We start from the raw sequence: 72,089 nt of genomic DNA, 5'->3' as shown, positions 1-72,089 counted from the left end.
CTCCTTCCAATAAGTAAGCCTCATGAATTTTGCAGTATATCTACGAGGCGTATGCCTACATGGATGATATATAAACAAATAATGTAATACATAAAAGTGATTTAGCAATTTCTTGTTTTGTTGTTCTCTCTCTATCCTATATCTCTGGATTAAATATTACCAATTACAAAATAATAGAAATATAAATTAACCTCCTTAATGTATGGGTGAACCTGCATATGCAATATATTGCAACTTATAGTTTCCATAGAGAGAAGGTCATCACAAGAGTAGGAGTCAGATATACACTGGGTTTGTATATTCAACAAATAGAAATTAATGTTCTGAAAAATAGAGTTAAACTTTGTTCACATCCAATTTGAAGTAGATTGCCTGATGTCTTTTCTACGGAGGATGCACATACACATGTGTTGATGTCCATCCAATGGAGTTCAAATCAGCAATTTCTTCATAACGTTTATCTAGGGAAGGAACAAATATGCAAGAAATGTACTGCAGTACGAATTACTCCCTCCGTTCCTTTCTATAGTGCATATAGTTTTTTAGCACGGAAATTAGCGCAATAGTATTTTTTACACAAGACCCCCTAGCTGAACGATTTGAGATCAACGTAAAATTTGGGAAATCCATATCTTCCTAATTTACCATAAAAAATCCCACAAATCTCTCTTATTGATTCTCCATATATGTGCAACCAAGTTCAATTAAGGAAAGTAAAACATTGCTGCCTAATTTTAAGAAATCGTTGGGCCATGCATTCGGAATCTCAATTAATTATTTCCAATTTTATATGGATTTTTTTACGCATATTGTGTAGGTGCTGAACGGGGGAGGGGGTAATTGAAAAAAAGCCAAGCTACAACCTTATATTCTGAAACAAATGCTAAAAATCTATAGGCACTATAGAAAAGAACGGAGGGAGTATGATTTAATAAAAAAAAAGTTATTTACAAAGTCCCTACAAGTTATTCTATCCCAAGATAATCATTTAACAAGTAGAAAACTGGGCATACATAAAAACAAAATTAAGACTTTGAGGTGACGCTAACAAATCCAGAATTAGAGCTTGTATACACAAAAAAGATGAAATGCATGCGAGACATTATATCTTTATTTGATGGTTGTTCTTCTAGGGACGGTGCGTGGTTTGGAAGTCCATGCAATAGAGTTAAAATAAGAAATTCAATTCACAATTACCATATTTTTGATAATTAAAATTGTGTTTATTTTATAAATTAAAATTATTTTCTATTCCAGAATGGTCTAACATCATACTTTCATTGCTCAAGTAGTATAAACATCATTTGATCATTGCTCAAGTAACCCCTGATATTTACAATCGATTGTTAACCTTGCTCACAGATCTAACGTCGTATAAAAATTGCCAAGCAACTCACAATCTGAATACTTAATTTATATAAAAAATAAATATAGTGTAAAAATGGCACATTTGGTCAATCTACTTATTTGGAGATGTCCTGACAATTTCTCACCAAATAAAGGCAACAAAACATATTATTTACATACGTGGTATTTATTTAGAAAACTTGTGCCTATAAAATGTATTATTCGCCGCAAAATATTGTGAATATCTCAAAAGAAAGTATTTCCATCATAATTCAACATAGCAGAGAATATTCTTATCCCTCTTAAAACATAAAGATGATGCGCTTGAGTTTGGGAGGGCCACCTTACTAGTTGGTGAAACAGTAGTACATCTTATTCCAATGGCTTGATCTGCTGGCTTCTTTTGGGAAAAGCTGAAAAAAGCACAAACAAACACCCTCTTGACAATGAATCTGCTGTTGTACTATCTGCTATGCTTGTCACTTAATTTTCTTTTCTCAATTCAACAACAACAACAAAATTAAAACCGTGGAGCACCAGGTGAAATCACAATGAAACTCTGGTAAGGCATGATGCACAAATTTTGGACTACTGGCACACAACCAGCATTAAAATGGGGCTGAATTTGTACTATGTTCTAATTAAACTGTTCTACTTAATAATATGAACGGCATGACCAATAAAATTTACACAACATAATCAAAGCAGATTCATATATATACGTCCAGTATCAGACTCTGGCCACAGGTAAGACCGAAAAGCAAACATCGCTGTCTGAATTTTCGTTGCATATATATATGGATGTGTGCTACAGAAATATAAGACCCCAAAGAACCAACATTACAGCTTGATTTCTACTAGTAAACATAATTAAGAGATCTTGATAAGCCTTGCAACAAACGCAAGGAAAACAGAGTTTATCCCCAGCAAAATTGGCCATATTTCGTGTCTTTCTTCCTCAGTTTATACGCTGGACAAACAAACACAACGAAATCAGTTTTTCCAGGACCTGTCAAGCCACCACACCAGTGAAGCCCTTGAGGAATTCCTCCACTTCTGCCTTTACAGAAATGGTCGAGCGGCGCACAGGCAGCTTCGGTAAGACGAACCTGTTGCCCGCTACGTTGTGCGGCCGCGGCGAGGGTCGTGGCGAGGGTCGTGGCTGCGTACTTGTTGCGGGTGGTTGCGGCGGCTCAGGCGACTTCTGCGGCTGCGGCGCCGCGGGCGGCCTTGTCGGCGGGTTCTGCGGCTGCGTGCCCACGGGTGGTTGCGACGACGACGGCGGTGGTGCGGCGGCGGCGTAGAACATGGGCGCAGCGTGAGTCCACGATGACGGCGGCGGCATGAACCTGACGGGCACCGCGGCGATGGACGGCACGGGGACGTACTGCCCGGCGAACTGCTGTACGTAGGAGAGCACGGCGGCGTTGTGGGTGGCGGCCATGGCGCGCTCCTGCGCGAGTATCTCCTGCTCGCGCGCGAGGCGAGCCATCTCCTGCCGCCGCCAGGCCTCCTCGCGGATCACGCGGTCCTGCTCCCGCTTCTCGATGACCTCCAGGAACCGGTGCTGCATCGCCTCCTGCCGCTCCATCAGCCCCTCGAAGAACCTCGGCATCTTCGCGCCCGCGGCAGCATCGCCCTCCGACGTCCTCTTCCTCTTCGCTCGCTCGGCCATGTCGTCGGTGCCCGCGTTGCGCACGTTGGCGAACTTGGTTTGTGCGTCCGGCAACGCCTTCTCCCCCCTCCTCTCCACGGCGTCCTCGCCGTCCCCGTGCTCCTCCGCGATCTCGCAACCGCCAGCGCGCAGGCCTCGCTCTTGGGCGCTCTCCGCCTTCACCACCGTCACGCTCGCGCTGGGATGGACGGCCAAACCGCGCAGCTTGTCGACGGCGGCATCGAACGCTCCGGCGGCCTCCTCGGCGGTGCCGAGCCAGACATGGGCTCGCCGCAAACCATCCCAGATCTGCGCCGCGTACTCGCCGCCTTGTGTCCGATGCACGCCGCAGAACTCGGTACCGCCGCCCAGCCTACACCTCGTCGCAGATTCTACCGCCTCCACATGCGCCGCCGCGGTCTCACTCATGGTGGCGCTCATGCCTCGCTCTGGGGCGCTCTCCGGCTTCACCATCGTCATGCTCGCGCTGAACGGGATTCGACCGACCCGGCGGCCACCACAGGACAAAATGAAGCGGAAGGGTGGGGAGACGCCGGAGACTGGACTGGACGGACCTGTATACCCGTCACGTTCGCTTTTGACCTGTGGACCGATCGTTCACCCTGGCTGATAGTCATACAGACACAACAAATCAGCATGTACAAAGTTTTGTTCCAGAAAAGGAGCAAAAAATATACACGATTGCAGTGTACAATGTATATGATATACAGTTTACATCCCAGAAAATAAAACGTTGGTCTACACAAGCAGAAATTTACAAAATCTAATGCTGTGTTTGGATGCATAGAATTGGCCTTAGAATCATAGAATCTGGAATTTGGAGTCCATTTCCACCGTTTGGATTGGCCTAAGAATTAGAGCCTAGAAACTTGGCCCAATTCTAAGGCCCCCTCCCGCGCGTGTAAGTTCCGCCCGCAAGTTTCCGAGGTCGCTGGCTCGGAAACGCGTGGAAACGCTTCCGCGTACCGCTTCGTCGAGAGAGAGAGAGCCCTGTCTTCCTCCCCAACCCACGAGTCGTCCCCAACCCTCCCGGTGGTGGTACCCGACGGCGGCGGCTCCGGTAAGCACCTCCCGTCCCCTGTCTTCCTCACCCGGCCCCCATCCCCCGCCTCCTATCCCATCTCCGCCCTCCTCCCACGCTCACAGTCCGATGGTCGCTGTCCCCTCTGTTAGCCTACCTCTAACCCTAGATGTGACCGGGCTAGAGGGGTCACGACGGCGGTAGGGGTCACTGCGGCGGGAGGTAGCCTTCTCCCTGGCCCTCCCCTTCTCCCTGGCCGTCGTGCTCTCCTGCCTCGAGGAAACCGGTTGATCCCGACCACCGCCAGACTACTCCGGCCACCGCTAGACTACTCCGGCCACCGTCAGACAATTCCGACCACCGCCGTCCCTTCCCGCACTCCACCGGCGGAAACGAGCTCCCTCACGAGCTAGTCTGTGACCCCTTAGGTTGACTGGGTTGACCAAAAAAACACAGCTAATTCCTTTCCATAGTTCTTACCATCCAAACATGAATTGGAATTGGTACCACCATTTGATTCCAACATGAAATTCCAAGCACATCCAAACAACTGACTTTGAATTAGAAGCCAATTCATTTCCATCTTGGATTTAGAATTTCTAGTCCAATTCAATTCCATTCTCAATTCTATGCATTCAAACATAGCATAAAAGAAAATATGGTTTCATAAAATGCAACAAAAAGGAATTAAACTGCACCTACAACTAACTTTTATTTTTTTTATCGAAGTAGTGAAATGCAAAACCACACTATTAATTTAAAGATATTTCAGATTTAAGGTATTCTGAAATATAATTAATACCCATTGAGCAATTCAAATTTGAAAGTCCAAACAAATATATAACTATCATGCTATTCAAATTTAAATTAATACTTGATACACCCAAAAAAACAAATTACACCCTTTTGATGTACTAATATAATTTAAACTACCAGTTCATGTTCAAAGTATTACGCCACTAACAAAATTCAATAGGTTCAAATGTTATACGGGTGATTTAGTACCATATTGCTCAAATGTATTCACCATAATGTTCTTTATCAAGGTTGTCACGGCTTCAAGGTGAGGTCCCAGCTAGAGCGATGACAGCTATAACAGGTTGACCAATGGGGAATGATCCCTCCCTCGGCTAGACGTTGTTAGATAGTTCAGACCTCTCCGGCGTGCGATTTTTCAGCACGGGGTAGCACACCATAACACACCTACACGATATGCGCTATCGATATAAGCTAAAAGATAAACAAGGGAAATCCAAATCGGCTCATGGTGGGTTGAACCCATTGCCTGAAAACAATATTTAAAATGTCAAAAAAATTTGAAATAAAATTTCACATGTATATCTACACATTCTATGTTCGCACACAAATTTTCAGGAGAAAATAATATTTTTTGTGTTCCCTGTAAAAAGACAATTTTGATGCTCTAACATGAATACTTAGGGGCATTTTGTCCTTTTTATACATGGCACATAAGATTTTATTTTCCCACGAAATCTTGTGTACAAACATAGAATGTGGAGGTGTACATGCAAAATTTTATTTCATATTTTATTACATTTTTTAGTTTTTAATTACTTTTAATAGTTGATCCATGTGCACACCTGTGAATCTGTGATCATAGGCGGACCTAGCCATCCCTAAGCCCGGGCGACCGCCCAGGCTTGCCAAACGATACGAAGCTCGTGATTTATACTTTTCTATAGCAATTCATTTAAAATTATGCAGCTTAACCTTGTTTGCCTAGACTTCCAGAAGTTTCTAGGTCCGCCATTCCCTCTAACCCAAAACACCACCTCCAACAAACAACATACTCCGTAACTATTTTCCTTGCTATTTGTAGCTATAATGCCGGATTACCGGTCACTTGTATAGTAGTACCGCAGCATAGCGTTTGGGGGTCCAAAAGTTTTAGGTAGCTGCTATTTAGAGCCGTGCTTTGACTCGAAAGTGTTTATCTCTCATTATGAAATCTTGTGAGAGAGCAAGAGTAACTAGTTCTTTTTCCTAGATAAATCTTGTAAACTCGTGGTAGAAAACACTTGCTCTGTATGTTAGAATATTGCTATCGGGTTAGAGAACATGACATCAAATATTATTTTCACGGAATAGGCGCGTATTAATTACTGTGTTGTTTGCAACAAAAATACCTTTTGAGAGACTATTTACTTAAAATTTCAAAACTACTCCCTCCATTTAATATTATCATGATTTTATTTAAATTTTAAAATAAATTCATGGCAAGAATTTTGGAACCTAGGGGGTACTTAGCGTTTGCCTCTGGTACGAGTAGTTTGTATTTGCACTTCTTTCTATCGACCTTATAATTTACAATGAATTGCTCCCCTCGTTTCCATGTAGTCGTCTCCGTCGGGGTGTCCTTATAGCCCACTGTTGAACTTTAAACCAACAATATATAAATGGTACACACTTCTAATATTTTTTCAAATACAAATTAAACAGGACTACGTTTTGTTAGTGAAATAATTTTCATGGCAAATCAGCTACTTCCTCCTATCCACATTATCACGGTGGTAGTGAAATAAGAATCTTGAAGTATAGTGGACGCCATCTTAAAATGAGATGGGGGAGCATATTTTGCAAAGAAAAAAGTGTAAGGGAGCTTCATTCATAGTGGTGGGATAAATTTACATAAAGAGTCCAAGATAAAAAAAAGGAAATTACAACATTGTCCTTGTGTTTTGCAAAAAGGACCTCGCATGAAAATCTAAAACGTGATCTGACCCTTCTCCACCAACGGCATTGCCGGCCTCTAGGTTGTAGCCGCCAAGTCCATCTCTGGGATGAAACCACTTGAGATGGAGAAAACATTGAAACGTTGTGGCGAAGCCAAGGATCCTCTTGTCTTGGAGGAAGAAGAACCCTCAAAGAAAAAGCTCAGCAGGTGCAGAGCGGCCCTCTTGGCCAAGAGTAGCAGCGGCTCAGATCGCCGCCGCTTGGAAGCTCCTGCCGCCAAAGATTCACCACATCCCGCTAAAACCAAGCATCGACAGCTAGCTCTTCAGAATCTCGACCTCTCCCCTCGCCACCACGGTCGGCCAGAGAAAGAGGAAGAACAAAGAGCATGAACTAATGCTTGGCAAGTGGGCTAAATATAAGCTATTTTTAGCCCAAAAACAGTCAAATATGAAGGGATATTAGGCAAAAATTTCTTTGACTGGGGAGCGGTGACCCCCCCCCCCGAACTCTACATAGCTCCCCCAGTGACTATATACAACCCTAACTGTAGCGCCTCTCCTAGTCCAGCTCTGGCCGGCTATTCCATCGGAGAGGCCATGTGAGCGGCCTGGTTTTCTCCGAAAGGCTCTCAAAGCACTTTAGCAAGTCGAGAGGGGAGAAGGGAAGGAAGTCATGTTTTGCAACTTATAATGCTCGACAGGGTGTTTGTGAAACCGGGTGCATATGCACCCTTTATTTGAAATGCATTATAAACATATTCAAAAATTCAAAAAAAAATACATGTCTCGTGTATATCTTGGCCTGCTAAATGCTCACAAAGTTATTTCAGCAAAAAATCAACATGTTTTGTGGCCTGCGTAAAAAGGATTATTTTTGTGCTAAAAGATTTATTTATCGAGACATTTTTTGTCTTGTTACATGTGACATAAAAAATATCGGTTTTACATGAAATCTTGTGCATGATGCATTGATGCTGGTCTGCTAATCTGGTGCAAACAATGGCACGGTTGCGCTCATGTGTACCGCCCCGCGTGACTACGAACCGTTTTTCCCTCGTCCGCTCCTGCGAGGCGGCGGCGCGATCCAATCTCCCAATCTCCGGCCAGGGCGCTGGGCCTGGTTCCCTCTCCCTCCGCTTGCCGCTCCGGCGGCAACATGAGGGAGGGGGAACCTCGTTCCTCCGTTCTGGCCTAGTAGTTAGGGTTAGTTTTTGTCTCCTATGGTGCGTCGTTGGGGTGGTGGGAGCGGCGTCCGGGGAAATAAATCTGCCACAACTCTACTCCCACACCGGCGGCGACCTTCACGGCAGACGTCTCGGAGTTGTTGGCAACGTGTGCTTGTCGATCTTTCAGGTCGACAGCTTGGTCTTCTCGCCGTTCTTCAGATCTGGCGAGATCTGTTTCTCGACGTGTCACTGGCGTTTGTTGTTGTCCACGACGGCGCTGGGGACCGGGACGAGGTGGTTCTTCTGGAGCGAAGATGTTGGTCCGGAGGTGGTGGTTATGCCGTTCTTCTCCGACTTCGTCGATGGGAGGCGGCGTATCTTGGTCCAATACAGACACGGGACGTCCCCCGGCCGACGTGCCACGCCGACATGTGCCTCGCCGCTACAGCGAGTCCGTTCATCGACTCACAAAGCCTCGTTGGCGATGGTGTTTTTTTGGATCTTGCAACGATGGAGGCTCGGCGTCTCTTCTTGCGTTCGTCTCGACGGCGTTGGAATTGGACGGCGGCCGCTGGCTACGGTGGTTGCAGGAAATCCTAGAGATCGTTTTGTATTTCTCGATCTTTTCGGATTTTATCTGCAAATTCAGGATAATCATTTTATCCCGGTTTGTCTTTTAGTTTCCACGTGTATTACTTCATATAACTTGATGTTCGATTAATGAAATATATGGTTGCTCAAAAAAAAAACATAGGCAGATACTCTACTACGGATGGCACAGTTGCGCGCATGGGGATGGAGCCAAAGGACAGACAGAAGAAGCAGGTCCCTGCCATTTCAGTTTACACCAATCCGGCAAATGTACTGGACCACCAGCAGCCTGCTCCTCCGACCCACCAAATCACCGAATCAGCAAACTCTGCACCCTCAAAAGGCTGCTGCGGCCTGCTGTACATGCATCTGTCTCTTCTCCAAAGAGATCATCTTTTCTTTTCTTCTATCAAAGGGGTCCATGAACAAGAGTTCTCCTCTTTCCACCGCTAAGTCTCCAGTAAATCCCTGTGCATCTCTCTGCCCAAATGTTCCAAGCTAGATTTGTTGACACGTAGCGTCCCCGTATAGCCATCGAGGGAAATGGCTTGAGATCGCGCGGAAAACAGTGAAAAAGCGGCTGGACAAATTCGATCACCACTCGCAAAATTTTGCCACCGTATTTAGGGACGACACTCTCGCCGCCATATCTAAATCCCCCAGTTTCCCCTCTTACATTTCCTCCACACTTGAAATCTATCGACATGGCGGGAGCTTTGTCAACGGCTAGGTCCGCGAAGGTTGGCGGCAGCGACCGACCACGACGTGTCGGCCTCTTCCTTTGCCCCGATTCCTCCTGTGACAAGCAGTATGTCGGAACTGAACCTTCCAAGTCAAATATGGTAATCAACATCTGAATGAACTGTCTACGGGAACCTTGTCATGAACTCATTCAACATGGATATGGGTACTATACCAGATGTCAGGGTTATGAACCAAGGGTAACCAACAAGGTAGAAATTGCCAACTTTTGCCTAATGTTTTTCCAAACAGTTAAAAGACAAATAAGAGCATGTACCTAGAAACTAGTACAGACTGGAGATTAAGGAGTTCTTCCATAATATAAAGAGACCTAGAAATCAGCACTCTGAACTAATTAAGATCTGAATGTTTTGTCTAACACCCGGCCTTTCTGTTCCGTCGGAGATAGGCTGGATGTTAGATAAACATTCAGATTTTTCGTTCACCTAGACCATCTCAGTAGTATTTTAAACAGCACAGAAATTTGGGTTTTATATGAATCATGCACTTACCCATGATTCTATCCTTGCTTATCCATCAATTTTCTTGCTCAATTCAGCAGTTAAAACAGGAGCTTGCGCCGCCGAGTGAAATCACAAACCAACTCTAGTAAGGCATAATCTAACAAGTTGGAACTTTTGGCACCCAAACAGCATTAACAGGGATCCCAATTTGTTACTATGTTCTAATTAAACTGTTCAATGATAAAAAAAAGGCATGGCCAACTCTACTAACAAAGCACAATCAACTGAATCAAGTCAGATTCATATATCAAACTCTGACCACTGGTGAAACTGTAAGAACAAGCATAGCTTTGTCTGAACTTTTCGTTGCATATATGGACGTGTGCTACAGAAACGTAGCAGAAACACATGTGGATTTTCATAACCTGTGCAACGATCATCACGAACAAAATTGACCATTACACGTGTCTTTTCTTCTACACTTTACACGAGAGACAAACAAACACAGGAAGAACAGAGTTTTTCCAGAACCTGTTAACCAGCAGTGAAGTCCTTGAGGAACTCCTCCACTTCTGCCCCTACAGAGAAGGTTGGGCAGCGCACCGGAAGCTCCGGTAAGTCGTTGAGGAGGTCCATGGACGAGTCCTCGCCGTCCTCAGAGGTGGCAGCCGTGGGTGTTTGCTCGAAGTTAGTTTTGGCCGTGGCGCCATACAGCCTCAGTGCCGCGGCATCGTACACTCTGGCGGCCTCCTCCACGTTGTCGAAGATGCCAAGCTGTAGCCGAGTTGTTGGCCGCCCCGGCTCCCTGATCTGCACCAAGTACCTCCCACGATACAAATGCACTCCACGGAACCCCGACCGACAGTCCGACCTCGCTACCGCCTTTCTCCGGACATCAATGTTCAAGTTCACCTTTGCCACCACTGGTGCCTGCGTCAGGCCGATCGTTTGCACTAGCCCGGGGTTGATGTCATCAGCAACAGGAGCCACCGGACTCTTGAAATTAGTTTTGGCAGCAGCGCCGTGCAGCTTGATGGCCGCCGCGTCGTATGCTCTGGCAGCCTCCTCGGCGGTATCAAAGGTGCCGAGCCATCTGCAAACTTTCTGTTTGATGATTTCCGCCACGTATTTGCCGCTTGGTCGCCGACGCACACCACGGAACCCTGTCCGACTGTCATGCCTACATGTCGCCTTCTTTAAGCAGAGCAGCTTGACGGCCGCGGCATCCTCGGCAGTGCCGCTGGATCTCTGTCGCACGCAACGAAACTCAGTTTCTGCGTCTGACAAATCCTTCTTCTTCCTCCTTTCCACAGATTCGACGTCGTCCCCGAGCTCCTCCACGCTCTCACAGTTGCCGGTGCTCAGGCCTTGCCCTTGGATGCTCTCTGCCGGCACCATCGTCACACTCACACTGGCGCTGGAACTGACAGCCACGGGAGTCTTGAAGTTGGTTATGGCAGCCGCGGCGTGCAGCTTCTTCTTCCTCCATTCTGCATCTTCGAAACCATCCATGAACTCCTCTGTGATCTCACAATTGCCGATGCTCAGGCCTTGCCCTTGGGCGCTCTCCGCTGGCACCATCGTCACACTTGCGCTGGACTGAACAGCCTTGAAGTTGGTTTTGGCAGCCAGGCCATGCAGCTTGTTCATCCTTTCCGCAGCTTCAACGTCGTCCACGAGCTCCTCCGCGATCTCACAATTGCTGGCGCTCAGGCCTTGCCCTTGGGCGCTCTCCGCCGGCATCATCGTTACACTGTCGCTGGACTGGACAGCCACGGGAATCATGAAGTTGGTTATGGCAGCCGCGCCGTGCAGCTTCTTCTTCCTCATTTCCACATCTTCAAAACCATCCATGAACTCCTCTGTGATCTCACAATTGCCGGTGCTCAGGCCTTGCCCTTGGGCGCTCTCCGCTGGCACCATCATCACAGTCGCACTGGACTGGACAGCTAAGGGAATCTTAAAGTTGATTTTGGCAGACGCGCCGTGCAGTTTGACAGCTGCTGCGTCATATGCTCTGGCAGCCTCCTCTGCGGTGTCGAAGGTGCCAAGCCATGTGCAACTTTTCCCCTTGGATTCTCTGATCTCCGCCCCGTACTTGCCGCTTGATTGCGTGCGCACGCCCCAGAACCCTGTCCGACTGTACAGCCCTGTCCGACTGCATGGCCTACCCGCCGCGTCCTTCTTTCCCACCTTCTTCTTCTTCCTTTCCACAGTTCCGACCCCATCCCCGAGCTCGTCCATGATCTTACAATTGACAGCGCTCAGGCCTTGCACTTGGGCGTTGTCCGCCATCACCACTGTCACACTCTCGCTGGACTGGACAGCCAAGGGATTCTTGAAGTTGGTTTTGGCAGACGCGCCGCGCAGCTTGACAACGGCTGCATCATATGCTGTGGCGGCCTCCTCGGGGGTGTCAAAAGTGCCGAGCCATTTGTAAGTCTTCCCCTTGTTATTTCTGATCTCTGCCCCATACCTGCCGTTGAGTGTCCGGCGGACACCCCAGAACCCTGTCCCGTTGCACGGCCTACCATCGACCTCCTTCTTTACCACCTTCTTCTGCTTCTTCCTCCTTTCCACAACCCCAACCCCGTCCCCGAGCACGTCCACGCTCTCACAATTGCCAGCACTCATGCCTTGGCCCTGGGCGCCCTCCGTCATTGCACTTTCGCCGGACTGGAGAGCTGCAAGAATCTTGAAGTTGGTTTTGGCAGACGGGCCGTGCAGCTTGACGGCCGCTGCATCATATGCTCTGGCAGCATCCTCTGCGGTGTCGAAGGTGCCGAGCCATCTGAAACCTTGCCCCTTGGAACTGATCTCGGCTCCGTACTTGCCGGTGGACTGCGTGCGCACGCCCCAGAACCCTGTCCGATTTGTCCGATTGTACAACCTGCCCGCTGCCTCCTTTGCCGCCTTCTTCTTCCTCCTCCTTTCCACAGCTCCAAGCTCGTCGATGATCTCACAATTGCCGGTGCTCAGGCCTTGCCCTTTGGCGCTGTCCGCCGTCAAACTCTCACTGGACTGGACATCCGGTGGACTCTTGAAGTTGGTTTTGGCAGACTCGTCGTGGAGCTTGACGGCCGCCGCGTCATACGCTCTGGCCGCATCCTCGGTGCTGTCGAAGGTGCCAAGCCATCTGTAAGCCTTCCCCTTGTCAAGCCTGATCTCCGCCCCGTACTTGCCGGTGGACTGCGTGCGCACGCCCCAGAACCCCGTCCGGCTGGACGGCCCTGTCCGGCAGTACGGCCCCGCCGCGTCCTTCTTCAGCAAGCAGCGCTTGGATTCCCTGGGGCGCCGCAACCCGGTCGCACTCTCGACACCCGCGGGGACCTCGAAGTTGGTCTGCGCCGCCGCGCCGTGCAGCTGGGCGGCGGCCGCGTCGTAGGCCTTGGCGGCGTCCTCGGCGGAGGCGAAGGTGCCGAGCCAGAGGTTGTTCTTCCGCAAGGGGTCCCAGATCTGCGCCCCGAACTTGCCGCTGCGTGGCCGTCGTCGCCGCCGACGCACGCCGCGGAACTTGGGTCCGGCGTCCGTCCCGGCGGACTTCTTCCGCCTGACGGCTTCCACTGCGTCCGCGATCAAGTTAATGCCGTACCTCAAGCCTCGCTCTGTGGCGCTCCCCGCCGTCGCCACCATCTCGCTCGCGCGGTCGTGTAAATGGGGCAGCTGCCGCCGCCGCCGGCCGTAGCGTCGTGGTCGGGGGAGAGGCGCGACGGGCCGACGGCGGGGAGCGAGCGCCGGCGCGAATCAGGGAGCTTGGCGGCGCGAGCTGCTCGCCTGAGGTGGGCTGCGGGGATTTTTTTCTCGATCGGGTGGGGAAGGGAATGGAAGAGAGAGGACGAGTCTATCCAGGAAATAGGTTTCTGGGTCATATTGACGAGTTTACTTTTGACCTGGGTGGGCCGAGCCTTTGTGAATTGTGTGGACCGAGCCTCATTCACTGTTGATTCTTCGCTGTCTACATTTTCTGCGCATGAGTCGTAGGAAACTGACTCTGAGTCTGAGTTTCTCCGTGATGGAATGATATATAGCATGGATAAGAGAAGGTTGTCATTGTGTATCTTTTATTGTATAATTATTGTGTTAAAAATTCTTTTCTGCGTGAACACTAATTTGCTTAGTTTTCACAAAAGTGCAAAGTTCTGCACAAATGCTGGTGCAAAATATATCCTAGGAACATTTACATGTATGATTTTTCAAAAAATGATTAGCCATATGGAAAAATGTCTATTTTCCACATCGGTGCTACAAAGGTTATGGCGCAGGACCCTGGTCATTCCCGGACACTAGGAGGCAGCGCTGGCTAAATTCGATTTGCGGCGGCACAGTGCTGCAAAGGCTGGTCCATCCTGCTGCGTGTGGTCGGTGGTGGAGCTGCACAAAGGGACTGCTACGCTGCAAGCGGTGCGCGGTAGCAGAGCTGCAAAGAAAGAGTGGCGATGCTGCGAATGGTGGCCGGCTGAGCTGCAAAAGAAGAGCTATCTTGCTGCAAATAGTTAGCGGTGATGACAATAGTTGGTGGTGATGCTGCAAAAGGTCAGCGACGGTGCTGGAAATGGTCACTGATGGTGATGTCAGCCGTAGTTGAAATGCTGCCACCAGTGCGCCGGCGAGGTGTAGTTCTCGATGCTACAATAGTATAAATATATTGCTACAAATGTAATGCGGTTGTGCTACTTCAATATAATTCTTGTGCTACAGTGTCTCCGGCAGTGTCTCTAGCGAGTAGTGGACGATGCTACTGTAGTATAACTTTGTTGCTACAAATGTTCTGTTGTTTTGTTACTTTAGTATAAAATTGTTGCTTCAATGTCTCCAACGAAGTCTATAGCGAGATCGGTTTAGCATCAATAGCACAATTTTTTTGCTACAAAGTCTCCGGCGAGGTTTTCGGTGAAGTATGGTTCTCCGACGAGTCTCCAGGGAGTCTTTTTTTTATTTTCAGCCGAACTGTTTTTTGCTTCAATGAAGCAAAAGCGGAAGGTTTTTTCTGCTGCGACGAAGCAAAATCTAAGCAAGTCACAACTTTCCTTCTATTTTAGTCGAACCATTTTTTTGCTTCAATGAAACAAACGCGGGAGTTTTTTTGCTGCGACAAAGCAAAATCATGCAAGCAGGAGGCTGGAAAGTTTGGAGCCTCCGGAGGATTTCTAGCACTGTCCTTTCACAAAAGTGCGAAGTTCTGCACAAATGCTGGTGCAAAATATATCCTAGGAACATTTACATGTGTGATTTAAAAAAAAAATGATTAGCCATATGGAAAAATGTCTATTTTCCGCAGTATACACAACAAAGAGCACTCAAGGATGTACTCTTATAATTTTGCATGTTCCAACACAGCCACACAACCTTGATAACCGTAGATTTTGGGTATGGCACATGGTCAAATGATACTAATAGGCAAATCATCCTCTCGTATTATCCAGAAGGTGACAAGAGCCGAGTGTGTTTATGATTAAGGGCATATATGTGATGATTCACATAATACTACTACCATTTATCGATCTATTCTATTACTTTGACTAACCAACACCTCCGGAAATATTTGGATTATGGAAAACACATGCATTGATTAGTTTTGGAAATAATTTTCGACTTATGTGGTTTTCATATGTTTGTATTTGGGTTGAGGAACCATGCATGTCAAGCACAAACAAAACAGTTCTCTCACGCAAGTAGAGGGAGCCTCCAGGCCAAACAAGCTGGTCACATGCCTGACTCTCCCCACAGGATCATGCTACCAAACCTGAAAACTGCACAAAGACAGAGCGGAAGTCGAACAAACAAGGAGATATGGTTCTGCAGCCGTGCAGAAGATCGGCGACCGTGTTGCTGGCAGCCTTTTCAGAAGTTTGTGCTTTCGAGACACGGCTTTTTTTATGATCCTCCGCAGCACGCCTTTTGCTTGCCTCCCGATCCGCAGAGATGCTACTGCTAGCAGACAGAACTGATCTGCTTCCATGCTGTGTTCCGTGGCAAACCCTCTGGTGCTAGATTGCTCAGAATAGAGCAAAACGACCTGTTGCATGACCCTGTGTAAGAAGGATAGAATTCGGTGCTAACATAAGTCTTTTCACACAATATTTTCTTGTCCTTTTTACACATATTTCAAAAGAATCGTTTTCCCATAAAACTTTTCGTGTGCACATAGAATATCATGTATGTGTGAATTTTTTAACATAATGTTTTGACAGTTTGAAAAGAAAATTGTGAACGAGGATTTTTTTTAAATAAAGGACTCCTTATTACTTAAGAAACTTAAGCATTACACCATGTCTCAGCATGACTAAGGTGCACACGACCCGTGAAATCCAAAAACACCAAAGGTTAAATAAAAATGTGCAATAGAAGTTCATCTTGAAAAGTTCATAGGAGACTATATGATGACCGAGGACCAATATGTAAATTACGTTGTCATCCATGTTAGATAAAAATGTTCCTTGTTGTTCCTTCCACCGTGTAGACACCTCCATAAACATGTCGTGGTTCTCGACACGTTGTAGAGATGACCATAAATGAGCATAGTTGTGAACCGGTAGATGACCTTCATGAGAGAAGAATTTTTATCGTTGAAAACCTTGTCATTTCTACATAGTCATAGCGACCAAATAACATCAATCACTCCCCCTAACATGCAACTTAAATCTTTGATCCACATCGTTTACCAATTGCCAAATATATTAGCAACGTTGCGAGACGGGTACAAGGTAGAACCTATTTGGATGGTTAACCATATAGATCTTGCAAACTTGCACTAGAAAGAGTAAGTGTTTGATAGTCCTATCTTGTTAACAAAAGACACACTTTGTACTTCTATGCCAGTTGCCTTTCACAAGATTGTTTTTAGTGAGGACTACACCTCTGCGAAGATACCACACAAAAACCTTTGTCTTTAGAGGAATCTACGGAGAATTTACCACTCTCATGTAGATTCCATCGAAACTCATGAGTCCCTTGCGACAATTGGACCAAACCTAGCCGTTGTAGCAAAGCATTCCATGATGTTAGCCTCAGACCAACAAGATTTCTTCTGAACATCACATTTGGTGGTGAAGTTTCTAACACCTTAGCGAATGTATTGTTTTTGTGACGCATAATATTATACAAAGCTAGATATTGTTCTCGCTGTGTAGCATTTCCTAGCTATTTATCCTCCTAAAACCTTATTTCGAGGCATCCTAAATTGTGAACAAAACATATGGAAAGAAGTATTTCTTCGTCGCCATTAGGCAAACCTAGAAGTATGAGTCCCTGGGTTTCCAATAAACCAGGAAAAAATGCTGGCAAGCCAATGTATTTCCACTTTAGAGGAGTTTGACAAACCCCCATCTTCGGTAAGAAGTTTGAAGAGTCATTTACCTAGGAGAGCGTTGTTATTGATCTCAAAGGTCATGAACCCCAAACCCTCCTTAATCTTTAAGGCGACAAACTATATTTTATTTAGCTAGTCGATATTTTATTTTCTCACTATCTCCTTGCCAAAAGAATCTTGACCAGAAATAATCAATCGTTAGAAAACTCCTTTGGTTAACTGGAAGAAGAAAATCATATATATTATCATATTAGTTAATACTGAATTAATGAGAACAAATCTTCCATCTAGAGATAGTAATTTTCCTTTCTAGCCACTCAATCGCTTTTATTGTTTTTCCTCAATGTGTTTCCTTTCAACATTTGTAAGCCTCCGATAATGTATCGGATACCTAAATAACCAATAGGGAACTGGCATTGCCCGTAGCCAACTAATTCATCATATAGGGCAGCCTCATCTTGGGCTTCCGAAGCAAAACAATGCGCTATTGTTATTTAAGACTCGATAGTTTTTCGAAAGCTAATAATATTAGTTTCAGTTTTCAAGATTATGTTCCATAAATAGAATTGTAGCATCGGCATATTGAAAATGGATAGTCCACCATCCACCAGGTGTGGAACTACACTTTCAATTTGGCCATCATTTCTTTGCGTGCTCTATGATTATGGCTAACATATCAGCTACTATATTAAATAGCATGAGTGATAATGGATCGCCTTGTCCTAATCATCTTTCGGTTGGAAGTATCTGCAATGACATCATTGACTTTGATGGGCACATTTTCTCTGAAAACAAAATTATGGGTTAGAGCACGCCACTTATCGGAAAATCTTTCATTTTAGGTGTCAGAAAAGACCACTTGAATTTATCGTAAGTTTTTTCGAAGTCTATCTTTAAAAAAATTACTCCATTCATTTTTTCCGGCGTAACTCACGTATTGTTTCATGCAGGGTTGCAACCTCATCTAGGATATTTTTCCTTGCATAAAAGCAGTGCAAGTGAGGCATACAACATGATCAACCACCAAATTTAACATAATAGTTACAGTTTTCGTGAATATCTAACATTGAAGTTTCACTCAGTTTTTTTGAAGGAGGAATATGCACAAAGTATCCAAACTGAATTTGGGGGGAAATCACGCTTGCCGAAGAAAATGGTTATGAAAATCTAGAGAAATGAGCAACATTGATGGATGATGTATATATTTATCATACCATGAAATTATAAAAGCACATTCCATTTACACAGGAGATACAGAAAAGACAAAATTCGTTGAAGCGACAACGCTAGAAGGTCTCGCCTGGCCACAGTGAAGACATTTTTCAGAACACAAAGGCTAAAGCTACGGAAGCCCTGCCTCGCCAAAACCCCAAGAAGATCACGTGCTCTGCCAGGGTTCTGCCATGGCGGCGGAGCACGACGACGCCGTGGCTTCGGTCTGCGGGAAGAAGACAACGGGCGGGACGGGGTTCCGCGGCGTCGGCCGGACAGAGCACGGCACGTACTGTGCGCGGATCTGGGACCCATGGCGGCGAGCCATGGCGTACCTCGGCTCCTTCCGCACCGCCGAGGAGGCCGCCCGAGCGTACGGTGCGGCGGCGGCCGCCAGGCGGCACCTGAAGCTGCAAGGCGCGGCGGGTGGCATCACCGACTTCCGGCAGCGCACGGCTGCCACCTCCGACGACGGCGACGCGCCGCTCCCGCGCGTCTCCTGCGTGGACAAGGGCGCCACGGCCAGCTCGTCTTCCGGCCAGGACGCGGGGAGCGCCAAGAAGAACAAGAAGAAAAGGGCGGCGCCAAGGCCGGAAGCTTGGACCGAGTTCCGCGGCGTGCAACGGAGACTCGGCGGCAAGTACTGTGCGCGGATCTGGGACCCATGGCGGCGAGCGATGGCGTACCTCGGCTCCTTCCGCACCGCCGAGGAGGCCGCCCGAGCGTACGGTGCGGCGGCGGCCGCCAGGCGGCACCTGCAGCTGCAAGGCGCGGCGGGTGGCATCACCGACTTCCGGCACCGCCCGGCTGCCACCTCCGACGACGGCGACGCGCCGCTCCCGCGCGTCTCCTGCGTGGACAAGGGCGCCACGGCCGGCTCGTTCTCCGGCCAGGACGCGGGGAGCGCCAAGAAGAACAAGAAGAAAAGGGCGACGCCAAGGCCGGAAGCCTGGACCGAATTCCGCGGCGTGCAGCGGAGACTCGGCGGCAAGTACGGCTCGCAGATCGGGCACTCGAAAGCTCAGGCGTGGCTCGGCTCCTTCGACACCGCGGAGGACGCGGCCAGAGCATACGACGTGCAGGCCGTCGGACTGGAGAAGGCTGCTCCGTCAGGGTTCCGCGGCGTGCGCCAGCACCGGAGCGGCAGGTACAGTGCGCGGATCTGGGACTCGGTGAAGCAAGCAAGGCTGTGGCTCGGCACCTTTGACAAAGCTGAGGACGCCGCCAGAGCGTTCGACGCGGCGGCCGTCAGGCTGCATGGCGAGCGGGCCGTCACCAACTTCAAGCAACCACTCGTGGACCTCAACGACTTCCCGGAGCTGCCGGCGCTCGACTTCTCGGACAGCATCATCCCAGGCGCGCAGCTCCACGATCTCTGGACCGACTTGCCACAGGCGGAGTTGCAGCCGCTGGACGAGCTCCTCCAGGACATGAACTTCACCGATGTGGCGGCCTAACAGGTCTGGCAAAAATACTCTGTTTTTTGTTTCTTTTTCCTGCTGGCATACAAGGGTTAATAGAGAGGGAGACGAACTGCGGCGGATTTTATCTGGGCCGAGAATTGCAGAGGTTATCGAAATCACGTTTTGTTTTCGTGGTTACCAGGAACATGAACACTACATTCATGTTGGTTTTGGTGGATGTTATGTTTCCCCATAATGAGTGACTGAACATCCAATTTTTTTATTCCATGCTAATGCAACTGAATACTACTACTACTAGTATATGTGGCTACGAGGAAAACATGAATATATACTGCTCGTGTTATGTTTCCACATTATGGCTGATTGATTGCACATCCATATGTGCAAGAAAAAGGTTCAGGCTAAGCTATGCTTGCTATTATCAGTGATCATAGTTTGACAGTGCATTCCTCTGTCCATATTGTGCTTTTTCATTAGCAAGTCCAGAAAGGAGAATCACGATGCATTTTCCTTTGATCACTGAGTAGATAACACCATATGGTGGATTATGGCTTATTAGAGTTGCATTGATGTTTAACCTAGCTAGGGCTATTGGATTGAGCATGAAGATTTGCATATCTAACACCATACGTTACTACGAGTACTATTATGCTTTTTCATTGCTGTTTAACCTAACATGGCAGGGACAGAATCATGGCTAAGTGTGTGTTGCTTACATATGCCAATTTTTTGTGCAGTAATAGTATATACATATTGAGATGGAACAATGGCTACACTAAAATACAGAACCATAGAGCTGGGTGATGAAATAGGCATTCTGATTTTAGCTGCTTCAGAATCTTCTCTTGAACTGTTAACAAAACCATTAGACAAGAAGTTTTCAGATATAAACTGCCCTGTTGGTTACACACTGTTGAATCATAACTCTGATATCTGCTAAAGGCACCTCAACTCTCAGTTGCATGACTAGGTTGCCCTTTTATGATTGGTATGGCTTCATTATTATGCACAATTTTTGGCTTCTGCTACCAATTGTTGTGGTATCTAAATCTGACCTCATCAATGTATATGTAAGATTGTAAGTCGCCTTTGATGATATAGGAAAAGAACTGGACAAGGATAAGTCTGATAGTGTGTTCCTTTCAGAGTAATTCATCTTGGCTCCTATGTGAGTCTTGAAACTGAGTGTACTTTGGCAGTACATGTTGCCGCGGATGTTACAATGTAATCCAACCATCATGTTGAGTATTGACTGTCAAAATTTTCATCGTGGGCAGTATTCTAATGAACAAATTAGAGTTTCATATAAGTTCATTCTCAATACTCCATTCGTTTCCTAATATAGAGTGTATTATACATGAGCTTGAAGTTATTTAGGATATTGCGGGACTTAGATGATACTTATTTGCAAGGAAAAATAGTTTAGAATCTTAAGCACGCAAGTTATAAAAAAATCTGGCCAAGTGTGCTATTTATATACTGTAGTACTCCCTCTGTCCCATAAAGGTTGTCATAGATTTGTTAAAATTTGGATGTATCCAGTTTCGTGGAACGGAGGGAGTGGTACTAAAAAAAGCGAAAACATAGTACGCATGGTTAGATAATAGTGAAACCAAAAGGCGAAAACATAGTAGGTATGGTTATATAATAGTGAAACCATGATCATCGAGAGTGAGGACGAAGAATGATGACCATCCATTTGATCACGAGGGACCTCTTGTCCAACTTAATCAGGTACCAGCCTGTTTGTTGCTTTAGAATCTGAGATGCATAGGTTCATGTTCAACTTTAGAATGATCTGGTTGTGCATTTGTGGGAGAGGAGAGGAGACGCCGCATGATTTTTGGACAAGTTGAATTGCAATTTATTAGAATTCATATATGAATTATTTAATTTATATGTTTCGATTATTGTGTGAGACAATTTATGTGTTTAAACAAACAATGTAATATTGTTTAAACTGTTGTCTAAACTCCATAATTTTATAGGGCAAAGATTTTTCTAAATTTTGATAATTGCATTCCAAATGTTTGCCTATAGGGCTGCGAATGAATCATATTATATACGAGTATTTCATACCTTAATAATTTCACCTAAGATAAGTGTGTTTAAGATTTCGGGAAAGTTTAAATGAAAAATAACATATTACCATGAAACCAGTCAATTATATGAGTGGATGAGCAATAATACCAACCAAAATGTATGAACCTATGGTAATATGGCCAGCCTATGGATGGTTGTCCCAAATGCCTGCAATAGTAAGAAAATTTTAATTGAATCATCGTAATATTCGAAATTATCCTCGGATGAATAAATGCTCTTTTCGAGCATGGAAACTTCGAAATTATTCCTTTGATTTGTGGACGTAATTGGGGATCTTGATTATTGGTACAAAATAACATACTTCCAAAATAATATCCTGATTATTGGTACAAAATAATTGACTTTTCTTGATTTCGTTTTTCCTTGATTCTGACGGTGTTGATTCTTCTGATGTTCAGTGGATGTTTGTGAGGGCGATTTAACGGTACTGATTTTTCTGATGTTTGATGTCAAATATTTTTTAACATATGGACCCCATTAAGTAGTAAAGATATGCTATGTTGACATCTTTAGTTAGCAAATAAATGTAATAAATGCGCCAGTTCAATCTTTAGCACAACGGCATGCAAGTGATTCATCTGATTGCTATCGTTGTTGGTTCATTGTACAGTAAAAGGACGGATGTAAAACAACGCTAACTGGCATAACTTAGCTAAAACAATTAGTTTATCTTGTTCATCAATAACGTTAATTAATTGTAGCATGTATTTTCATATAAAGAAGCATAGATAACAATAGTTGTAGAATAATAGGCCATTACATATTTATTATAGCATATTCATTGTTAAGAATAATATTTTTATACAAAAATGGAGAACTTAGCTACGCCATTAATCGATAAGATTGTGCAGAATATAAGTAAGGTCGATAAAAAATATTGAGACCTCACACGGCATGGTAAAACAGGTCGCCTTCAAATAGTAGTCAATGCATAAATCTTTGTGTTCTCTAGCCAAAGCTTCTTTTAAAATGAACTCTCATAGAATAGCCAAAGAAGAGTCTGGTCCAAGCTTATTTTGAAATGTCCTCCCATGAAATGGACAAAGAAGTGATAGTAACATACTTTCACATTTTATCACATAAGCAAAAAACCGTCAACACCCTATGAGCGCCGAAGGGCAAAGTTGTGTGGACATTTGGGAGAGATCGAGTAAATCCCTGTAGGTGTGGGTGTGGAGTTAGGGCTAATCGTCTTCGATTTGGTCCTCAAATCTTGTAAATTTCATTCTCTTTCTATCTTAATATATGGCTTGAAAAATGAGCGCCGAAGAGCACAATCACTTAAAAAAAACATTCAGAACTGGCAATAGGATTAGACATGTTCGTCCTTGAAGCTAGTAAGGTGGTGAAAGGAATACGATTATGGCCTACGAGCAAAATCAATCCAAAAAAGGAATATCATTGTTTGAACAATTATATATCAATTTTTTTTTGGCTGGCCACCACCTGACTACCACGATCTGAAACCGGGGCTACAATTTGGGCTGGTTTGAAGTAGCATGAGAAGAAATAGAGAGCTAGCTGCCCAAAATCATTGATGCCCAAAAATTGGTGCCCTAAAAGTGACAAAACACAAAAGGTGTTGCCCTATAATCCAATTTAGTACGGTAAATTGACATGCTCTTACTCTAAAGGCGCGCTATATCAGACGTTGTATATTTGGGTTTACAATGCGTTGTGCGGATACAGCGCGCGGCGCTAGCGACAGCTTTTGCAGATACACTAAACCGCCGCACCAAAATGCAGCGCCGAATTCGTCCATTTGCAGATGCGCTAAAATGCCGCGCCAAAAACAACATTTTCACACAATTACATATCAAACAAAATGTAAAAATAAACTGGAAATATAATTGTATTGCAAAGTTCAACCAACTTTTGCTACAACCAAAATTATTTTTAAACTAGACTAAATAAACTACTCGGAATCCCAGTCGAAGTCGGAGGAGCCCGGTGTTGTCGACGACACCGGAGTCGACGTCTACTCGAAGGACGAGGAAGAGTCGACGACGATCGTCGACGGGTCGGCGCCATTTTTCTTATCCTCCGCCTTCCTTGCGGCCTTCTCCTCCCTCTCCTTCTTCCTCGCTGAAAGGATCGTATGCCGCACCTAGAGGGGGGGTGAATAGGTGCTAACCAATTTTTAGTTCTTTTTCAATTTAGGTTTGACACAAAGGTAAATTCTCTAGATATGCAACTAAGTGAATTTACCTATATGACAAGGTTACCAACTAAGCAAGATATAGCTACGCAATATATAGGAGATAGAGTGGGATAGAGGTAACCGAGAGTGGATCACACGTTGACACGGAGATAATTCCCGTAGTTCCCTTCCTTTGCAAGAAGGTACGTCTACGTTTGGAGGAGTGTGGTTGCTACGCAAACCAAATCAACAGCCACGAAGGCTTCACTCAGATCTCCTGTGAACAACGCCACGAAGGCCTAGCCCACTTCCACTAAGGGATTTCCTCGAGGTGGAAACCGGGCCTTTACAAGGTTCTTGGGGCACACATCCACAACTGAATTGGAGGCTCCCAAATCTGTAACAATACAACAATCAACAATAACACATCAACACAAATCAACTAGGGAACCAAATAGGAACACTAGCATGAGATCCCTCAAACAAATGAGGGGGAAATGAAAAACGCTTCGGTGAGGATGTAGATTGGTGGTTTCTCCTTCGAATCTCCAAAGATCAAGAGCTTTGGTTGGGGGAGGAAGGAGATCTTGCAAATCTTGTGTTTCTTGAGGTGGCTCTAATGGTGGTGAAGCTTGGCAGATTTCTTGTGCAATGATTGAGCAACTTGTCCCTTTGGAGGAGAGAGCTATTTATATGATTGGAGCTCTCAGATCTGACCGTTTGAACCATTCCTCGTAACACCGGAAGTTCCGGCCAGGAGGGCCGGAAGTTCCGGCTGGCACCGGAAGTACCGGCCGAGAGAGCCGGAACTTCCGCCAGGAAAAATCTTCGTCAGACAACCTGTCAGAAAAGATGGGGGCGGAACTTCCGGTGACCGGAAGTTCCGGCCAAGTTCCGGCTAAGTTCCGAAATAGCGCGAAAACCATACTGGATGTTTCTGAGCCACAATCGCGGACTTTCGGAACTTGTGCGGAAGTTGGGCGGAAGTTCCGCTGACCGGAACTTCCGGCCAGCTTCACCGGAACTTCCGGCCATGGATGAAAAACTGTAATCAGAACAATGCTGAAGGCCTTCTGCAGGAAGCACCAGGGCGGAACTTCCGCCTGCTGGGGCCGGAACTTCCGCCAGAACCAAAAATACCTTCAGAACTGCCATACCATTTTACCGATCAACAATGTTTATCGAAAACTTGTACCTGTCTACATCAACACACATAAATATATACCTAGTGTTGACATCAAACACACAAAACCCAAAAGGGCGGGAAATGTTCTTTCACTCGCCGCCGCCTTCACCCTCCTCTCCTCCCGGTCCGCCTTCTTCGCCGCGTTGGCCTCCTCCTTCTCGACATAGAAGGCTTCCATCGCGACGACGTCCTCCAGGAACTGGCGCGCCCATTCGAGGCGCATGCACTCGTCGCGCTCCGCGATGACGAGGCGCTGCTCGAGTTCGCGCTGGAGCTGCCTCGCCTCACGCGTGACGGCCGGCGGTGGCGGCGTGAGGGCTTCCTCTTGCGCGCGCGTCCAAACATCGTCGAAGTTCATCGAGCGACGAGAGCGGTTGAGGCGCCTAGCGACGGCGTCGTACGCGCGCGCGCCGCCTTGTGCGACGTCTCGAATGTCCCGAGCCCGACGCCGCTCCGAATCTTGACGTAGAAGGTGTTGTTCGACCGCGCGCGGACGCCGCGGTAGCCAGAGCTCGAGCGGCGGCGGGGAGGCAGCGAGAACGATGCAGAGTGAGGTGGAGGGGCGGTAAAGCGACGCGCTGCTGAAACTTCCTGGCGGTTGGGCGAGCGCACAACGTTTTATAGCGCGCTGGAAGCGGCGCGGCATGTTTGACGCGTAGGATGACGCAGAAGCGCGCACGGTTTTTTGGTATGTCCGTTGCGCTGCATTTCGACGGTTAATTTAGGGCGCGTTTTGGCACGACTATTGGAGATGCTCGCAAAAACTCTGTTTTTTCTTCTGTTTACCACAACCGCCCTCCCCTTCTCCTCTCCCCATGTCCTCTTCCGCCTAAAACCCTAGGCCCCCCGACGGTCCTCCTCGCCTGAGCGCCGGCCCGCCCCCTCGCAATGGCGCTCCAGCTCCGCCGCCTCCTCCCGCACGGTTACCTGCACCGCGCTATCACCCTCGCCACCAAGCCACCGCTGCCGCCGGCGACCGCCATGGTAACAATCCCCCTCTCATTCGCCTCCTCATCGATTGTCAGTAGGTCTAATTGCCGTAACAACTTCTAATTTCCTCCGTCTCCTCCCATTCGACAATCAACTTGTAATTTCGTGTTTCTTCTGCAGCATCAACTTTGTTTCTGTTAACACCTCACAACTACGATTAAGATGACACCACCCCTTTTGCTTTAATTCTGTTTTTTTTTGGCACGATCGTGTCAAATAAACATGGTCATACAAGGATCATTCTCTGAGTATCGTCTATGTGTTTTCACCTTTGCAGCTTCACTTTGGGGCTTTGAAGGCTCGCAGCATTGGTAGCTGTCGGTTCTTGTCGACTGCGTGCGGTAAAAGGCTGAGGTTTCCCATTAGAAACAGCAAGAGCTCGTTCGGCAGTCCGAATGTGAATTGGGAAGACTGGGGCGTTGGTGGAACTTTGTTTCGTGGATCTGCTGAGAGACGGCAAAGCACACTGGCTGCGTGTAGCACCATCGTCGCTGATGAGGCTTCCACATCTAAGTGCAGTGAGAGCCGTACAGATGCTAAAATGGGCATTGCCCGGAGGAAAAGATTTACCAAGAAGAAGAGCAGACCTGCTAAAACTAGCAAAACGGCAGGAAAGACAACTGAGAAAGGTGGTGTGAAGAACCAAGAAGAGAAGAAGGCCGACACATCTAAATCAAATAAAGGGGTTGGTGATTCTGAAGAGAAAAAGACACTAACTAGGCCCAAGAGATCCTCGAAAGGAAATGACTCTGCTCTAGCCAAGAGTCAAATGAAGACCTCTGCTGATGGTTCTGGCAGTGAGAGGAATCCACTTACACCTCTGTATCCCCCCAAAGCTAAATCAGTTGTTGTGGTTGAATCAGCTACAAAAGCAAGAGTTATTCAAAAATACCTTGGGGACATGTACGAAGTAGTGCCTAGCTATGGCCACGTGAGAGATCTAGCTGGAAGGGCAAGATCTGTCCGCCCTGAGGACGACTTCACAATGGTATGGGAGGTGCCTGCTGCTGCCTGGACACACCTGAAGAGCATCAGAGTAGCATTGAAAGGGTATGTTATTGCAGTATCAGTAACATTGTTCACATTTCCTGCATGACATATAGGTAGGTCTGTTTCTAGGACACTGACACATAATTAATTTCTAGGACACTGACCCATAGAGCGTAAGAGTAATTAATTTTTTTCAAAAAATAATAATTAATTACTCTTACGCTCTATGGGTCATATCAAATCTGATTCGGGGAAAGTGGCGAATTGCGAATCTGGTAACTATGAAATAGAATCAACCCAAATATTTAACTTCAGTAACAGATGCTCCATACTTACAAAGTTACACTCACGCTGGTTCTTGTACTTATTACTATTATTTTTCTCTAGATTTTCTTTCTGCCGATACTAAGTGTCAGATTGTATATTTGTTTGAGTGAATTGTTAACTAATACTAGAGCTAACTCTATATCCTACATAATGTTTCTTAAACTTGCGCTGTGCAAGTTGCCAGGCTGAGTTTCTCTGCTTTTTGGAAGTCATTGCTAATCGTTTTCTGTTACACTTGCTTATTTCTTGTCTCCAGAGCAAAAAATCTGATTCTTGCATCTAACCCTGACCGTGAAGGTGAAGCGATTTCTTGGCACATAAAAGAAATGCTTGAACAGCAGAACGCGTTGGGTTGCCATGTTACTGTTTCACGAGTTGTCTTCCATGAAATTACAGAGGATGCTATCAAGAAAGCTTTAATGTCTCCAAGATATATTGATATGGACTTAGTCAATGCTTATCTTGCTCGCCGATCCCTTGATAATTTGATTGGGTTTGGCATATCACCGCTTCTATGGAGGAAGTTGCCTGGTTGTCAGTCAGCTGGACCAGTCCAATCTGCAGCTTTGGCCCTTGTATGTGATCGAGAGACTGAAGTAGAACAGTTTCGCCCACAGGAATATTGGACTGTTGATACTGACTTCAAAACCCAGTCTTCAAAAGGCCTATACCTCATATCCCGAATAAAGCATCTCAATTCAATAAAGTTGGATCAGCTTTCTATAAGCTCCCAAGTAGAAACACAAGCTATAGAAAAGAGGATTTATTCTTGCCAATTTGAAGTAAAAGGGGTTAAGAGAAGCAACATTCACAAAAATCCTCCAATGCCATATATAACATCCAGCCTTCAGCAGGATGCAGCAAACAAACTACAGTTTGCTGCAGGGTATACCATGGAGGTCGTTTCTACTTAATACTAGCTCAGATACATATATATCGTGCTTTACTATCATATTATTACCATTTACGTGTGTAGCAATCTATTGACTCGCATGGCTCACTATGTGACTGTAGGTAGCCCAAAAGCTTTATGAAGGGATCAATCTTTCTTCAGAACAAGCAACAGGCTTAATAACGTACCTCAGAACAGATGGGTATCATGTAGGTAGCATCCTACTTGAAGCTGATCAACAAACTAGTCTTGCTGTTCATAAATGTCTCATGTAGGTAGGATAAAACACACTATTAGTCTGTCCTGTGTAGTCGGTTTGTGGGTTAAAATGGGTGCATTCAGACCAAATATGATCAAATTGCTCCCTGTACATGCACGTGAACTAACTGTAGAGAAATATTCCACATGGCATGATGGCTTTAAGGGGAGCGTGCCCCTCAGAAAAAGTAGAGAGATTACAGAGTGGGATGATCCCGTTTCTTGCTGACAAACTGGTAATACTCATCCTTAGATAGGATTACAGGAGGCACAAGCTTATTTTTACAGACTAAATGATATATTCAAATAAGTCTTTTAAGTAGAGAGCCCAGCTTGATGCTATGACCAAAGATCTGATCGGGAAAATAGAGGTCAATAGGCTGTAGTAAATGCTATTCCAAATAAACCGTCTGCTCTGTTGTTTCAGTCTTGCTGTTCTCATTACTTTGTTTGATTTATGTATTTGTAGGACCCTAGGTAGCTACAGTACTAATGGTACAGTTTACAAATGAACATGTTGGAGGAACTCATGTTCATGTTAATAAAAAAATAAATATGTACCCGAGTTCAAGAGGTGATGAATGGAACTTAGATGGTAGGATTGTGCCTCCAGTCGCCCACCCAAGTTGAGCTAGGTGTAATTTTAGCTTGACTTCAATGGCATGAAACACATCATGCGTGTATATGAGCATTAACTCAATCTTGGCGACAATTTGTGTGGTGTGTGCATGAATGACATTACTTTCTATTCCCAAGTTATCAGTGTGATGTTTTACCCGTTTTAATAGCCTGAAATTTTTGTCTCACTTGTTTATTCTGCCTTTTCCCTTGAAGATTTCTGATGGAGCGGCAGAAGATATTCGTTCATTAGTAAAAGAAAGGTATACTCAACCGGAACATGTTATCAAGCCTATTTTACTGAGTTTTTTCAGGATTGCTAGTCTATCTTGTTTCATGTGTAATAATTTGTTTTTTTAGCAACAAATATACAAGAACCGTAAGAGGGATGCGAACATTTTCTCACGGCAACACCACACACACACCCACCCCTCCTAGCCCTATAAGCCTACTCTCGCGTCATCTCTCTCCCCTGTTTAATAATTTGTAGTTATGTAGTGCCCAATAATCTGGATTTAGTGTTTGAGTGATCAATTTGACAAAGTGGAAGTATGCTTTTTTTTTAATCATTGTCCAGGATTTATGGGATGGGTATTGTGTAAGACAGTGTTTCAGATTAGTAAATATTTAGAGCTCTTCAATCAAGAGGGCTGGGGAGCTTTCTGGTATCATTTTTATGAGATTGTTTTTTTCCCTGTCTGATCATGTCATTCTGTAGAAGCTAGTTTGAGACAATCAGTTTCTTTGGAGTTGACCATTGTACCTTCCTGTTTATCAATATGCCACATGGGTCCTCCATTCTTGTTAACTAGTATTTGTTCTAGGTATGGTGAGCAGTATGCAAGAGAGGATATCAGTAAGTACTTGAAGAAGGTGAAAAATGCTCAAGAATCCCATGAAGCTATAAGGCCCACGAGCATAAGGAGGTTGCCATGTAATAAACCCACCTGTAGTTTTGTGTTTACAGTTTACTGATTACGGGCGCTCCACTATCAAATAAATCAACAAGAAACTCAATCTAATAAAATAGATAAAAAACGTTGACCAACGGGGGCATGATCCCTCCCTTGGCTACACATTGTTATGTAGATCAGACTCTCCAGCGAATTATCGCTACAGATGATAACCCGTTTTAGTCTGCCCCTCCAGCGAATTACCGCTACGGAGGGGATTCGAACCCGTGTGGGCTCAGGTCAGCACAAGAGCACAAGCCACCAAGCTTGCACTTGGTTAACCACGGGAAAGACCATTGCAGGATTTTTGGGGCCATTGGGCTAGATATTTGTTCCCTTCCTCCGACCTGTATTGCTTCCAGTGGTGATCCCAAACCGTAGCTCCTTCGGCCCATCCTTCTCTTTTCCCGTGTTGCCGGCAGCAGCAACGAAGGCCTGCAACCTGTTGGCCAAACTTCTTCTAGTATATAACTATATATAGACATTGTGTATTTGAGTAGTTTCCGTAGTTCCTTTAACTACCATAACCTTGATTCATATAAGGGTTTTCCATCTGTTTTTTTAGCTGAATTTGCTATCATGCGTTATGATAGATCCCTTGATAATGAACTACGGGTATGCTTGAAGTCTGCATGCGCTGTAGGACTGAAAGCACCTGACACATGCATTTTTCATATTCAGTATTAAGAGTTGCTAATGTTTTCTTCTGTTTTTTTGGCAAATTTTCTGTAGCATCTCTTGTTCTTACTTGAATGTACTTGTGCATAATAGTTTTTGGTTTTTTATGCATATAATTCAATCATATCTCTTGCAGCATCTTTGGTTGGAATACTTGATGAGGATTGTTTAAAACTGTACACTCTGATATGGAGAAGAACAATGGCTTGCCAAATGGATGCTTCAAGAACTGAGCTGGTTGGTTACTGTTTAACTTCATTTTTACCTGTTTTTATTTTATTATACTCCATTCTTTAGGATGTTATTATCATTATCTTTACAAAGCTATATTGTCTACAGTAATGTCTTACAGAACCTAGGTTTATCTAGATCAAAGAATGTCATTGTAGACTTGTTTTTAAGATTTGAGAATGCAAATAGTATACCGTCCCTCTATTTTTCCTCATTAAAACTGCGAATAACACATGCTTTATGTTTGAAATAAATCTGATCAACAAGTTTGCAGCGCATTGGTAGGGTGCCGCTCACATGTGCATATTACCTTTGTTGGTCCAGTTGACAGTAGGTTAAAAAAAAACTCCTCTGAGCTGGCTTTGAAAATCATAATATGTATTGTAATTAAGAGGGATTTGTCAGTTGGCATCTAATCATGCAAACCTATGTTCTGTTTTTCCCCTTTCATTTGCAGAGTTACCTCATTCCTCTACAGAAAATTAAATGAACATAGGATTTTCATTTTTTAAGGAACTGTGTTCATGCCAAAATTGTCGTGTCAGTCTTTTTGCCAAAATTGTCGTGTTGGTCTTTTCCTTTTGTTATCAGCTAAGGACTCTTTTCACAACTGTCACCAAACCATCTTATGGAAATACCAAGCAAGTATAGAAGGCCGGCCATGCTAAGCACTCTTTGATTTGGATTTTCATTTTTTTTATTCTATACATTTTATGCTTAGTTTTGCACTTTTGCTTATGAATTGCATTGTAGATCCAAGTTGATATTGGTAACCCTGAAGGAGACATGACTTTTCATTCATCTGCATCAAGGCTTGATTTCAAGGGCTACCAAGCCGTCTATGAGGTAAGTTGTAATTTTACTTTATCCAATTTTCTTCATCCTCTGTTAGCTCAGTTATGTTTGCCTAGGTAAGAAAATATGTTGATTTTCTCCTAATGTAGCCTTCCACACTTTCCTTTATGCTACTTTGGCCTGCCCATGTGTAGATTGAGTAGAAAATATGTTGTATTAATCTCACTACCGATCCAAAGAGGTGGCAATCCATCGAGTTGAATTTAAGGAGTTTTTTCTCTTCTGCCTTGCCTTGACATGGACAAGTGTCCTCTCTTCTTTCGTTATAAATATAGATGAAAGCGAAATTCACATCTGAACCCGAGCTCATATGCTCCTGCTCCAATAAAAAAAGCAAACAAAATAAAAAGAATCTGATTTTTTACACAACAAACATGAGATGTGTTTTAATTGCATGCAACATTTGCAGAGAAATAACATGCGTGATGGTCTGTGCAAAAAAAAAAGGAATCCGGTGCTTTTTAGATTATTCGGATTTGTCTTTTTTTTTGCACAGACCTTTATCTACGTATTTTCTTGGAGAATTTTGGCGTGCAGTTAGAACACATGTTGATTTTCACTATACCAAAAATTATTATTTTTTATTTGTTTCGATTTTAGTATCCAGACAGGAGCAAATGAGCTGGGGAGCAGAAACACCATGTCCAGTGAAAAGTACATTCTCACTTAGATGCAGATAAAACGAGAATACTGGGATCGAGATAAAATTCAGTATCCCTCATTATGTCTCAAAATTGTACAAATCATACTTTTGGCAATACATATGTAAAATATGAAATATGGTACCTCTGTTACCTTTTCTTCATTGTGTAACTCTTTCATGTGGAATCAGGGTTTGATTTCCATAAGTTGGCTATAAATCTCTCGGATGGACTTTTCCAGTTTTCCGAAAAAATAATTCTCTGGTGTCTCGAAAAAGGACACCTAATGCTCGCATTGCATGCAGCAAGTATAATACATGTATTGCGCATAAAATGCTAACCAGGGTGTGCTTAATGGTCATAAGTATGAATTCTGAACTGGTATTGCTTTTGAAAACCAATTTTGGCCTGTTATTAGCATATTTTCTGCAGGTCCTTGCTGGTTAGTTTGTCATTTTGTACAAATTCAACATGATAGTTAAAATATGCACTATATTACAACTCTTAGTCTTGACTCATTTATGGTGTGAATTTGTAAAATACACACTCTATTATGCATTGCTAAGTATGATCAGTTGATCCTTAACTCGCTAGTCTATTATGATGTTTCTTGCTGAACTTATCTGAAGTTTTATCTTTGACTGATGCAATTTTGTTCTGCACACATTCCCTATTTTTATTATGCTTGGGAATAAAATATGCCCTGTTTTCTCCCTAAATTTACTGAATAGCTTCTCTATATCAAGCTTGTTTTGTCTCGTGTTGCGCTTGACCATGTAAATTTTCATTCATTCCCTGCTGGAGCTCGTCATCTCTTTTTCTCCAAAGGATGCCTCTTCACTTACCGTTGCTTAAATGCACGAATTTCTTCTGATTCATCAGTATCTAACTTTTAGTGTTATGCATAAGCTTCTAGTTTTTCCTTAAAGGAGCCAACGGTTAAGCTTTTGCATGGATAGAAGATGGTTGTATTTTACAGAAGTACTGTGCCAGCGTTCAGTTTTATCAGCTTATTAAACCCACTAATGCTGTGTTCCTTGCAGGATACTGATAATCCTGAAGGAGAAGCTGCGCATCAGGACAATTTTGAGGCCTTGTCCAAATTAGAGGTTGGCAGCAGCTGATTTGTCTCTGACCATACTTTTTCTGTACCTTTTTTTTTCATGTGACCACATATTGCTGGCCATCATTCAACCATGTCATAGCACATCTCCTTTTTCTCAGATCAAGGATTTGGTTTCTCCAGTTAATGTGCATATTGGGCAGCACTATACTAAACCCCCGCCCCATTATTCTGAGGGTGCATTGGTCAGTAATAACCTCTGGTTTGGATTTCTCACTCGTTGTTCCTCTTATCATTGTCCATTCCTTTTCTCTTTGACTGAATTTTACATTGGGCCTTATAATCTCCAGATTAAAAAGCTGGAGGAACTTGGAATTGGAAGGCCGTCTACATACTCTTCTATAATGAGGGTGTTGCAGGTAGTCTAATGTGCTATTTGTCGATATGCCCAAAATGCATCCTATTGCCTTGAAATGGCTGTGTAGCTACTTATAATGTGTGATGATTTTTGAGTTAAGTCCCATGAGCGCATACTTACTGAATTACATGATTTGGTTGGTTGGCTCATGTAGCCCCCCTGGAGCGCTGCACATGGCCACCATAAAGCTCGCATGTATTTTGAGAACCCGGACTGAGTTCTGGTAAACAGACTAATAATAGGCTGCCTCCATGGTTAGTGGTTACTTACTAGTATGCACGATAGGGTAGTTTACAGGTTTATCCGAGCTGAATGCAGTAACAAGTTTTGAGAAAAGTAGCACATGGCCGAGCCCAACAGTTACCAAGGTTTAGGGATTCACCATGCGCCAATTTCTAGTTTCATTCATACCATTGGCGGTACTTTTTCATTCATTAGCAACTACTTGGGAAAATGGATAAATGTTTATTTTGCCATACTTGTGACATCCAGGACCGGAAATACGTTACAATTGAAAGTCAAGTTTTGCACCCTGAATTCCGTGGTCGAATGGTATGTTCTTATTCACGACCTGATCTTCACCCATCTACAAATATCATCCTTTTTTTGGTGTCATCTGAAATTCCATTATGTTGGTTTAAACAGAAATATGCATTGCTTTTGTATTATACTCCCTCTGTTTTTTTAGTTTTTTTTAAATGCATGTATCTAGACGTTTTAGTGTGTAGGTTCACTCATTTCGGTCCATATGTAGTCCACATCAAAATATCTAAAACATCTTATAATAGTGAACAGTGGGAGTATTATCTTGAATGACGGTGCATTCGTACACATTGTAACAATGCTTTGTAATTGTACCTTTATTAATCTTTCTAATGACTCTAATAAAGGTGTATTAACTCGCTAAAACCCGTATATGTTACTCTGCATACAATTTTCTCTCTTTTACAAGGTTAAGTGTTTCATGGTTTTGCAAATGCCCAATTACACCTCACTAGTTATTTAATTTTTTCTGCAGTTTATTATTTGTCCATATGGTTTTAGCCTGTGTTTGGGGCATTCTTTCAGTTCACCTAGCTGAGGTAGCTTATTATAAACTTATTTCAGTATTTTTTGTGTCTTGTTTTGACATATGTTCAATGCCATCTGTTTCTCAGGTTTCAGCATTTCTTTCGCATCTTTTCTCTGAGATCGCCGATTACAGATTTACTGCTAACATGGAGGCTGAGGTACTAAACATTGTTCAGCCGATAGCTAATGTGCACATTTTCTTCTATATACTTATTCTTTACTATGGTTTAAGAAACTAGCTTAGCTGGTGATATACCATGAATTTGGCCCAACCTTTCAATTTGTGCAGAAATTTCACAACTGAAAGTCTGGAGCTGAAAATAACCCAGCTCTGAGATACTAGCTATTGATGACCTATTTCAACAGGGGTTTTATGTGGGTGCCACAGATCCTACTTTTCTAGTGAAATATGACTGAAAACGAGCGCAAATAAAATCCTCGTGCTTCCTTCAATCATTTCAGCAACTCTAAATAAAACTGAAATTAGCTATTTCTGAACTTTCCAAACTAAAGGAAACCAGAAGAAAGGTTTTCATTTCTCGGAAATGTACTCCTTTATCTCCCATGTATTCCTTTATATCACAGAAATAACCTTTCTTTTCACATATGGAGGTACCCCTCTTATAGCCAAAAGGGCTGCTGCTACAGTGCATTGGTGCAATGCAACTAGAAATAGTGGCTGTCCCATGAATTTGGACAGTCAACATAAGTGTCTCCTATTTGGGCCTGCCATTAAGGTTGCGCAAGCCAACTGCGGCCCAGCTCCAGGCCTCCAGCCAGTGGTGGATAGTGGAGAGAGGGTAATCCTCGTTCAGACTAAACTGAGCACCACCCCAGTACGCACCATGATGTCCCTTGACATACCGTCCAAAGTTCTAGGGACACTGTTGAAGATTCGCCGGGCCTTTTTGTGGAAGGGTCGGGGCGACGTCAATGGAGACCATTGCTGTCGCGTGGGATAAGGTAGCCTCTCCAAAGTGCAATGGCGGGTTAGAGTTGCCTAATCTTCATCTCAATATGGTCCTTCGATGTAGATGCGCGTGGATTCAGTGGGTTTATCCGACCAAGGCGTGGTGGGAGTTCAACATCCAGATTACGCAGCAATCGCGCTCTTTTCGAGTTGGTTACCTGCGTACATGGTTCTGGGAAACGGGGAGAGAGCCTGGTGCTGGAGGGACCGTTGGCTCAGTGGTGCACGGTTGACTGACATAGCGCCCAACCTCGTGGCTTTGGTCTCAACACGTAGGGCCAATGCTCGTTCGGTGAAGGAGGGCTTAGGTGGAGCGTGGCTGAGGGACTACAGTCCGGATTTGAGCGAAGCGGCCGTGCTAGAATTCTTCCATCGGCATCTCCTTGCCGACGCCAGTTGATCCCAGAGTAGGAAGATGGCTTAGTGTGGAGATGGTCTAGTGATGGGGTGTGGTTGGCAAACTCAGTTTCTGCTGCTTGCTTTGCTGGCACAACGAGGGCGCCAGCCCTGACACAGGTTTGGCGATCCAGGGCTCACTATGGCTGCAAATTCTTCGTGTGGCTTGTCATGAGGAATATGTGCTGGACTGCTGACAGATTGCAGCGACGTGGCCTGCCACACTCGACTACCTTCCCTCTCTGTGACCAAGAACAGGAAACAATTCAACATCTGCTCATTGGATGCGTCGTGGCCCGGCAGGGATTCATCATCAGCTTTGTTGGACATTGAGCAAAACATGTATCTTAATCATATGCTTCTCTTCTTTTAGGCTCAAATAATGAGTTTGAATACTATGAAATGCAAAATCAGAAACACAAGTGTGGACCTTACAGAACATGTATAATATGCAGGTTCACACATAATAGCAGTTAACAAGAAGTATTGAAAACTATGTCATTCCTGTGGTGCCATATGCACCAAAACATAAAGATGATGACGGTCCACAGATCCCGCTATGTCGAGGAGGGGCACAGCCTGGAAGCCCACCATTGCAGCAGCTCCGTATCACCCATGGGCAGCCAATCCGGCTTGTCCCACCGCTGTAGCACCCATGACCAGACCTGCTTCAGCTTGAGGTGACACTGTACGCCTCGTTTCAAAAAAATTATGTCAACTTGACACAACAAGTTTTCCCATCAGGGTTACATAGTTATAATTCCTAAATTATTCTGCGGCCATAATGCTGGCTGAAAATTACTCAATTTTGCATATTTTGAACATATATGGATAATATAGTTATTAATATTCTTTAAAGAAAGAAAAATTATGAACACAGTTACAACCTTTCTTTCAAAGTATGTGGATCTCACTTTCTACTAATATTAACCTCCAGATTTCCTGGAATTTCATATTCACCTGAACCACCAGCTACTGAGGACATGACTTCTAGTGATACAACCAGTTGTGCGATAAATTAAAGTCCCCATACTCAATTTTGGTCATGTGCGCATGTGCAATCCTGAGTTGCACTCAGCATTTGAAACAGGCTATTATAAAATGAATTGTGTAGAAGGAGAAAAGGGTTTTCATCATAATTCATGCTGGAAATACAAGACGGATAAACTCTGGAAATATTTTTTTTTGTATCTTCAGCCATTGATCCTTCACTTATATTTTAAAAAATGGAATACTTAATCCAACGCGAAATTATGCTTCACGACTCTACTCATAATCCAGTTTGTATTTTGGATGCAATTTCCATTAGTATTTGGAGACAAATCGCGAGAATGTATATTCTTTGGACATATCCAAATATGTCAATAAGCCTGTTTGGGTAGGGTGGTATTTAGGGATTTGGTAAAACTTTTTTTTGTTATTCTTTGGATAGGGTGGTCTTTAGGGATATGTAATGCAAAAGTCAACTAAAGATAGTACCATATCTGAATTATCCAGATGTGAAGATATGCATGTAACAAACCCAAATATGAAGAAGCCCATTCCAGCAGGTTAGGTCCTATTCCATGTGCACATTCTCCTATTGAGCTTGGTTGAATAAGCCCATGGTCATGAACAGTGTATGCATCACTATTTTTCCTTGCTTAAAATCTTTGATCGATAATCATAAAGAAGTCAATATGATATATGATTCCTAACTGGAGTGGTCTTTTCCTTAAATATGAGTGAGGATGATGTGCTGAATAGAAGACGTGGGAATAGTAGTTTTCTTTGGTTTAATAATCCTATTAATGTTCCTTTTCCGCTACATTAATAGCTAGACAATGTTTCTGCTGGGTCAACTGAATGGAAGGGCCTCCTGAAGGATTACTGGGAACGATTCAACAAATATTGCAGAGATGCTAGTCAATGGGATGTCAGAAAGGTAATGTTTATTTGGTACCTGGGAAAATATCTGTTGCACCCAGATGGCTATTCTCATAGAACTAGTACTCGCATGAGGTTATCTCTCTAAGTTTTCTATCGCAAGATGCTTCACTGTTGAAACTTGAATCTACATTTGAGTTACTCACTTTGTTGCAGGTAGAGAGAATGCTCGAAGAGAAATTCTGTTCTATCCTCTTTCAAGACCTTGGCAGTGATAGTAGGATTTGTCCTAGGTAATTTTGGTTAAGCTGTTTAGGAAGTCTAATTTGGCATCCCCAAACATATATGTTTGCACAATTTGTTCAGATTAATATGGCATGGGAAACCTTCGATGTTGCCCTATCATGCGATGCATTAACCATGTTTCTTCTTTAATACTCCTCTGTTTCATATTATAAGACATCTTGGCAAATCAATTTAGTTTGCCAACACGTCTTATAATATGTTTTATAATATGGAACAGAGGGAGTACTTAACATGCTTGCTGGATATCTGCAGTTGTTCTGAAGGAACCCTGAGATTCAGAGTTAGTACGTACGGTGAAGGCTATTTTATTGGCTGTGATCGGCATCCGAAATGCAAGTACGATCTCGTTATCCTCTCTAATGAACATTTAATGCCTTGAAGTTGAGCTTAAACTCTGTTGTAAATCCTTGTTTTCTCCTGTATTATCATACTTTTATTGTAAGGACAATATCAGTCAAACCTAATGACTAAACTAATTATGATAGGTACATTGCTCGCACATTATCATATGATGAAGATGATGAAAATGAAGCATCCGAGGAAACTCCAAGGTCTTTTGAGCCACGGTTACTTGGTCTCATGCCTGATACAAGTGAAAAGGTTTTTCTCAGTCTAATGTATCTAGCTTTATTTATATCTCAGGCACTAGTGTGTATAATATTTTGCTCGTTCTACAGGTCTTCTTGAAACAAGGTCCTTATGGTTACTACATCCAGGTTGGAGAGGATAGGAAAGGAGCTTCTCAGAAAAGAGCTCCTCTTTCTAAGGTAACTAATACTCCCTCCGTTCCATTCTATAGTGCCTATAGTTTTTTGGCACGGAAATTAGCACAAGAGTGGTCTTTACACAAGACTCCCTAGATTAACGATTTGAGATCAAAGTAAAATGAGGGAAATCGGTAACTTCCTAAATTAACATAACAAATTCCACAAATCTCTCTGGTTGACTCTCCATATATGTGCAGCCAGGTTATATTAAGGAAATAAAAATATTGCTTCCTAAATCTAAGGAATCGTTGGGGTTATGCATTAGGAATCTCAATTAATTATTTTCTTTTTGTATGGATTTTTTTTCACGCATGTCGTGTGGGAGCTGACCGATAAAGGGGGTAATTGAAAAAGAGCCAAGCTACAACCTTATATTCCGAAACAAATGCCAAAAATCTATAGGCATTATAGAAAGGAACGGAGGGAGTACCTTATTTTGAAAATGGTCCGTCCAGAGACTTAACACCGATATCTTCTAATATACTTTTTTAGGTCAAAGATGTTGACTCTGTCACTATCGAAGATGCAATTGAGCTATTGCAGTATCCAAAAATTCTGGTACACTTTTCTATAAATGTTAGCTTGTTGTCTGCACTCGAGTGGAATCATGATGTTGTCGTTGCCAACAGGGAAAACATCCTGGTGATGGACAGCCAGTACTTATGACACATTCTACCGCTGGATTTAGCATCCGACACAGGGGAACCCTCGCTCCAGTGCCAAAGGTGCGATGTTTGTTAATATCGGAAACCAGACGATAATGGGATTCCTGTCTTGTTGGCATTGTTGTTAACTTGTTATGAAGAAACTTTAATATAAATTATATGCAATAAAAGTTATATAGTTTTTAATGTGGAATTCTCATTGTAAGTCTAACAATGCCTTGAATATGGCTGATGACAGGCTGCAGACCTAAAGAAGATTACTCTTGAGAATGCACTGAAGCTTCTGAAGGGTAAAAATGCCAGAAAAAATGGTCGACCATCCGGAAAAACTAACAAAAATACGGAAGTCATTGAATGGCATTAAGTGAGCAGTTGTTTCAGAACCCAATGTGGAAACTTACACACGCTCAGAAATAAGAACAAAGGCCAACATAAGCCTGTGCAAGTGGTTCTGTGTGCCGTCCATACATTGGGTTATGCTTTCTGAGGAGTGTGGCCTCAATCCGTGACATGGCAGCTGGTCAGAGAAGCACAACAGCCGGTGCTCAGTTTCTCGTGTCTTCTGAGTTGTATTTACTGCTGGATTTCTCCATCCTAAGAGCATATATGCCACAGATAAAAGGAGGCTGATATCTGTGTGTGCTTCATTCTTTTATGGGTCAACGTCAGCAGCTGTATAGAACGTATAGAAAACATAGATGAAGGACAACGTACCAGTTCATACACCCATAGGATTTTTGCCACTTCCGTTTTGTAGCATTTTTAAGTTGCTAATGCTATTCATAAATTCTGTAGTTTGAATGTGGTCATCCTTTTGTTCTTCCTTTGTAATTGTATCACCTAAATGCAAAACAAAAAGGTTTTGATGGAAGAAGTGAGCCTATCTCACTTGGTTAGGGAAGTGGATGTACAACCCAGCCACCCAGGTTCAAGTCCCCAGGGATGCAAATTTGGGTTCTTACTATTTAAAAAACAAAATCACTGTAGGGGTTTCCCCTACTGTATTCCTTTCAAAAAAAAAAAAAGTTTTGATGGTTTAGTATAGAGGCCACTGTTTTAATATGGGGGTGACACTAGTTCTCAGTCTAGGAGTTCTTAGTAGAATGACATCATCAAATTTCAGTTGCAACCCATCTTGCAGTTCACCATTAGCACGGATCACGAAGCAAATCTAACGGTTTGGAGATATTTTTCGTAGTTGCAATCTCACTTGTAACTTAAAAATTTCAGTTGCAACCCAACTTGCAACTGAAAATGTCTTAGTTGCAATCTAACTTACAACTCAAGATCATGAATTACGATACAAATCTAACCAAATCTAACGTTGCAGAGCACTAGCTAGAACTAGCAAATCCCTTTTTTATATCTGTCTTACATTTACTCTCATGTTCTTGGGCAAAGGACTATTGAGTGCTCGTATCATTTCATGCCAACTAGTGACATTATAGCTCATACCATGTTGGTCGCTGGTCGCATTGTTGTATCCCTAGCCTGGCTGTTGAACTGGACAAGGCTCAGCTAAAGACACTACCCTTATTTATAGTTGGGCGAAAGAGAGAGATACTTCAGTGATAAGAAATGCAAAACGAAAAGGTTTTGATGGTTTGGTCTAGAGGCCGCTGTTTTGTTTATATCTGGCTTCCATTTACTCGATCTAGCATGTTCTGGGAAAAGGACTATTGAGTGCTTACATCATTTCATGCCAACTAGTGAAATTATAGCTCATACCATGTCGATCGCTGGTCGCATTGTTGTATCCTAACGTGGTTGTTGAATTGGACAAGGTTAGACATTGCCCTTACTTAAAGTTGGACGAAAGAGAGATAGATGCTTCAGTGATAGAAACCTCGCCTTATGAATTTGGCGGAGCATAGATACATACCCATTAGCTATTGTGATCAATCTATGCAAGTTCATGTAGACCGTCTTTGCTAATGGTTGGGAGACTGGGCAACCACAGTGTGCTTTTCAGGACTATGTTTGGGAGGCACCAGGGAACACAAATAGTTGGTTTTCATTAGTTCCATCGGAGGCTAATTGAGACCGTCATGTTGCCCGTTGCTTCCATGACTTAGGTTGTTCATGTTTTTCATGGATTTCTATAAAATTTGGATGTAATAATGCACTTCTAGATATATGTGTGCATGGATTTCCCCAACTATATGTATGGCTAACATAATGTTAACCGTATGGCTGGCAACTTCAGGTAATATGTGTATAATTTATGGCTGCTGAATTTGCAACTGTTATACTGCTATTAAATTACACTACGTTCGAATAGAGAAAGTGTTCCAAGCGATCTGGAAGAATATATGTCTCAATTCAACAAAGATTGCAGGCGGTCTCAAATAATATCTGTCTCAGGACATTATCGTTGTTGAGACGGTCCGAAATTGTAGCCGTCTGAGGGATCCAGAATTGTTGCAATCGGTCTTGAAAAGAAACCGTCTCAGGGCGTCATCTAAAGATTCAAGACGGTTGTTATTCATGCCTGTCTGAGGTTGCTGTTCTTTGAGCCGGAATGAGAACCGTCTCAGGATGGCACGCTCGTAGAAACCGATGCTTTGAGCCGAATAGCAGAACCGTCTAAGGACTATAGACAAAAACCGGGTAAGTAGTAGTTCCTTTCTAGAGTGGGGCGCTGATGCGGTTCGATGTACATGCTGCTGGATGGAGTTCTGGTGTGGCAGATCCGGGTGAAAACCTTGGTTTCGGCAGTTGGATGGTGCCAGTGATGGTGACGTCATATGCGTTCTTGAAGGCATCATTGAGCGAAGCTCCCATGGAACGGATGATGGTGTTGGTCTTAAGTCGTTCCACCCGTAGGGGCATCATCTTGGAGATGTGCATCGCCTCGAGGCACTGGATAGTTTTGCGGTGCATCTGTGTTGTTTCTAGCGCATCGATGACGAAGAGTCTCGGTGGCGTGGCGTAATTGGGTCTCGGCAACAGACGAGTGATGTCGGAGGCGTGTAGGGTGGTGGCACTGTGTGGCGTCGTGGTGGCGTCGACGGAATTTCTAACAGGAGTAATGCGTAGATCACTGTCCTAAATACATGTTCGCGAAAGATGGCGACACCAGCTTCTGCACCCTGAGGGTCGGTAGGAATGGTGCACCAGTTTTAACTGGTGTGTGTAGGCGAGAGACCAGGAACACGGTCCTGATTATGGCCACCCGTTCATCAACCTTTGTAGGTGTAGCGATTCATATCGCTAATTAAGAAGTGACTTCAAGTTGATCAATGTATTATCTTGTAAGATTACATTAAATAATTTAATGAAACATATTGTGTGCATTATTTTAATGCGGAGACCAGATGTACATCCTAAAGTTTTTAAAAGGAAAAAATAGAGCCTTGTACTTCTACTCGCCGCATGGAGAGCTTGCTGGCGATAAAGAGGGACACCGATGCAACGGTGATGATGCCAGAAATTGCACCTACCACATCGTCATGGGACCAGAGCATGCCAACCTTGAGGACCATGCCAATCATGTAATGGCACCGACCTTTGTATGAGGTAGTGGATAGCATGCAATCCTTAGTGGTTGGAGTCTTCTTCGTCCATGACAAAGCAGAATAGAGGCTCAAGTGGTACCTTCAGCTCACGGTGGGCAAAAAAACCGATAACCGAAGACCAAAACCGAAAAAACCGAGACCGAACCCTAAAAGACCGAGACCGAAATGACCGATAAAATATTGGGTAGAAAATTTTATAGACCGAATTAAGTTTGGTCAATTCGATCATTTTGTTCTGAGTAACCGAATAGACAGAACTGAATTTTACGTAAGACAACCCCAATCTTTAGATTTTGTGATATACATGACATGTGATATTGTTGAATGTTCATAAACTTCTCTAGCGTTGTTACATTTTTGTTTAGATTGTTGAACATTTATTCGTGCCAATTGATAATAATATATGCAATGGAAAAAAAATCCAAAATACATCTAAAATGTTGCCAACCTTTTACTAAATAATATCTAACTTTTGCATTGACAACGTCGGTCACACTGTTCGGTCATGACCGAACCCGAACCCAAATTATTGAGTACCCGAATTTGTCGGGTAATAAAAGAACAAGTATATTTCAGTCTTTATTTTTTCTGACCGAATTTGAAATAGACCGAAATACAAAAACCGAATTTTCGGTCATGACCGAATACCCACCCCTACCTTCAGCTACTCACAGTCGTCTACTCGGTAATTAGTTACTCACACAACCTCTTGTTAATTGCCAAATGCATGCAAGCTGTGAACTTGGGATTAATGCACGCTAATATTATGCTTACACATATTCCGTGTTCCATGTGATAATTATGGTGTTCTTAACGTGGCAAGCATATAAACGAAAAATGAACATAACACACACACATGAACACATGATTTTAATGTGGAAAAACCTTAACCACTGAGACCACCTAGAAAATCTTTACTACCAGTAGTATATTGGAAAGTGTTTACACAACTCCGTGGGGCTAACACACACACACACCCCAGGCGTCCTTGCAAGGCACGCCAATATGGGCAATCAGACTCCGCTTATCGGCCCGATGAAGGATCTCTCTCCACTCGTCACAAGTTAACTTCTGTTATAAATTTGGATCACATCATAACTCAGGGCATGTTCAACACGGGCCTAGCATTATTGATTCTCTCGTGGGTGATCAAACAACGGAGGAGACCGATATACCCGCCAATGTTTATTTTTTATTTTTTGAAAAAGAGGCAAAAGCTTTGCCTTTTATATTGACATATAGAAGGAGCAAACATAGCACGGCCTAAGCCAACATAAAGGAAAAGACCACAACAAGAAAAACAGAAACGGCAAGGCCTAAGAGGTGATCTCCGCGAGATGATTTGCTCCGGCGAGGATCCAGTTCCTACCCTCATCCTTTATCTTTTGCATCAGAGCCATAGTAGTGAAGGCCTTGTTGTTGAAAACTCTTGCGTTTCTTTCCTTCCAATGAGGGTAACGACGGTTTGCAGGTCCTTAGGGCAGGCGGAAGGCTATGCCGTGATGGCGTGCCACTACTGGAGAACCGTGTCCCTCCCGGTTCCCAGATCAAGGACGAGCGACGGGCAAGAGAGCCAGGAAGCGGTGTGCTGCCAAATCCTCTTGGAGAACCGGCATTCGAAGAGGATGTGCCTGGTGGTCTCAAGTTGACACCTGCCCAGCTGGCAGGTCGGCTGGTGCGGCCAACCGCGGATTGCCAGGCGGTCGGAGATCCACAGCCTATTTTGCACTGCAAGCCAGATGAAGAAGCGGCACTTAGGAGACGCCCAGGCCTTCTAGACGTTCGATTCTCCGATGTTCAATTCTCTATCCCTGATACTCACCACGATCTTGGACTCGATGCTACTCGGTGCTAGAGTATGTAATACCGTATGTGTACGTGTACGGAGTAGTTCTCCGACGTACACATACCAACCTTGTATTTGCCATGTATGGGGACTTTTCCCTACACTATATAAACATGCAACCGATACCCTAGAAAGGTACGCATCGTTCTACAATATTTGACATTGTATCAGAGCAGGTCCTCTTCCTGACCTAGCCGCCGTACTCAAGCCGCCGCCGCCGCCGCCGCCGCAGTTCTCTGCCGCCGCCGCCGCCAAAAACACATCAAACCTTGCCGACGCCGCCTTCTGCCGTGTCCGCATCAAACCCAAAGCCAAAAACACATCCCAACCCACAAAAACCCTGCTGCCGCCATCAACCTTGATCGCCGCCGCCAGATCAAAACAAACCCCAAGCCAAACCGATCTCTGCCGCCGCCGTCGTTCTCTGCCGCCGCAGTGAAGTCTACAATCAACAACACACAAACACAAAAACGCCTGCCTTCTTCAACTTCATGGCGTCTTCATCGTCCTCGGCAACCGTCCTTGCTGTAGCTCTCGGAGCGCCGCCGGCGCAGCTTTTGACTCGTGACAATGCTCTGGTGTGGAAGGCGCTTGTCGTGCCTGCGCTTCGTGGAGCTCATGTTCTAGATCTTGTCGAAGGATCCGAGAGACCGCCTGTGGAGAAGCTGGAAGCTGAGGATGAAAAAAAAAGAAGATCACGATTGAAAACCCTGAGTATGCCTCCTGGATCGCTCGTGATCAACAGGTACTGCGTTGGCTCCTCAATGCTCTTTCCCCTGATGTCCTTGTGCATGCCATTGGGTTGGAGACATCTGCCGAGGTTTGGGCTGCTCTCAATGCACATGTATCTACTGCATCGAAGTCCCGAGCTCAACGCCTCCGTGGTGCCCTCAATGATACAAAGAAGAATGATCTTACCGCTGAAAAATATTTCGCCAAGATGAAGACTTTGGCCTCTGAGCTTGCTGCTGCGGGCAAGCCCCTGGATGAGGATGAGCTGATCTGGTATGTATTGCATGGTCTTGGCAGTTCCTACAATACTCTTATCACTGCTGCTGGTGCAAACCCTGACACAACCCTGTCCGAGATATTTGATCAAGTACAAGCCTATGATCGCCTCCACAAACCCGAAGATCTTTCTTTTTTGTCGTCTGCCAATGTTGCTCGCCGTGGTGCTCCTCCTCCGCGAAGCAACGATCGGTGGCGTGATGATCATGGTGGACAGGACCGTTGGCGGGATGACCGTCCTCGCCAGCAAGACGATCGTGGACGCGGTGACTACCGCGACCGCCAGGAGCGCGGTGACTACCGCCAGGAGCGTGGTGACCATCGCGATTGCCAGGACCGCGGTGACTACCGTGGACGTCGCGATGATCATGACAGACGTGACGGTGGCGGCTACCAGGGTCGCCGCGATGGAGGTGGCTATCAAGGACGACGTGATGATGACCGTCCACACCGTCATGACGATGGCGACAGACGTGATGATGGTGGGCGACGTCGTGACCGCCAACCCACCCCATATGTTGATACCACTTGCCAGATCTGTACCATTCATGGGCATCCCGCCCATGACTGCTGGTGGCGTTATGGCAATGACCGCGGTGACCGTGGTGACCGTGGTGACCGTGGTGATCATGGAGACCAAGGCAACAAGAATGAAAATTATGCTTCCTATGGCGTTGATTCAAACTGGTACTATGACACTGGCGCAACTGATCATATCACTGGAGAACTGACCAAGCTCTCCACCCATGACACTTATCATGGGCAAGACAGGGTCCGCACTGCTGAAGGCACATGTATGCACATTAGTCATGTTGGTCATTCAATTGTGCGCACCCCTCATCATTCCTTTGATCTCAACTCCATATTGCATGTTCCTAGTGCATCTAAAAATCTTTTATCAGTTCATCAATTCACTCTTGATAATCATGTCTTTATTGAGTTTCACCCTTTCTTCTTTTTGATTAAGGACCAAGCAACTCGACGCATTCTGTTTAAGGGGCCTTGCCATGGAGGTCTCTATCCCTTGATGCCTATCTCCGATAAGTCCTCCAAGCATGCCTTCATCACAATAAAGCCTACGTCTTCCACGTGGCATCATCGCTTAGGACATCCTTCTTCATTTGTGGTTCAACAAGTCCTTAGGAGAAATAAAATAGCTTACACCCCATAAACTACCCCATATGTTTGTGATTCTTGCCAGTTAGCAAAAAGTCACCAGTTGCCATATCCCATTTCTACCAGTAGATCTACTGTTCCTTTTGAGCGAGTTTTCTCTGATGTATGGGGTCCAGCTCCACTTTCTGTTGGAAAACATGCATATTATGTAAGCTTTATCGATGACTATAGCAAGTTTGTCTGGATCTATTTGCTTAAAAAGCGTTCTGATGTTTATCAAGCTTTTCTTAATTGGCAACAATATGTTGAGCGAAAATTTGATAGGAAAATTGTCACTATGCAAACTGATTGGGGGGGGGGGTGAGTATGAAAAACTCAATGGCTTGTTTCAAAAAGTTGGTATATCTCATCATGTCTCATGTCCGCATGCTCACCAACAAAATGGTTCTGCTGAACGCAAACATCGTCATATTGTTGAGGTTGGCCTTGCACTTCTTGCAAATGCATCTATGCCACTTAAATATTGGGATGAAGCCTTTCTCACTGCCACCTTTTTAATCAACATGCTTCCTAGTAAAGTGATTGACAATGAGTGTCCTACTGAAAGACTTCTTCATATCACACCAAATTATGATGCACTTCGCACTTTTGGTTGTGCATGTTGGCCTAACCTTCGCCCCTATAACACGCGGAAACTTGCTTTTCGTTCCAAAAGATGTGTCTTTCTTGGCTATAGTCCTCGCCATAAGGGTGTCAAGTGTCTTGACGTCTCCACAGGTCGTGTGTACATCTCACGTGATGTTGTCTTTGATGAACATGTCTTTCCCTTCGACGCTCTTCATCCTAATGCCGGTGCACAGGAGATTCTTCTTCTCCCTTCTTCTCATGAGGGTGCACATAATTGTGATGATCATATGACTACTATTGTGCCAATTACTAATGTGTCTCAAGAAATTGCAGCTCCAGAAAAAAATTCAGCTCAAATGGTGCATCCAATCATTCAGAAATTGAAGCTGAAGAACAGGTTCCTTTTGTTGCTCCGCGCGCGGAGCACGAGGACGATCCGCCTGAACATTCCTCTGACGCGCTGGATCCCGAGGATGGTGGCAGTGCAGGAGATTCTTCTGCGTCAGCATCGAACTCCGCCCGGCCCGCTGATTCGCCGCATGTGGGCAGTCCGCCTGCGTCTCCCGCCCCGTCCTCGCCAGGTGTCGACGCCCAGCTGCTCCTAGACCACGAGCAGTATCCCTCCACTCCGGTGCGTCCACGTGCCGCGACGCCGTTGGCTGCATGCACGCCGCCCCGGTCCCCGTCTCCTGCACTGTCTGCCGGAGATTCTCTAGTGAGATCTTCTGCGGCTGGTAGTGGTACACCTGCATCTGTGGCAGACTCAGCACATACGGATAATGCAAATGATTTGTCTCCGCCATATCGCAACCTGCTGCACCAACTCTTGGTGTTCGCACTCGATTACAACAAGGTATCCGTAATCCCAAAAAGTATACTGATGGCATTATTCGCTATGGCATGTTCTCTTCTACAGGTGAACCAACAAAACTCTCTGAAGCTCTTGGCAATGACAACTGGAAAACTGCTATGGAGGAGGAGTATAATGCTCTCATTGCAAACAAAACCTAGCACCTTGTTCCTCCTAGCAAACATCAAAACTTAATTGATTGCAAGTGGGTCTATCGCATTAAACGGAAGGCTGATGGCTCTATTGATCGTTACAAGGCTCGTCTTATTGCAAAAGGTTTCAAACAACGGTATGGCATTGATTATGAGGATACTTTCAGTACTGTGGTTAAAATTGCTACAATTCGTATTGTTCTCTCCCTCTCTGTTTCTCGAGGGTGGAGTTTACGGCAGCTAGATGTCAAGAACGCGTTCCTTCATGGTGTTCTGGAAGAGGAGGTCTACATGAAACAACCTCCAGGTTTTGCCCATCCTGATGCTCCTCACTATATTTGTAAACTTGACAAAGCTCTCTATGGTTTGAAGCAAGCCCCTCGTGCATGGTATTCTCGCTTGAGGTCCAAGTTGCAGGCTCTTGGGTTTACTCCCTCCAAGGCTGATACATCTCTGTTTCTCTTTCACAAGTCTGATGTCACTATTTTTGTTCTGATATATGTTGATGATATTATTGTGACCAGCTCCTCTGATTATGCTATCTCTTCATTGCTCAAGGACTTGAATAACAACTTTGCTATCAAAGATTTGGGTGCTCTTCATTATTTTCTTGGTCTTGAAGTGAAGAAGATACCTAATGGATTGGTCCTCACACAAGAAAAGTATGCTCATGATCTTCTAGCTAAGGCTCATATGCTTGACTGCAAGGCTGCACCTACACCGCTATCCTCTTCTGAGTTCCTATCTCTCTATGACGGTACTCCTCTTGGCCCTGATGATAGTACACGGTACAGAAGTATGGTTGGTGCGCTTCAGTATCTTACTCTCACTCGTCCAGACCTGTCCTTTTCTGTCAATAAGGTCTGCCAATATTTACATGCTCCTACTACTGCTCATTGGACTGCTGTCAAACGCATTCTTCGCTATGTCAAGGACACTGTTTGCACTGGTATCACCTTTATGCGCTCTCGCTCTACTCTCCTGAGTGCTTTTTCCGATGCGGATTGGGCTGGCTGTCTTGAGGACCGGCGCTCCACAGGTGGTTTTGCCATCTTTGTTGGTCCCAATCTTGTCTCCTGGTGTGCTAGAAAATAGGCTACTGTGTCTCGCTCCAGTACTGAAGCTGAATATAAAGTCCTTGCCAATGCCACTGCTGAGTTAATTTGGGTTGAAGCTCTTCTCCATGAACTTGGTGTGCGTCTCCAGGAAAAGCCTTGTCTCTGGTGTGATAATCTGGGTGCTACCTATCTCTCTGCCAATCCTGTTTTCCATGCTCGTACCAAGCACATCGAGATTGATTTTCATTTTGTGAGGGAAAGAATTGCTAACAACACTCTAGCTATCAAATTCATTTCAACTAAAGATCAAGTAGCTGATGGTTTTACAAAGCCCCTTCCTATCAAGGGTCTAGCCGAGTTTAAGCGTAATCTGAACCTCTACCGTGCTTCAGATTAAGGGGGGATGTTAGAGTATGTAATACCGTATGTGTACGTGTACGGAGTAGTACTCCGACGTACACATTCTACCTTGTATTTGCCATGTATGGAGGCTTTTCCCTACACTATATAAACATGCAACCGATGCCCTAGAAGGGTACACATGGTTCTACAATATTTGACACTCGGCACCAACATCTATCTTGGGAGGTGAGCAAGCTATTGAACTCGGTATTTTCATGCAGCTGCAGAGATCAGTAAACAATTTATTTACTTGAGATGGCCAGTGCTTGTGAATCTCTCTATACACGTTGCGATGATGAATGTAGAAATGTATATCTGCATATGCAGTGTGTTCGGGACGGTGTTAATTGTCGCGGGACTGTATGTCTTCCTCTGGGCCAAACTGCCAAAGGCAAGGAGATGAAGCTCGCTGCTGGTGCTGCCGCGACGGCTGAACAGAAGCAGAAGCACCGAGTTGGAGTATGATCAACTAGCATAGGTAGCTAACTGGCCTGATAGATTGAGTTTCGGATATTTATTTCTTATCATGTGATCCTGTGTGATCATAGACGGAGCTATGTACATGTCAGGGGGCAATGAAAGTGTGATACTCCTTTTGTAGATCTTAACTGCCATTGTTTTCAGCAAAGCTGGTATAACAGTCAGAAACCGCGTGGCAAATGTTTGGTATGGTGATCTGGCATGTTCGGTCTTGCCATGGTTCAGTATTTGTGATGAACAAATTATTTCTGTTATATTTAGTAGCTTCTGTTTGAATCTGGGGTTCAAAGCTGTTGACTTTTGGGATCATGGGTATGGGTATGTCTAGTTATTAAAATGGATTATGATTATGTGTGACTAAGAGCATCTCCAATGGCGCCCCCGATAGCGGCCCGGTTGCTATTTGGGGGCCGTCAATGTTTTTGGGCTCACACCGGCGTGCCCCAAAAAGCGCCGACACGGATCCGAGTCCAATAGAAGCGCCGGCAACCCCGTGCCGGCCTCTCGTCCACGTAAGAAAGCACCCGCGGGGCCCTTCTGCCAGCCAGACGCGCCGGTTTCCCCCTCCTCCCACCCCCGCCCGAGCCGACTACCCATCGCCGACGTCGTCGTCGCGTCCCCCGTGCTAGCCTTCCACCCTGCCTATCCAGCCGCCCGCCATCGACACCACCACCACTCCCTCAACCGGCGACCGATGTTTCGGCCGGAATAGAGGTCACCGCCACCGCCACCTAAACGCCCACCGCCCCGCCTGCAAGGTGTTTGTCGGATTGCCGCAATGGACAGCGACGGCGAGATGTTGGTGCAACTGTTCATGGAGGAGGAGAGCACTGTCGCTGTCCAGCGATAGCAACAACAACATCTGATTTTGACGAGCTTCCTCCTTGATCGGCAGCGCATCGTGGCCGTGCCTCGACGCGGCGGTTCAAGGCCAGGCAAGAGGAGGAACATCGATCGGCATCGTCAACCCAGCGCCATGCTGCTTGAGTGCGACTACTTCGCTGACGATGCTACTCATTCGTCGAAGGAATTTCGATGCCGGTTTAGGATGATCAAATATCTGTTGATGAAGATTGTCTTCGGCGCGACGACTACTTCATGAGCAAGCAAGATTTCAGGTTTGTGGGGCTTCTCCTCAATCCATAAATAAACTGCTGCGATGCACTGTCTTGCATACGGAGCTTCTCCAGATACAGTCGATGAGTACCTGCGCACGGCGGAGTCAACATGTTCTGTCTACAGGTTTTGCCAAGCCGTCATAGCTAGCGGTGTTTGGTGGGGATTATTTGAGAGCACCAAAGGCAAATGATACAGCTCAATTCCTGGAAGATGCAGCCCGAGGATTTCCTGGGATGCTTCCTGCCAAGCAAAAGGGCAATACTTCCAACGGGCTGTGTCGGCGCACCTGCCGGCACTTATTTGGGGGCAGCCGGTGGAGATGCTCTAACTGGGGTCGGTATAGGTGTTCGAAATTGTTGGGTTCTGATGGTGTATGGGTCAATTAGAGTTATCTTGGTCATCATGAAGATGCCCTGAACACAAAATCAAGTGAAAGAGGGGCCCAAAATGCCCTGAACACAAGATCATGAAGACGCCCCTGAACACAGAATGACACCATTCATAGTCTTTACTGTAACCATCAGGTCTGATTACACTAGAAAATAAGAGGAGAAAACACACATCAAGGCAAACTGAGGAAAATAACACTAGAACAAAGTTCCAGTCACCTTACTTCAGTTTCAAGATTTAGCTTCATAGATTGAATATGTCCTGCAATGGTCTCAACATGATTGGAATTGTCCATCAGGAAAACTTTAACTAGTTACTGAAGGAATGAATCATACCATTCATAGAATCTTTACTGTAACCGTCAGGTCTGGTTACACTAGAAAACAACACGAGAAAACACACATTATGGCCAACTGAGGAAAATAACACTAGAACGGAGATGCATCATCGCATTTCCAAATATACTTCGAGTCACCTCGCTTCAGTTTCAAGATTTAGCTTCATAGATTGGGAGATGTCCTGCAATGGTGTCTCTCATCACTTTGCCTATAGGATTCTCTTGCTTGCATTTCTTTATGTTATAGCCGGTATCATGATGGTCTGGAAGTTGAATATGCGGAAGCAGTTCATCTTTGCAATCCAGAATTATATTGTGAAGCAGACAGCACACAAGAATGATACTCGGCAACTTATCTTTAGCAGGCCTCCATATGACTTTGTCCAAGATCCTCCAGGAGCCTTTCAGGCGTGCCAATGCTCTTGTTCCAAGCATCTTTGCATCTTTTTGACGGGCATTAAAGTTGACCATAGGGGTAGATAGATTTTTTCCTTGGAATGGAGTCATAAGCCACGGGAGAAGAGGATAACAGATGTCACCAACAATGAATTCCCTTATTTCTGCATCGTTCCCTGAAACTCGGACAGGACCATTCAAGCGACTACCAGCCTCACAGAGCTTGTAGAACCCAGAGTATTCCAACAGGCGTGAGACTGTCAGACCGCCCGGCCAACCAGTGACAATATCAATAAATCTCATCTCATCGTCAACAACCCCTTGCAGGAACATACTGTAGTTCTTCGCAGGGTCGCACCAGTCTTCAGATGAGTCAACAGCAGGAAGCGTCATGGTAATGTGCGTGGCATCAATGGCACCGCAACAATTCGGCAGACCAGTTACAGCCTCCAACTTAGCTTTGATGTCCTCCATTCTCTCCTGGTCCGGCCACACCAAATGATGGCGAGCCCTCTCTTCCATTGACTCGATAAACCTCCATGTCACCTGCGAAACAGTAGACTGCCCCACACCAAAAGAAGCTCCAATGTTCACCTGCGCATCGCCAGATGCCAGCCTCCTCATGGCAATTGCTACTTGCTTCTCGACACTAAGCAGTCTCCCCTCAATGTTAATCAGCCCAGACGGCGGCATCGATATCAAATCATCCCGCACAATCGAGCAGATGTAGTCAAAGGTCCTCCTCGATGTCCTGAAGAAGTACCTGAATGCGTCCTCCTCGTCTGAAGGCACTGGCGCACTACCATCTGTCCACCAGAATGAATGGAAATTAATTAGTCTAAGGCCAGGTTTTGGGTACTGGTAAAAAAAAATCTTGGTGAGGGCGGCATCCGGTAACGGTAACCAGAGATAACTGGTCAAATACCAGGCAATATTCTCCAACAAAATTTGAATTTCAAACTCAGAAATGTCTAATCATCTTGAATATGATGTTTGGAGGAGGAAGAAGCCAATGTTTCACATGAATGAGTTGGCGCATGTGGTTAACTGGTTATAGCGGAGGGGGAACAAGTACAGTTTAGGTTGGACTAACTGACCAGCCCAAATATAGATGGACTGAGATTTGTCTGCAAGATAAACTCATTTACTGGAGGGAGCTGGAAATCCAGTAACCACGGTATTTCACTCGGTAACCAAATCCGGGACTGAGGACGAAAATAGATTGAGGTGTGCAAACTCTAAAGGAGATTAATAGGAAGTTAGGAAGAACGGATGTACACAATCGGAAATCGATATAATTAATGTTGGGTGTAATTAGCTATATACACTATTAAAATATTTAGAATATGATAAATCAAATAGTTGTCAATATCTGCTATGCATAGCAGAAATGAGATGAACCAGGCTGATTTGGGTTTTCAAAGCTTCAAAATTTGCTAATATTTAAAATGAATAACTGAATTATATATAAGTCTAGAACAGTATCAGACTATTTCCACGACCTAACAAAAAACAGATTAGTAAATATTATCTACACCAACACATGGGCATTGTCATAAAAAATTCAAGGCTACAGGTATGTGTTTCTTGTCTAAAGAACATCAGCAGAAGTAGACACGGATCATGAGTTCATGACTGAGCTGAATCAAAATGCCGAACTGCCAGGTAGGTTTGATTAGCTCAGAAAGCTTTTTTTCATTGATTTGCAATGACAACCCGAAGAAGATACTTGTACTAGCACAAAGTCTATACACATTGCTACGGTGACATATTAAATCAAATGAACAACATTCATATTTAAATCAGGAAATCGATTGGATCCAAATGGTATGGAGGCCATGATTGACTTTTCATTTGTACCATGCATTAGTGTAAGTTACGAACCATCGTTTTCTGCAATAATGTGTACATTGATAAACAAATGTTGTAAGTTCAAGAATTTGTGTTTATTTATCGAAAAAAGGAAATCATGTTTTATTTTATTTAAAGGTGGTTTAATAACAATATGCTACCTATTAAGCTCACGAAAGCAGTTTAATACTCCACCCTCTCCATATACAGATCAATCAAGGAGACGTTTATGATAAATCTATAAGTTTATGATAAATCTATAAGTTAGGAACAGCGAATAATATGCAGAACTTCAACATATTATTAAGAAGTTATTTCATCAGATCTACATGTGAATCAACCAAAAGCACATACGGCTACCTTTCTCTCATTAAACATTCACATGTTATGCGTAGTACCATCGTAACAAAAAAAATTGTCATCCTATACAAACCACGTTATGTTCCTCGCTGTTTTGATGTTCTCCCATCACTATAATTGGCTTTTGAGGGAGTAAAGGGGCCATAAAACGGATTCCTTCAATAGCATTTCCCCTTGAAGATTAGTATTGACACAACAGTAGGAATTTATCAAAGGGAGAAAAGGAGCCTCTGGTGTGCACATAAATAGCAAAATTGAGAACCTTCTTGACAACAAGCAAAAGGGATTCCTTCAACAGCATTGCTCCTTGAATATGAGCATGGGCACAACAGTTCAAATTTATAAAACGTCCATAGGCCTTAACTACACAAATATGGGAGGCGTGCAGAGAGGGCGACGGAGAACCAGTCTGGAATCAAAGGTTGGGGTGTAATTAGGGAGTGCAAACGCGATGCTTTCTGAGGTTGGGGTTATTATCCTGGTTCATCGCCAAGGAATGCCGGTTGATTTCCATCTAATGGATGGGCTAAAACGAAAATCTAGCGACGTATATGGGGACGGAGAACCACTTCAGTGCTAGAGGCCCGGTCAGGCGGCGAGCACCAGGGTGATGCTTTGTGAGGTCGGGGTTCTTTTCCTGGTTCATTGCTAGAGACAGGGAGGCGGAGAACCATTATCGTGCCCGAGGCTCGGTCAAGCGGCGAGCACGATGCTTTTTGAGGTCGGGATTCTTTACCTGGTTCATCGCCATGACTGCCCGTTGGTTTCCAACTAACGGAAGGGCTAAAACAAAAATCTCACGTACACGTCATACCGATCATAATTTAATACTACCTCCATTTTAATAAAGAAGGCTTATATTTTTACTGAAAAGTTAAACTATAAAGTTTGATTGAATTTTTATAATAAAGTATTAACATATACAATGCCAAGTTAATATCGTTAGATACATTATAAAATTTACATTCATATGATATTTACATATAATATTATAATTGTTACTTCCTCCGATCCCTTTTAGTTGACTCAAATTTATTACAAAGTTATATTAAATTTGAGTTAACTAAAAGAGATCGGAGAGACGAATAGTTTTGCTAAAAGTTTGATCAAGTTTTACTTAGCTTGACTTAAAAAAGGTAAGTCTTATTCGAGAGAATAATAGAGATTGAAGGCTCTACGAAAAGTCTACAGGCTCCTTCTATTCATAAGATAGAAAAAATATATAGTTAAAATGTTATGGCTTCTTGAATCTTATGGAATGATGAAGTGTGTTTGATCCTACCAAACAAAATTTTCATGTGGTATGATCTTTTTTTTTTCTATAGAATTTGCACTACAAGATTTCTATAGAATTCATTTCTATAGAATATGTCCCTATAAATTAAACAACTTGTCTAGAAAATTTATAGGATTTAAATCCTACATAATTTCTATATAAATAAATTCTATAAATCGAATGAGGCCTACAACTGGATATATAGGAATTTGGGACCTGGACTTCTGGAGGCTGAAGAAGTGCATCCGGCCGTCGCATCGCCCCTCGTTGCCGGCGCCGCCGATCTGGCTGTCCGCCTACCCGCCGCTGCGCTCCTCAAGCCGCTAGGTTCCTGCCTAATTCGTTCGTCTCGTTTTTATTTGTCGTTGGGTACGATCGGTTCATCGTTCGTTCGTGGTGTTCAGCTCCCAGTCGATCGAGCGGCACGACCGCACCAGGCACAAGCGCACAGGGCACAGTTGCACAACCCCCAGTCGGCCCAAAAAGTCCAAGTAGCCAGCCCATCTCTCTCACCCTTCTCCTTTCTTCTCCAAACGCGCTGGACGCAAACAAACTCCTCGTCGGACGAACGCCGCTGATCGGCAGATGCGGTGGACGCATACATATACAATTCGTTTTGGCAAAAATCAAGGTACGGTGGCCGCCCTACTTCGCCCTACTGAGTCCTCCGCCTCCAAGATCCGTCGCAACAGTACTACAATCTGCAGTGCAAGGTCACAGTCCGCACAAGATTCATATCTACAAGATTAGTCCATCCGCCCATCCCAAATCTGGGCAGAGTATACACACACAAACAAAATACTAATAGGCTGCCGACTGGCGTGGCGAATGCAGCAACGAGAGACAGGAACAGTCTGGGACCTCTGGGTTTTGGGAGATGAAAGCACGAGGGTTTGGGAGGTGTATACCTGACTCGTGCTGCTTGCTGAGGAAGGCGTCCCACCACTCCGTGTCAGGACCGCGGAGGTCGGCCCGGCGCGCCACCAGTGTGCCCGTGGACTTGCCTCTCTTGACCTTGCTGGGGCCCTGGGTCTTAGCTTTCTTGGAGCCCCTGATCTTCCGCTTGCCCTTCTTGGGCTTCTTCCCCGTGGCCATCGCTCGACCCATCTCCTAGCTCTCGCCGTCTACTGCTTCCCTTCCCTTATTGCTCGTGTCCGGCGGCTTACTCTCGGCTGCCTTGGGCATCCATGGCGCTCCTAACAGAGACTGGCGAGTGGGTCTCTACAAGAGCAAAAACGCTAACAGGGTGGGACCATTTTATACCAGCTGGGGTCCACATCTGAATACCTTGATGCAAATGTTGTGGTTGTACATATCTTTCTCCCTTTATTATGGAAAATAAATATTTCTTCCCTTATTTCCATCATGTTGATATATATTGCAATTAATAAGAAAATCACAATTGATCGCTCAACACGGAAGGTCTTTACGTCGTGGGACCCATCGTAATTTTTTTCGATACGCAGCTACAAATGGTCATTATGAACCACCAACAAAAGCGCTAATGAGGAGTGGTCCTCGCTGCTCACCACGAGTTCAAGTGGTCGTCATGTATGGGGCCGCCTCCTCATGGAGAGGGCGCTAACATGGGTATCAACAATGTTTTCGTGGCCCAAAGCCACAATCATAGTTAGTTTAGGTTTGTCGTTGTTGTGGATATATTTTATGGACAAGTACTGGTGAACTAGAGTGGTCCACAAGATATATGGTTGTAAAGCCCACCAAGAGTTACCCGTCGACCAAGGATCAAGACGGGAGACCCAACTCATTGGGCTTAGCCCAAGACAGAACCAACTAGTAGTATAGCACTTAAAGAGTCGAAGCACACGACTTGGCATGCGCTACCCGCTTGGGACTCTGTAGCCTTTGCCGGTTAGGACTTAACTTATAAACTCTAGAGCCCACCTAGTATATAAGCTGGCTCTCGATTAGCCCAAAGGGAGAACCAATCTTGACATTACAATTCTACGCATTGTTGTCTTATAGTGGATTATACCACGGGTAAAGATCTCCCACTGCTGTGGATCTTGAACCTGGGTATACTATGCGTCTCACCGCCCCGTACGCTAGGTTACACGCCCTCTCACTACAACATAAACCACTTGCCTTAGCGGGTTTGAACACCAAAGCACGCGCCTAAGCGTCGTGCTCACGCAGCCCCGAGAAGAAAAGGACTCCACGAATACTTGCCTCGGGGAAACTGCAGACATGACATTTTTTCAGGCGGCCCATCACGGTACACCACGCGCTCTCGTACGCAACATGTCAACCGAAATGATTCGGTACATTAACAAACAATGCAAATTAGTACTACCAAAATACACATAAGTGTGATAATTATAACGTTTTGGGTAGATGTTTAAAGGCACCAATTAGTCATAATGAACAATCCATAATCAAGTGATCTATTTCTTTAATTAGAAGATATTTTTCATTTCATTTAAGATATAAAATGACATTAAGGTTAGAATGATTTTACACATCAACCAGTTTTAGAGTCTCATACAACTAAAAAGAAAAGAAAGAGAAAATAAACCCCAAAGAGATAGATGGTGTAATATAGGATTAGGCCACAAATCTTAGATTTCTCCATTTTTCCTAGGATAAGTGCAAAACCTAACTAAACCTATTCTTGAGAATCTCTCTAGCTATTCTGCGACGGTTGTACAACGACAATGCAATGGCCACCATCCTCCGCGACAGCGGCGGCGACATGGCGTCCATCCTCCGCGCGCCTTACACCGATGACAACATCTGGATGCTCGCCATTCTTCATGAACAATTGTATCTGAAAGGCACAAAAGATCGATTTGAATAGAGGATGGGGATGGAGGTGGAGGTGAAAGAACAATATGCAACACGATATATAGAAGAGTTTAAGACCATACCTTAGAATCGGGGACATAGGTGGATGAATGTGCCACGAAGGCTGCACTAGATCGGGAGATAGTACCCGATATGGGCAACCTTGAAGTCTTCTACTTGTTCTTCATTTCCTTTCCATGAAGAGAGTGGGAAGGGAGGTTAGTATCAAGATGAGAGTTAGAGAGATCTAATTTTTCTTTGAAAGGATGGTCCGATCTAGGGTTTGTGCCTAGTGGGAGTCACTAACAGTGAGTGCGGAGGCGTACAGAGTGGAAAATAGGGTTCCCAGTATTATATAGAAAATGAGACTAGGAAATGGGGGTTAGGGTTTGTTTATGGGCTCCATAACAAGTGCAGCCAGCTATTTAGGCGTGTTTAACAAAGGGCCCATATAAAGCAATGCAAGCCTCGGTAGAGGTGGGCCACACTTGTTAGCGAAATGTTGTTAACAAGTAAGTGGGATGTGCTTCACAATTTTCATATTTTGAGCTAATTTTTGGCATCGCTTACAATGGACGGCGCAACGATTAACACTAACAAAAAGTTCAATAGGGGCCGAAGTTGGGGTCCGACCGTGGTTGTTGATGCCCCATCCCAACGATTTTTTTTCTCTCTCCGTGGTACATCGTAAAACCATTTTTTGTCTCCCGCCCACCACTGGAATCGGGCCGGATTTGAAATAAGCTCCGGAACGTGTCATTTTATGTGTCGTTCTTTTTCGGTTTCGCGTGTTTCCAAACAGGTGCAAAGCCATGCTTGCCACGAAGAAACTTCATGTCTTTGCCTAGTAACATCCTGAAATACAAGGTACCTTCTAGAACTAGATGATGCCCCGCGCCTTGCAGGGGGATTCTTCACATGATGGTAAAGCAAAAGATGAAAAGTCTATTAAATTGAATAATTGACAAATTATGTGCTCGTACACAGCAACACAATTTTGATGAGTCTAAGGTATCATCATTAATATATTGTAAAACAACTAAAGGTAATATACCACATGACCTACATTCATAAGAGTAAATTCTCATGCACTACATATGAAGAGGGTGATGACAAAAATGAGTAATCACACAAACGTTTTCCGTATTGCATACTACAACTACATTGGACTCTTCGTATACATCGTCATCATCTTTGTAGCATGTCGTCCTGAGAAAAGAAAATGCACTATGCTTAATATATACTGTACCAAAGAGTTTTATAATAATCCAATAAAACTTGTGTATAAGTCAAATGTTAATCCTTACAAAGCGAAATTCAACTTGGTCCTGGTTGGTGAAGGAAATTATTTTACGTCTCAAAATGAAAAGATAGGATCAACTACAAAGTGGTGTAGTGTAAACCTGAAATAAATTGAAAATCACTTTTTTTAGCTTTATCTGAAAAATAAGAAAATATCTGTGAGAAAAGATGGAAAACGACATGGTCAGCAACATCAAAATTAAAAGCTGAGTGAATAAATAGATTAAGCTGATAGTTTTGTAACTATATATACCTCCATAAAAAATTCTGATATGTTTGTTATTGTCTGCAAGGTGTCATGTACGTGACTGCAAATCATAAAGTGTCTCTGTCCCAATCTACGCGCAAAATAATAACTCGATTATTTTTGGAAACGAAAGCCTTTTTTAGTCTACATTGGAAAGGTTGTCAATGCAGAATGCAACAAAAAAAAAGGAGATACATGTATGCTCGGGTAAAGAAAATAATAATTTGTTGGAGTGACCTTTTTAGTTGTAGAAAGCACTGCTGTAAGCACCTTGATCTATGAGTCGACTATGAGAGCCGGCATCCGTGTTTCCTCGTCCATGGGAGAGAATAGGGGAATAAATTGCTGGAGTGAGTTGATCGTCCCAGCGATTGAGCATGTACATGATGGAGTGAGGAAGAAAGTGGAGCAGAGTAGTGGTCGAAGGAGAATAAAAAGGAAGCCGGCTGCCCGCCTGTCTCATCTACACGCTCAGACCATTTAGGTTCTCCACTGGGATTTAATTGGAAGATGAACAGAAGTGTCACGCCGAGAAGGCGAAAAAGCAGCAGCTCCTAGCCCAAGCTCTCTAGAAAAACTATTGACACGTTATAGTATCAATTTTATTTAGTCATAAAATTTTATTTTTCTATGGTACCAACTTTGTTGAGGTGATAAATGTTGCTTATGTCTTGGAAGCTGAACGGAAGGGGATGCATTGAACGTAATGTGCTCTGCAGTTTTTTTATGGGCCTGATGTGGCAGGTATGCTGATGTGGACATGATGTGGCGCGCTAGGATTGCTCAAGGTTGATTGATGAGGTGGATAGGCTGCATGTGAAGAGAAATGAGATCACCTATTAAGAATAGAAAGATACACACGGCAAAGATTGCTAGTACTCAACTGAGTTTTTGCAATAAAACCCCCGCCTTTCCATGATATCGTCTTTGCATAGTATGGTGAATAAACACAGATCAAAGAAATTCTCTATCGAGTGCCTAACGGAATGTACTCGGCAAGGCCAAATGCCGTAAGCCATGTGTCAGCCACGCCATGTGGCTCTATTCTTTTCCGAGTGTCCTGGTCTAACACTCGGCAAAGAATATAGCCACGCCGTATGTAAAACGTTGCCGAGTGTTTTTTTTCCGAGTGCTACTACTCATTATAGTCTTCTTCACCATGTGGTCTTCGGGGGCCCTCGGCAAAGGGATTTTGTGCCGTGTACCTGAGGAAATGCACACATACAAGATGGTGGTACACGGCAATGATGTGATTTCCGTTAGTGATCCCAATTTGTCTATGTCAATTTGTTTGATTGGAAAAAAATGCACACTACCACTTTGTTGTCTGCTACTACTACACATCTTCAATAAATAAGGCACACACGTATTCAAAAGACAAACTTTTCCCAGTAAATTAGGGAATAAAATCTTGATTATTTTATATGTAATAAGTGTCATTGAATTTATTTAAAAAATACTTTATAATAATATTAATTGTATACCAACAATTATTAAAAATTGGGAGTAATTTTTGGTTAAGAAAAAAGGGAAAATAAGGACGCCTTATTCATTGCAATCGAGGGAGTACTTCTTATTTTTGCTCGATCATTCTACTTTGTATTTGTTATTATTTTTATCTGATTACCTGTTTAACAATCCACTTTCTTGTACCTTCCCATTTTCTCAATTTTTTCTTTCTTCTATATTCTCTTCTTACATTTTTCTTGTTTCATTGTGAATAGAAGATATTAACATAAATAAGCCTGAAATATTGTCTTCGTAGCAAAAAAGGAAAGAACACCATAATATGGCACATGCGTGTCCTGGTGATGTTCATAATATGGGTGTGAACTGTTCTGACTGCCGGAATTCTAAGGTTGTCATGATGTTCTAGTAAGGTCCTATTGAGTTCGCAAAACACGAATTGAAAAATAAACAAGATTAATACATGAGCATCAGTGACGTCACATCAATGTTGGTGTAGTGAGACGCGAATGTTTAATAACTAAATAAATTATGAAGAATATTAACTTTAATGAGAGTTACTAATAATTAAAAAAATCATTTGCGTAACCCATTATTATGAAATAATTTCTAAATGAATTTGTATATATTTTTAGAAAAATGGCACATGTCAACAACCTCCCATGCATTAGTCATAATCTTAGGGAAAAGAGAAATTGCATCAATCATGAACCAATTATTTGGACCCATATCACAATGCGTGAGAATTGTTCTAAACGGGGCTAAGAAAGACTATCTCTTGGAAGCAAATCTCAAAGACCTTTCTCAGAAAAATGCAACACTATCTGCGCAAAAGTTCTATCAATCACGGAGTGGTGAGCTCACGTACAATGGGGTGACGTCAGCCTTCTCTCAGAGATGTCACGTCAGATTTTTGCTTAGTTGGATGAGAGAGAATGAAGGGAGAGAAGGTTGTCTTCACTTAGCTAAGAGATCATCTCTTAGAAAATAAGGGATGACATTTTCTCCATTGTAATTAACTACCATGTCTTCCCTTAGCAATATAATTTCCTTCTAATTTTAATTGACTACCATTAATTGCTAGAAAAGGCAATAAGTGATAACACATTGTATGACTTATATCTATTGTCATCTTTAGATGATGTGGCGGTATAAGAGAAGATGTGCATTCTCTACTATTGTACATGCCCTGATTACATCAATGTATAGTGTTCAAATACATGCATCGTATGGAACGAGACCTAAACAAGGCTTAAAACTGGGGCCATAAAACTTTGGTTGAGTTAAAAGGTATGTTTCAGCCACAACCAATGGCTGAGATATATAAGATCTCGCAAGATTTACTTGATTGCAAGATGAGTGACGGAAACCCCTTTAGTGCTCATGTAATCAAGTTGCACGGACAAGCGTTCATAGGCTTGAGGTGGTAGGCGTCCCTTTCCATGCTGATCTTGCAACCTACATAAACCTGACATCACTCTCACCTAGCTATGTTGGTTTTGTTATGGATCTTGATTGTGAGACACATATACTCGCACGAAACGTCAAAAGATAAATGTTTTGAATACCACCTAATTGTGACACTACTGGTTAGGTCATATTAGACACAAATCACATGAAGAAACTGTTGCTTGATGGACTTCGGGAGTTAGTCAATTTTGTATATTGTGAACTTAAGAAGCATGTCTAATGGGTGAAATGACGAAATCTCCGTTCACGGCGGGAGTTAGTCAATTTTGTATATTAGACACAAAGCCACGCCCCGAGGTCTTTGCCCCGGCGGCGGCGGCGGCGGGAGGAGGAGGGTTGGGGTTGGGGGCGGCTAGGGTTGGGAGGGGTTGGCAGCTAGATGCATACATACACAAAAGAAACCGTTCTAGCGACCGACAAGAGATGTGGTGACCGATCCTGCCCTTTTTCAGAATCGGATTTTCTCTTTCCCCAAACGATCGAGGGCTTTGATGGGTTGGGCTGCCCTATGTTTTTTTGTGGATGGCATCTAGGTCGACGGACGTTTGGCGTTGTCAGTTATAATGGTTGATTGTACTAGCCTAGTCTTAGGCATGTAGTAATCATTGTTTCTATCAATGCATCGAGGCATAAGCTTTGTGTTTTTTTTAGGAAGAAATTTCTACTATGATCATAATCGACCATTTCTTCTCACGAGCCAGCCGGCCACAATCTAAGCTAGTACATACTCACCGATTAAACCTTAATAGCTTCTTGGGTGCCAAATGCGTAGCATGTAGCAACAACACATAGAGTTCCCTAGATAACTAATTGAGCAAAAGTTGGCTCTGCTATTAGGACATGAGGTCAAGTGCAAACTTTATAAGACATGTTACTCCAACCCTAAACCTTAAACCCTACGCACCCACGTAGTGCGACTTTTCATCTCATGATGGACCATGCATGAGCAGTCTTGTTTAGGTACGAAAAGACAGCTGCTGCCATTGTTACTCCATTTGTTCCCCCGGTTCCTGCCATGCCGAGCAGCCTGTCTGCAGATCCGGAGAAGAAGCCTCGTAAGGTTGGCAATGTGTAGAGGTCCCTGTCGCCAATTCCGGGAGCTGCTGGGATGCGGACAAGGTGACGATGCGCCGCGCTTTCTCGCTGACCTGCTCCAAGGCTGCCTCCATCTCTGCAGGCTGTGTTGGCCCAAGACCGTCACGGATGCGCTTCCGCAGAGCGCGCACGTCCCCCTCCACCTCCACAGCCAGGTCGTGCTGCCGTAACAAAGGGGTGTGGTGAGACGCATGGCATCACAGACAACTGAGGAAAAACCTATATCGATGCTTTTTCACTTACCACATGCAGGTTGACGCCTGCCTGGCCGTCCTGCATGCCCATGACTGGGGCCGGCGGTCGGATCCCCCGTGGCAGCGGCGGCTCGACCACAGGGAGGAGGCGGAGGCAGGTGCGTGGCGTGTACCATTCCAGGTAGCCCTGGTAGGATCCTGGGTCGTATGGACGTTCTTCTTGCAAGACATCTTCCAAGGCCGACTCCCAGTTTGACACCCAAGGAGCCATACGCCCTGCTGGCCATTTCATGTACTTCCCGAGCCTGCAAATTAACGTCAAGTCCACTTTGCTTGGTAAGTCACGATATTGTTTCTCTAGAAGAAGAAATGAAGAATGTGTGGGTTCACATTACAGAAAAGGCTGAACTTACGTGTGTTCACAGGGATCAAGTCTGTCTCCGAGCGGAACCGGGAACTGCTGATGCCGTCCTAACTGCCTCATCACACGGTGCGCAGCGTAGTCTTCAACACGGGCATCAAACACAAGCTTCTTCCGCGTTAACCAATACTCTCGGTCCCTCGTGCAGAGGCTAGACAATCCGTGAGGGGCGCGCTTCTGTATCTCCTCCTCTGTGTATGGCTCCCACCGCACCATGTCGGCCGTGAGGTGATCGAACTGCTCCGTGAACTGGGCATAGCTTTTGCGAACCTGGAGATGCTTCCCGGAATCCCGGTTACGCTACAAAATAATGAAATAGCTGGAATGCCAGCACGATTCGACCATATGGTATATATGGTGCATGATATATGTTGTGAGAAGTGGCCTTACCTTCTTGCTGCACCAAAGGGATCCAAAGGTGGGTGCGTCGACGTCATCCTTGCCATACATACCAGGCCCATAGGTCTGTGTCTCGACCTTTGGACGTCCTATCTGAAAACGCTCGAGTGACCAGAGTTGAAGAAACAGAGGGCATCCCTCGAGCCTGGATCCCGCGCGGGACTTGGTGCATCCGCGACAAAGCGCGCGATACATTGCACAGAGCAAGGCTGAACCCCAGCTGTACTTGGGTATGTCCTCCGGACCTGGGTCCTCCGGTGCATCGGCGATCTCTTTCGCGAACTCAATGAACCAATTGTTGACGATGTCTGCTCCTTTTGACCGTGTGAACATTATCCGGCCGAACAACCAGAGCAAGAATGCCTCAAGGTGGCGTGCAACTTGGTTGTCGTCTGCATTGGCTGCCATATTCTCAAGCTGCAAATGTAAGTAAAATCTGTCACCACAGAGATACTAACTCACTGTTACATAGTGATTTAACTGTACACCTCGATCTTATGGGGCATGTATGATAGTTGATAAGACAAGCTTTTTCTTATCCATTTCATACTTTTTAGACAAGACAAACACATGCTACACAAATAGTTATCTCTGATGTTTATATCTACAATAAATATTTGCATGGTCCTGAAACTATTTCTTCACTAAAATCAAACTAGGATATGAGTGGATGTACATTGAAGAAAATGTCTTATGTTTCTTTCGGATTGAAAGAACATCTCTTAGTCTAGAGAACACAAAGAAAGTCAACAATTATTCAATGTGTTATCTATAAGATATCACTTTAACACATGTCGTTACTCCTCGTATGGCTTAAATCGGCATAGCCATGAAAACGGGATTCCATATGAATGAGTAAACTCCTCGTATGGCTTATCTGAATCCTCGGGCAAAACCCCCCGGAACCTCTGCAGCAGGTGCTCACGCCAATCCTTATTTGGCTTCGCTGTTGGAGTTACCACATGCCCTGATACAGGTAGACCGAGGAGCATGGATACATCCTGCAATGTTGGTGCCATCTCGCCACACGGAAGGTGAAACGTGTGGGTCTCGGGACGCCAGCGGTCCACAAGTGCGGTCAACAAAGAGTTGTTCACATGCAATTTACGACGTTCGACCATTCGAGCAAGAGGAAGTAGTCCAGCGGCTCGCAATCTGGTTATTAATTTAGAACAAAAGGTTATGAGTCAGAGGGCAAATGATATAGACAACATAGAAGCAGAGCATGTACATATGCACCTTCCGAGCCAGCGTGGATGAAGCCTCCACGCCTCCCGTGGCAATTTGACCATAAAAACTGTGTGCTCTACAGGTTCCTGTCGTCCCTCCTTCGGAGCTGCACTCCATAGCTGGCTACGGTGCTTAGAGCATGTCTAACAGGCCCCGTATTTCGCTGCCCCGTATAAGTCCCTTTTTTCGCCCCGTATCGAAAAACTGCTCCATTTCGGGCCATTCCGTCTAGCAGACCCCGTATTTCGCCCCGTATTTTCAAAAATAAAAACCCCGGGAAGTTCATCTTCATTGATCATACTAGGGATCATACATACATATTGATCATACTACGGATCATACTACATCTAACTAAGCAATAACCTACGTCTACTCGTCAAGGATGACGTAGGGGATGAAGGCGATCCTCGCCGCCTCCTCCCGCGCCTCCCGCGCCTGCCGCGCCTGCCGCGCCTGGAACTCCTCGACGGCGGCGACGGCCGCCGCCTCCTCCTCTGCCTCCGCCCGAGCTTTCTCGGTGGCATCCGCCTCGGATAAGGCGACCGCATGGCGGTAGGCCGCCTCCTCTTCCGCCGCCTCCTCTTCCTCCTCGCCGCCTCCGCTTCCTCCGCCGCTGCTGCTGCCGATGGTCGCCCTCCATGCCGCCAACGCCGCGCGGTCGCGCTGCCACTGCGCGCGCCATTTCTCGAACGCTTCGCCGCTCATCGGCTTGAGCGGCGGGTCCTGCTTGTGCCCATCGCCCACCCGCGGCGTACTCCCGGAGCGGCTCCGGCACGTACAGCGCGCCGGCGTACTTGCAGGCCGCGCGACGGCTCCCGGCGGCGGAATACTTGCACTTCAGCCGCCACGCTTCCTCTACGGTGTCCGGCGAGCGGGATCGCTTCGATCCGCTCGCCGGCGAGGCCCTACTGCGGCGGCGGGAGTCCATCCTAGCTTGGGGGTGGAATGCGGCGCGGGGGAGCGGCTAATTGCTCGCCGGAGCAGGAGGAGGAGGCGGCGGCGCGCGGCGGAGCTAGGGTTGCGAGTGAGGGGTTAACCCCTCACTCGCACCTGCGCCCACTATATGTACGGGGCGACGGGGCCGATTTCCTGGGCCCCGTATTCCGCCGAAACGTGGCGGCCCGAATACGGGGCCTGCTAGACGGCCCAAACCGCGCCTGCCCCGTATGTCGCCGGAATTTTACGGGGTGGGCGGGTTATACGGGGCCTGTTAGACCTGCTCTTACCATGGACGGCAGGGTCCAACAGCTCGTATGGCCAAGCGGCGGCGCCAAAGCCTGCTTGATCCGTGGCCAAACGGCGACTTGCACCTGATGGAAAACCATACAATTAGCGTGCTATTACTGCAAAATCAATACATGCTTTTGCTAACTCTATGTTGCCATTTGATTTCTGAAAATTAATCCCAGACTCCTAGTCCTAGTCACTTAAATTGCACAATACTTATTAAAATGTTAGTGCAAAATGTGTGGAGATGAAGATGGCCGGTTAGATGTTAAACGTGCTTAAACTAAAAGTCAACCAATTTGTGAATACTCAACTCCATGTAACCATAAAACAGGGCATTAACATTATGGGACACAGAAGAAATTTGAGAAATTAATTACAAAAACATCTGAATAATGTCAAAAGGCATATGCATGCATGACTCCAAGTTCTCCTGGTTTAGCAATTGATGTTGAAACAACTAAATAAATGTGGCAGTTCAAAAAAAACTAAATAAATGTCGATACTAGACACAAAATTGTGTGATTCCGTACGTTAATGAAGTTGAGTGTTTATGCTTCTACGGAGTACTAGATTGCCACGTCCTTAACTAAGATGCACATAACTTATGAGAAATGCATGCTGAACAATATGCATCACTTAGATTCACATAAATAGCTAGTGTAGAGAAAGAAGGGGATTCACATAAGTTGCTACATCGCTAACAAATAGTCACTGCATATATAGAGTTATAGACTGTTTTAAGCATGATTCACCAGTTTACATGTAAATGCACATGCGAAGAACTAAAAACCAAATAGACAATCCGCACTTGTTGTGGCTGCTAGTTGGAAACTTCAGTATGTACGTACTTTTGATACTTGTATTTTCTAGGGATATAAAAAAGTGCTAACTAGAAGCTTGAAGAAAAGAAGGGATCCATACTACACTTCCGCGGAGGGTTGCTCCTTCTCGCCGTCAACGAGTTGGGCAGTGGCGTCTGGTGACGAATCGCCCAGGAGAAGCCACCACCACCACTGCCTCCTCCACTACCACCGCGGCCACCGCCTCCTCCTTCACCACCACCGTTGCCGCCTCCTCCCCCAGGGCTGCTCCTACTCGCGGGCAATGATCTGGTCGGTGGCGTCCGAAGCGCCCGGAGGAAGTTGGATGGCAGAACCCGCGGACGGTCCAACACTCGAGCCCTCTTGGCAGCCCGGCGAGGCGAGTCTGCCTCGTCCTCGCTACTGGTGCTGCCCATGGTCGGCCCAGAAGATGTCCCACTGCTGCTGCCTTGTCCCCCACCACCACCTCCTCCGCCACCGCCGCCGGACTCGGGGTCGGAATCGCTGCTGATGTCTATCACTGCCACACTCCCTGGTTCATCTCCGCCGGCCAGTGCCAGCGATAGAGGACCAATATTGGTTGAAGCCATTAACACTTGAGACAAGAGATGGGAAGTATATGCTGGGCAGTACTCGCGTCTTTGAGGGAATCTTATACAGGACAGTGGAGTAGTAGTTTCAAGGTAGCCAAACGGACTGACACAAGTAAGGTGTGGGGCAGCCCACTAGGGAACCGCACGCGCGTGAAAAGACCATGCATGTAGAGGGATTTATGAGCGGTTTGTTCATTTCCGAGGCGATCTCATGCCATCATACCAATTTTTTTTATAGACTAGCTATTATGAGGAGTAACTGTCGATCCTTTCCAAGAAGAGCTGATAAAGATTCAACTTTGACCAACAAATTTATAAACAATAAAAATTAATATTAATAAATATTTATTTTATCAATAATAATAATAAATATGCATTAAATTATGGATGTTTGATGTAGATTTCGATATACCTTTCTATATGCAGATTAATACATAATTAACCACCTTAATGTCTCTCCCCACAATATTAGCAAAAAACTTAAAAAACGCATTACGACTCTAAAAATTAGTTATGGGATAACTAGTTTGGAAGCCCTAACTATTAATAAGTAGGGTGGCTTATGAAAAAAAACTGAGAAGAGGCAGCTTATGTTTTGAGCAATCAAAAAAGAATTGGGCCTTAGTGACGATAATTGATGTGTCATTTGGTGTGAATGTTTTTGTACCGGTGAAAATTGAAGATACTAAAACTACAATTTCCAAATGGAGAGAGAGCGTGATTTTGAGTATACTTGTTTTCAATAAAATAGGATGCTCGTAAGGCACGATTTTAATAAAACCACTCCATCAATTTCTAATGGCATGGTACGAGTGTATTCTATATTTAATTTAAATTTGGTTTAGAAAAAGTATGTGACAACATTTTTAATAACTCAATGATCTGATCTTCAAAACTCAAGAAAATCTAAAAAATTGCACAAGAAGAGGAGGGAGGACTTGTCGATCTTGCTAGTCGACACAAGGGGCAATGCCGATGAGGTGAGGGCATGGTGTGTGGATCAGCGCGCCATGATCTTGAACAAGAGGAGAGTTCGACAGGTGACCCTGGCCAGCACCACTATACCACCGACAACCTCGAATCCAATGGCGACAAAGACCCCATCGACAACCAAGGCTTCACCGGCGGCAGCTACCACCATCGGCAACCCCGGAGGTGGTGCCTTCTACCCCAACAGATGATCCCACCCTTTGATTTCTGCGGTTATGTAATGCCAGCTGACGTGCGCCATTTTTTTGTTCGCTGGACATTAATTTCCAACGATTTGTGATAACATGATTGTCGAGACTATGTCATCGATTTATAGACGCAAAAACAATGTGATCGACGATATGTATGTTCGAATTTATCAAATCCATTCGGCGGCTGCATTTAGGGGTTGCGGCTAGTAACCGGTGTCCGATAGGATGTAGTGCGCCCCCTCCCACGATAAGGCTATGCACCGGACGCCGTATTGGGGGCACAAATGGAGATGCCGTAAACCAACAAGAGAAAAAAAAAGACCAACTCTCCTGTGCTCCATTCCTTTTCATGAGATGGATGAATGAAAGTATGCTCCTAGTTTTCCTATGAATCAAATAGGCCTTCAGTGAAGTCTTATAAATATTTTGGAGGATCCTGTTGTTGCATCTTATCTGGGTCTTACTAGTACCGGTGTTTCCGGGCATTATTGTACTTTTTGTGCTGCGTTTTGTTTTCTGGAGAGAGAGAGATCGTGCAGCAACATTTGTTGATGATCGGAACTTGAAGCAAGGAGGGCGTAGGCATGCACATTGGCATGCCCCTTGCGTGTGCACCAGAGCGAGCGTCGACACGGCTTTGATCTTCATGCTACGGTCAACCGGCCAGATGCTGAAAATAACACGCCAACCCCTCGCTCTACACTTGCTCGAGCCCTGTAGATGCGACAGTGGAATCTGTAAAGGTGACAGTAGCCTCTGCCATCATTTATAAAATCTGTCACCCTCGGCTGAAACGAACCAACCCGTCTGAGAACTCC

The 72,089-nt window shown here is 44.6% G+C and overlaps 2 protein-coding genes across 2 annotated transcripts; one reads left to right on the top strand and one right to left on the bottom strand.

Annotated features, from left to right (window-relative positions):
• The first annotated feature begins 26,738 nt into the window (after window positions 1–26,738).
• Window positions 26,739–40,396, top strand: LOC124685928 (DNA topoisomerase 1-like). Its single transcript, XM_047219952.1, has 20 exons — window positions 26,739–27,115; window positions 27,639–28,281; window positions 28,397–28,483; window positions 29,367–29,413; window positions 29,975–30,084; window positions 30,918–31,018; window positions 31,766–31,858; window positions 33,552–33,617; window positions 33,733–33,816; window positions 33,922–33,990; window positions 34,482–34,541; window positions 35,147–35,218; window positions 38,243–38,350; window positions 38,509–38,585; window positions 38,851–38,934; window positions 39,084–39,198; window positions 39,276–39,365; window positions 39,858–39,923; window positions 39,995–40,090; window positions 40,269–40,396. Exons 1-20 carry the CDS (start codon window positions 26,835–26,837, stop codon window positions 40,392–40,394), a joined length of 2,475 nt encoding a protein of 824 aa, XP_047075908.1. The 5' UTR covers window positions 26,739–26,834; the 3' UTR covers window positions 40,395–40,396.
• A 12,685-nt stretch (window positions 40,397–53,081) lies between these two features.
• On the bottom strand, window positions 53,082–57,911 carry LOC124689168 (protein ANTAGONIST OF LIKE HETEROCHROMATIN PROTEIN 1-like). The gene is made up of 2 exons (XM_047222739.1): window positions 57,730–57,911; window positions 53,082–54,167 (listed from the first exon to the last, which is right to left on the bottom strand). The coding sequence occupies exons 1-2, from the start codon at window positions 57,909–57,911 to the stop codon at window positions 53,084–53,086; spliced, it is 1,266 nt and encodes a 421-aa protein (XP_047078695.1). The 3' UTR covers window positions 53,082–53,083.
• Window positions 57,912–72,089: the final 14,178 nt, after the last annotated feature.

Source organism: Lolium rigidum, chromosome 2 (assembly GCF_022539505.1).
Source record: "Lolium rigidum isolate FL_2022 chromosome 2, APGP_CSIRO_Lrig_0.1, whole genome shotgun sequence".
Taxonomy (NCBI): Eukaryota; Viridiplantae; Streptophyta; class Magnoliopsida; order Poales; family Poaceae; genus Lolium; species Lolium rigidum.
The sequence above is the reverse complement of the archived record's forward strand: the minus strand, read 5'-3'. Positions and strand labels throughout refer to the sequence as shown.

Coding starts and splice junctions, on each gene's coding strand:
- LOC124689168 (XM_047222739.1), bottom strand. CDS start 57,911: ATGGCCACGGGGAAGAAGCCCAAGAAGGGCAAGCGGAAGATCAGGGGC. Junction 54,168..57,729: donor TTCCTCAGCAAGCAGCACGA/GTCAGGTATACA, acceptor ACCTGGCCTTAG/ACTAATTAATTTCCATTCAT.
- LOC124685928 (XM_047219952.1), top strand. CDS start 26,835: ATGAAGACCTCTGCTGATGGTTCTGGCAGTGAGAGGAATCCACTTACA. Junction 30,085..30,917: donor GAGCATAAGGAGGTTGCCAT/GTAATAAACCCA, acceptor TATCTCTTGCAG/CATCTTTGGTTGGAATACTT. Junction 34,542..35,146: donor CTGAATTCCGTGGTCGAATG/GTATGTTCTTAT, acceptor TCTGTTTCTCAG/GTTTCAGCATTTCTTTCGCA.